Consider the following 72,089-nt stretch of genomic DNA (forward strand, 5'->3'; position numbering starts at 1 on the left):
AGTCCAGTGCGGCTTATATATGTACACATCATTCAATTTAGCTGCTGCGGCTTATATTCAGGTGCGCCTTATAGTCCGAAAATTACGGTAAAACAATCCACTTTGTGTTATAGTTTCCATGCACAGACACCAAAGGACCCTTTCTTCAACTTGACAAACGAAAAAACTAATAAATAATCTTAAGTAAAGGCATTCAAATGAGTTGAGTTGCCATCTAACCAACCCTTTTTCTCTACTCCCAACAGAGGCTGGGAATTTTTAGGGATTGGGTGAACTGACCATAGGCTTGCAGAATGGATGTCATCTCCATGTTGGGCAGCCCCACCGACCCCATCTACACTACCTCCACCCACCCTCCTGCCACCCTTCTGCCCAATGGCCTGAAGAATGGGTCTGATGAGCACTGTATCACTTCCAAGACAGCGGTAGCCATCCTTGGCTCTGGTGACTTCTCCAAGTGCCTGACCATTCGACTGCTACGCTGTGGCTTTCACGTGGTGGTGGGGAGCCGTCAACCCAAGCGTGCTGCTGATTTCTTCCCACACGTAGTGGATGTGACGCATCATGAGGATGCTGTGGGGAAGGCTGGCATCATCTTCCTGGCTATACGGCGGGAACATTACCCAGCAGTTCTCTGGGACCTTAAACACCTGCTGTCAGGAAAGGTCCTGATAGACGTTAGCAATAACAGGAGGTTAAACCAGTATCCGGAATCGAACGCAGAATACCTGGCCTCCCTCCTTCCAGAGTCTATCGTGGTGAAGGGCTTCAATGTGATATCTGCCTGGGCTTTGCAGCAGGCTGGGCCCAAAGATGCCAGCAGACAGGTGAAGTGTTAAAAGGGTTAAAGGATGTATTTATTAGGCGGGAGTTGCAGCCATGGCCTCCTGCAAAACTGCACATACCATGAGACCAAAGACTAGGGCAATACAGAGGCAGACATGCACATAGTCATCTTTCCCTCTCATGGCAAGTGATTTAATCTAACATTGTCTCATATTCAGAAATCCAGGAAAGCCATGCCACATATTTTCAGTCCAAATCATTGTTTAAATTTCGTAGTGGAATCATCCCAAATAGGTTTGTGACTGAACATCATGACTACGTATTTTAAAATTTAAAACTAGCCAAATTGTTGAACCAGAGAAGCACCTTCATAAGGCAACAGCTGTCTGTTCCAACAACTACAATTTCCAGTGACCACATTGTAATGTTTACATACAGCACTTTGTGCCTTCTTTTTTTCTAACCTCTTACACATTCATTATTTAGATTTCTTGTAAATGTCTTCATGGAATAGGTTCCAATACTATTCTCTCTAAACCTACAATATAGACATGTAATTTGGTATAATAATATAACCCCACTGAAATGTGTTTCAAAGAATTGGCATAACAGAATCTTATCCTCTTCAGACCATTCTCTTAAGACGTCACTGATTTTGTTTCTACATTTACATTTAGTCATCTAGCAGACGCTCTTATCCAGAGCAACGTACAGTAAGTACAGGGACATTCCCCCGAGGCAATAGGGTGAAGTGCCTTGCCCAAGGACACAACGTCATTGGCCTGATGGGGAATCGAACCGGCAACCTTCTGATTACCTACCTGACTCCCAGCCAATGAATAGAGTAGAAAGCAGACAGCTAAGTTAATGAAAGCATTGCCATACAAATTATTTACCTGTTCTTGCCTGGAAGACATTCATTTCTCCAGATGTTATGCTTGGATTACCCCATTATACCCCAGAGCTGAGAAGAGTGTGCTAGGTTGCCATCATTCTGAAATAGTCCTATATAATAGGGGATATTTAATCATCAAACAGGTCATTAAAAACTTAGATGTTAACTAATGGGACTACCTTTGACCTTCTTTTATATATGTTCTAGTTCAAGTATGTACAGTAAAATACTAAAACGAATAATGTCTTGGTTGTTTATGGTGATATAACACCTTGAGAACCAAGATCTGTGTGAGACAACCTTGCTAATTTAGGTCAAATTCCCATTCAATGTCAGGTATGTTATGGAGAGAATTTAAACTCATCATATCTTTACTGATGGGCCATGTCCTCTAGGTCTACATCTGCAGTAACTCAACAGAGGGCCGCCACCAAGTACTAGAGCTTGCACGGCAACTCAACTTTTCCCCCATGGACATGGGCTTCCTGTCATCCTCCAGAGAGATTGAAAACATACCGCTGCGTCTCTTTCCTGCCTGGAAAGGCCCTGTCCTCACCGCAGTGTCCCTCTCCATATTTTTCTTTGCCTATTCCTTTGTGCGTGACATCGTCTACCCTTATGTGAAAAGCAAGCAGAGCAACTTTTACAAGATCCCAATGGAGATAGTGAATCGGACACTGCCCACTGTAGCCATTACAATGCTGGCGTTAGTCTACCTGGGGGGCGAGATTGCTGCTGTCCACCAGCTGTACTACAGAACTAAGTACAGGCGCTTCCCTCATTGGCTGGAGGGATGGCTGCAAAGCAGGAAGCAGCTGGGTCTGCTCAGCTTCTTTCTGGGCTGTGTTCATGTTCTCTATAGCCTCTGTCTACCTATGAGGAGGTCTGAGAAGTACCTGCTGCTCAACATGGCCTATCAACAGGTGGGTTTGGGTTGGAGAATATATGTGTGTGAGAGCAAGAAAGAGAGAGGTTGAGTGAGCGCTTGTATCTCTTTGGTCATGCTTGTGTGAGAATGTGTGACCTACATTGAAATGATTGAATGTTGTGGCCAGTGACTCATCCTTTTTCTAGCTTGGCCTCAGGTATGATCATGAACTACACTGCGGTACATATGTTGTTCACATTGCAACAGCAAAATATGAGTTTTGCAAGTATCTTGGCCATTTCTGCTTGTCAGAAGAAAAACAACCTTCTCAACTGAGTTTCCACCAGATACTTCCCATTGCCTTTATTCATATTGTATCCCCACCCCTCACCATTCCATTCTTTCTTCCTGTGATACTGGTGATAGGTACTAGCCAGTGTTATTGTGTAACTATTATGCTGTGTTCACACCGAACGCAAAGCAAATCTTTCAACTCAAGCGAAATATTCGTGTGACGCTGTGTCGCAAAAGTTTATCAATGTTGACATGTCACTAACATTTTAGAAGAAATGGAGGGCAAGATCATTGTAGCTGTCTGTGGGCATCCTCTGCTATACGACACTACTTCGTATTTCTTTTATTGTAGACATTTCGGACATGGTTGACGACGAAAGAAAAACAATTGGCTCCTAGCGATTCGCTCAATTAAACACAAAGGAAGGCGAAGCAATATTTTGCGTAATTCGCTTGAATAATTTGCTGAGCGTTTGGTGTGAACACACTTATGGCTATAGTGGCTCATAGAAGGCATGATGACATAAAGGGCATAAACCGATGACTGAAACTTCCCTTCCTTCCTCTGAGGAATCATTCATCCAACGCAATGATCAGTAGCTGATGTAACAAGGATCATTGAGTAGGCTGTCACATACCTAATGTTTGATCTCAGCTTTCTGATTCACTTGTCTGATTAACCGGTTATTGTGATTGGAAGCATATTGCCTATGAAGACTGATTTTATAGACCACAAAGAGTATATTACTGTGGGTGGAGTTGACCCACAGTAATACAATATTTTAATATCACACAGTAATGGTCGGTCAATATGGATGTTTACTTTTTGGTCAATTGGGATATTTACCTTTTATTGCCAAACCCAAGTAAAAACAAAGAGATCATTAATTGTATTATTATATTTTTAATATATATTTTACTTTTTGGAACTTAGAATTGTCCTAACTTTCCCCCCTATACGGCGCCCCTGGCTGGCATTAATGTTTAACATATCAACAGTTAAATCACATATGATTTACGGTTGATTATATCCGACATTATGGATCAATTCCTATCAATATCAACCGTGTGAACTAATAACGTTTGTTCACAATAGGTGGAATCCAATAGTTTATTATTTCAAAAGATTGAAGATTACATCATGTATTTATTGTTAGCAAAAAGTGAGCTTGTAGAAGAAGAACAATCCTTTTATTTATATCACAATTAGTGAACACACACATCATAAAAGCTACAGTTAGGTCCATAAGTATTTGGACATTGACACAATTTTCATCATTTTGGCTCTGTATACCACCACAATGGATTTGAAATGAAACAATCAAGATGTGCTTTAAGTGCAGACTTTCAGCTTTAAGCACATCTTGATTGTTTCATTTCAAATCCATTGTGGTGGTCCCTGGTGATGCTCTGCCAGGCCTCTACTGCAACTGTCTTCAGTTCCTGCTTGTTCTTGGGGCATTTTCCCTTCAGTTTTGTCTTTAGCAAGTGAAATGCATGCTCAATTGGATTTAGGTCAGGTGATTGACTTGGCCATTGCAGAACATTCCACTTCTTTGCCTTAAAAAACTCTGGTTGCTTTCGCAGTATGCTTCGGGTCATTGTCCATCTGCACTGTGAAGCGCCGTCCTATGAGTTCTGAAGCATTTGGCTGAATCTGAGCAGATAATATTGCCCGAAACACTTCAGAATTCATCCTACTGCTTTTGTCAGCAGTCACATCATCGATAAATACAAGGGAACCAGTTCCATTGGCAGCCATACATGCCCACGCCATAACACTACCTACACCATGCTTCACTGATGAGGTGGTATGCTTTGGATCATGAGCAGTTCCTTCCCTTCTCCATACTCTTCTCTTCCCATCATTCTGGTACAAGTTGATCTTGGTCTCATCTGTCCATAGGATGTTGTTCCAGAACTGTACAGGCTCTTTTAGATGTTTTTTGGCAAACTCTAATCTGGTCTTCCTGTTTTTGAGACTCACCAATGGTTTACATCTTGTGGTGAACCCTCTGTATTTACTCTGGTGAAGTCTTCTCTTAATTGTTGACTTTGACACCGATACGCCTACCTCCTGGAGAGTGTTCTTGATCTGGCCAACTGTTGTGAAGGGGTTTTTCCTCACCAGGGAAAGAATTCTGTCATCCACCACAGTTGTTTTCCGTGGTCTTCCGGGTCTTTTGGTGTTGCTGAGCTCACCAGTGCGTTCTTTCTTTTTAAGAATGTACCAAACAGTTGATTTGGCCACACCTAATGTTTTTGCTATCTCTCTGATAGGTTTGTTTTGATATTTCAGCCTAACGATGGCTTGCTTCACTGATGGTGACAGCTCTTTGGACTTCATATTGAGAGTTGACAGCAACAGATTACAAATACAAATATCATACTTGAAATGAACTCTAGACCTTTTATCTGCTCCTTGTCAATGAAATAACGAACTCCCATGAGGGAATAACATACACCTGGCCATGGAACAGCTGAGCAGCCAATTGTCCAATTACTTTTGGTCCCTTAAAAAGGGGGGGGGCCACATATCAAATGTGTTGTAATTCCTACACCGTTCACCTGATTTGGATGTAAATACGCTGAAATTAAAGCTGAAAGTCTGCACTTAAAGCACATCTTTATTGTTTCATTTCAAATCCATTGTGGTGGTATACAGAGCCAAAATGATGAAAATTGTGTCAATGTCCAAATATTTATGGACCTAACTGTAACTGTATTTCTTATTATTTTAAACAAATTGCCAATGCTCTGGTACATACATGCAAATTATTGAGCCAACAATTGTCTTCTGTTTCCTACGTTATCAGTTGCTTATGTCCTCTTGATCAAAATGTTTTAAATTGGTTCTCTGTTAAATAGTCTTAACACCACAAACATCTAGACATTTATTATGATGCAATCCATAGTGGACCCAAACTCAGCACAACATATTTCGGAAACGCAAAGCTCCCATCCGTCAACCGCAAAACCTTGGGTCCTGAGATGGACACCTGCAAAATTACAACTTTGCACAGTGCCTGGATTTCCCCCCCAAAAAAAATATAAAACTTGCACAGACAGACAGAAATTCCTTGCGTTATAGTATAGATGCTGCATCTGATTGGTGCCTACTCAGTAATTTGCCCAGACTTGTTGAGATCAGTGGTTGAAGTTTATACTCCTTGACAAATTCTTTAGTTACTTTCTGATTAAATTTCTGGCCACATTTAAAATCTAAAGACATTTATCCATTTTATGAAAATGCATAAATGTAAATGTAACAATTGTTGACAAAGTGCTTTAATGTTGGTTTTTTCAACTTCCAAATAGGTATCCCATGATTGATAGATAAATAATGTATTGTAAATGATTGTACCCTAACTCTCTGGATAAGAGCGTCTGCTAAAAAAAACAAAAAACTAAATGTAACTGAAGTAGCTGTTCAGTAGGATCATGATTTTTCATAGCATTGCATGAATGACTGCCTGACACATAATTTAGTACTATATGTCATTAACAGTTGAAGGATTAAGACGATGCTATTTTGCTATGAATAACGATGCCATCAATTGTCTTCTTATTAATTACTTGTTTGTCACTGATGCAAAGTAGGCCCTTTACCAAACACCAAGTAACTAAATTAGGATACAGTTATAGCGTTAGTTAGTCATTAGCAAACTGTTAGTTAAACATTAAACTGTTGGTAACTTTAAATGAACCTTCATCCGGGTTGAAAGTTCATTTGTAAAATACAGTAGTTTATTTTGATACATGGTGCGGCTGCTGTATTTGTAGATCTTTTCCCATCGTCTCCAAGGGGGGGGGGGATTGACGGGAAATGTCCCCCCAAAAGGAATGCTGTGCCCCCCACCTATTATTTTAGCAATATTTTTCTATAAGAGAGCTATGTACAAAATGCCCACTTGTGGAAACCAAATGCCCCCCGGCGAAGACAGGCGTGGGGCCCCTTAACACCTACAGTGAGGGATTTGATTCCCTGCTGATTTTTTTACGTTTGCCCACTGACAAAGAATTACAGTCTATAATTTTAATGGTAAGTTTATTTGAACAGTGAGAGGCAGATTAACAACAAAAAGGTCCAGAAAAACACATGGCATAATTGTTCTGAATTGATTTGCATTTTAATAAGTTAAATAAGTATTTGACCCCTTTGCAAAACATGACTTAGTACTTGGTGGCAAAACCCTTGTTGGAATCACAGTCAGACGTTTCTTGTAGCTGGCCACCAGGTTTGCACACATCTCAGGAGGGATTTTGGGGATTTAATTGAATATTTAAAATGCATGCCATTTTGAATAAAGACTTCCATAGTTTCGAGGCTGACGTTTGGCAACTCGAACCTTCAGCTCCCTCCACAGATTTTCTATGGGATTAAGGTCTAGAGACTGGCTAGGCCACTACAGGACCTCAATGTGCTTCTTCTTGAGCCAATCCTTTGTTGCCTTGGCCGTGCGTTTTGGGTCATTGTCATGCTGGAATACCCATATTCAATGCCCTGGCTGAGGGAAGGAGGTTCTCACCCAAGATTTGACGGTACATGGTCCCATCCATCGGCCCTTTGATGTGGTGTTGTCCTGTCCCCTTAGCAGAAAATCACCCCCAAAGCATAATGTTTCCACCTCCGTGTTTGACGGTGGGGATGGTGTTCTTGAGGTCATAAGCACCTCCTCCAAACACGGAGAGTTGATGCCAATGAGCTCGATTTTGGACTCATCTGACCACAATACTTTCACCCAGTTCTCCTCTGAATCATTCAGATGTTCATTGGCAAACTTCAGACGTGACTTAACATTTCGGGCTTTCTTGAGCAGGGGGACCTTGCGGGCGCTGCAGGACTTCAGTCCTTCACAGCGTAGTGTGTTACCAATTGTTTGCTCCTAATCTCATTTTGTTACCTGTATAAAAGACACCTGGGAGCCAGAAAATCTTTCTGATTTGAGAGGGTCAAATACTTATTTCACTCATTAAAATGCAAATCAATTTCTAACAATTTTGAAATGCATTTTTCTGGATTTTTGTTGTTGTTATTATGTCTCCCACTCTCTCACAACCCTACCATTAAAATTATGGATCATTTCTTTTTCAGTGGAGGGGGGGGGGTGATCTTGCCTGTAAATTTACACGTTACAACATTAAAAGTATTATTAAAATGTAATACATAAAATAATAAGAATAAATTACATTCAAAGTTGTTTACTATTATATTTACATTAACACTTTGCCTGACACATTAACTTTTAACCATTAGATGCGTGAGTTCTAAATATTTCCGACGGTCCCCACAGCGCAAGTTATTTTTCCGAAACGGTAACTAGATAGCTTTAGTTAGCTTCCGGGCTAAGTTACCTAGCATAATACTCGTAGAAATGCTACTACCATGCTAGTGTTACTTGTTAGACTTCTCATTAGTAAATTTTGAAGCCACACTGAGGCGTTTGTCGTGTAGTTTTTGTCAATCGTAAAATATTAAATTGTTCAAATCACATATATGCAACGTTACGCTGTGGGACCCGCATTTAAACGATCACATATGTGTGATGCTACTCCTTAATGGGTTAATGATAATTTCAGAGTCCTCCTCAATTTACCTTCCCCTTCAACTGCTGAGACCACCTCTCCAGTGGTTTGCGCGAGAAGGTGTGATTGTCATCTAAAATTACAGTCCCTTAGTGAGTTTACAGTCTGAGTGACCAGTGGCAAAAGGGGTTTGATCATTACAGTCTCTGCCAATACAGCCCTACACTTGTGAACCCCTACTGGGTAGAGAATAGAATCTTTGTCATTGTACATGTACAACAAAAGTGGATGTAATCCATTAAGCGCAATATCAAATGAAATGCAACAAGTATATAACACATAAATATAAAAGTATTTTTTTAAATATATAAAAATAAGAAGACATCATAACACACATACACAACAGTTCACTGCACAATACATCTCCTTAATATTGCATTCAAGTAGTGTTTAGTGATGTTATTGCTTTTGGATAAAATCAGTTTTATCCAAGTTTGTCTGTATCCAAGTGTGATAACTAGCCCCCCTGCACCAGTTACTCCTTTGGAGGGCCAGTTACTATTTAAGTTGACCGTATTTTCAGTAGTCGCATCAGTCAAAAAATGTGTCATGAAGAGGAAAAAAACCTAAGTCGCACTGGACTATAAATCGCATTTATTTAGAAATGTATTTCACAAAATCCAAGACCAAGAACAGACATTTAATCTGGAAAGGCAAGTTATTCAACTATGCAATGTACTGACAGGGTCAGGGAAGAAGCCGAGGAGGAGGAGAGTGACCATGACAGGGCCATGGGAGTGAGTGAGGAAAAGATGGAAGAAAGAGTAGCCTAGTTGACAACGTGGTAAGGAGTGGGCAAATTAACAGGGACTCAGGAAGGGAGGAAGGCTGTGTATGTGTTTCTGTATTGTATTTAGCAGACACTTTTGTCAAAAGCGACAAAATATGAATCTTACAATAATTAAAATGAACAGTAAACAGTTTTAAAAGTTGCTAAGCCAATATTAGGCAAAATAGTAATAATAACAATACAATATCAACTATCAATATGTATATAATTTTTCATACCATAAATATACAAATCATAACTCTAAGAATTAATTAATGATTTAAGTGTAAGATCAACAGATAAGTCTTGAGACCCTTCTGGAAGGATCCAAAACTATCACATGAACGCAGAACACTAGGCAACTCATATTATAGAATGCACGCATATTTTAAGGACTGTCTGCAGGGAATATGTCTGACCAGTCACGGTGGGCATGGGCCGCCTGGGCCAAACATGCCAGGGCCGATTTTTTGTCCCAGTCCAGCCCTGGTATGTTTTCTAAATGGCATAAATGCTGCCAATTAACAATTGACGAAACAACTTATTGTAAAACAATTGACGTTGTGTCCTTGGGCAAGGCATTTCACCCTACTTGCTTCGGGGGGAATGTCCCTGTACTTACTGTAAGTCGCTCTGGATAAGAGCGTCTGCTAAATGACTAAAATGGTCAGTAGCCTAGCCAATCCATTAAGGTAGTCGAAGGCAAGTACACTGTCTGCTTCATTTGATCTTGATAGGCTAAGCATTCTGTAGCAAATAATAACAATAAACCCACTATTTATTAATTAAAACTACTTCAGCATAATGATGCACCTAAAATACAAACGTCAGCGAGGGCAGAAATCGCTATCGAACCACAGAAGTGCAACTAAAATGAACTTAAATGAACTGACAACATAAGTTATACGACTTACAGTTCTCAAGGACGCACACAAGCAATCCCAACTGCAGTGTGAAGCGCGTGTCCGTGCTATTCTGCGACATGCACTCTAACAATCACTGCTGATAGGCTGCCTTTTTTTGTACAGCCCTATTTCTGATACCGCGTTGTAGCGGGGTTTGCTCATTTAAAGACAGAAATACTTAATTTAACATAAAGTCTCGGGGCACCACCCTAATATTGGTTTAGGACATTAGGGAATCCTATATTTAATATGTAATAATCAGTCTCATCTTTAGGAATGTATTCGTTCTAAGTGTAGAGCCAATCGTAACATCAGTGAACACGCACGTCAAAATATCTTTACAATGAATTTATTCAAGTAAGGTAAACAGATCTTATGAACAAGTTTATGGGTTTGATATGAGAGATTGGTTTCAATGATCAGAATGAAATGGTCTAACTTAAAGAAAGACAGAAATTATACAGTCAATGATTACATCCTTACAAATCATAAACAGAGCTCACGCCAATGCCATGACGAGGAGGAAAGAGCGTTAGCCATAGTTACGTTTGATCAGGGGTTGATCAATGAGGTTGAGGGCGGTTTGCGCCAAAGGTCCATTTGAAGAATCTGAAGTCAAAGCGCGGCTGCGCTGGGTCATGTGACTGAGTCTGCGGGATCTCAGTGAAGTCGCAATTAGAATTGCGTTTTTTGGTTCTTCTGTTGAAACGTCCAGATAGTGACGCGTTCACTATGAAGTTGAATCTCAGGAGAAGCTTGGCGATGTCCTTTGGAACGCCAATCCTGATGGCGTTCATGCCATGGTTGGTTTTCACTGGAGTCAGAGATTGATGGTCATCTTAGGGCTTTATACAGTTCAGAGTTCGAGGGAGAGCCTGTCTGGGATCAGATGTTGATTGGGGAAAGCTGGGTTCTCAACTCCCCCCTCCTTCCTTCACACCTACCAAAGGTGTGATCTGATCTCTGGCTGGTTCATACGATTGTTCAAATATTGTTCTGGACATCTTGGTACAGTTACAAAATATAGTTGAATGCTTGTTTTATTATGATAGCTTTGTGTAGATACCAAGAATGACGTGGTTATCTTTTTAGGAAGAAGGAGTTGTTACTAGAATCAAGATTTCAGTGAACATAACATTAAAACAAGGTAACAAACATGACACAACTATCCCTCTCATAATTCTCCACCTTGTACTCTTCACTGTAAAGGTGAAGTCTCAAGAACTTTCCTCAGAAGTTCTGATCAAGGTGTGTTCTTTGTTCAAATCGCCGCCGAAACGGATAGCAAATGGTTGCTGGAGACGTGTTGTCTCAAGCAGGCCCTTTGAAGCTTGCAATCAAGCAGGAGGGCTGATTAGGTAGATTGGGGAGGTCCCCCCCCAATTCTATGGTTCCTTTGCATCGTCCTTTGGTGGGTAATCAGCATACTGAGGGGGTCACAAGGGCTGATTAGGTTTGTCTGATGTGATTGAATCACTCTTCAGGTGTGGCAAGATGTTGGCTCTGTGTGGTCTTGTTGACCTCACTACAGCGTTGTGGCGTTGTTGTAGCTGTAGGGGGTTAAATATTGGCCAAACAGCCAAAACAAATTCCCCTATGGTTTAAAGGAAGATGGGAAACTGAATAGTGTATTAGCATGAACCAAATAATGCCAATACAAATAGGATTAAGGTTATTTGACTATGGGTTAAATCAGAGCAAGAATGGTCAAAGTACGGTTAAATGAAATACGCATTTAATAACATTGCAAATGACTGAAATCAATTACAAGGCAAACATGTTACAAAATGAAGGCTTTAAATCTTACTTACTCTACCATGATCATTGTAAATCAGAGAGAGAGAGAGAAAGAGGTGAGCAAGGAGTAGGACAGTTGGACAAACCAGAACTGAGGAGAAGGTCTCAGGAGATGAAGAATCCAAAGAACAATGCATTACAATTCCCTTTATACACAAGACCAACCAATCAGACCAAATTGAGACCGTCCCCAGACTGCAGGTTTGACACCCAGCCTTACATAGCCGTGGCGTTGTTGTAGCCGTGGCTACAACATAGCCGTGTTTCCTCTATAACATAGAGGAAACACTGCCCTTTGCTCTTACAGACTGTCAAAGCAGTGATTTAGATGACAAAAAGGCTGTTTAATTAACATTTTAAGATTCTGCTCTTTTCACTGTATACTTTTGTACTCTTACTCAAGCAATTATTTGGGGTACTACTTTTACTTCTAATTGAGTCATTATTATTTTAAAGTAACAAAACTTTTACATGTACAGTCTTCTACTCTACCCACCTCTGCTCACAAGTGCAGTTTCCATACTCTGTCCAGACCTAAACCCTGATTAAAAGGGTTACAAACAATTCATAGATTACTTACCAGAAATTGTACTTTTGAACAACTTAATTGCAGAGAATACACACCGGCAACGGCATAGAATTTAGTAGGGATGCTAGGGACATGTCCCTAACAAAGCCCGGGAAACATGAATTGAAACTTAAAGCTTGAAAAACAGTATAGGCGCGCAAATGAATGCAAAAATGTTTTACCTCATGCACACTCCCGTGTGCTCGCTTTAAGTATTTGAATGTAGGAAATGAAGTGTCTGACACTCAATCTCATGGGGAAGAACCCCCAGACCCCCCTCAACTATGCAATGGCATTACGTGTCATAGTGTCAAATTGACATTGTCTAGTACATTATGCCTGCTAGTAAATGCGCTAGCTGCTATACTGGTGTTACTTCTCCAAAGCTCCATTTCAGAACGGGGGGCTTCAAAATAATTCCTTAGTTAATAATTCGTTACACAGAACTTTATTATATTAAATAATATTAATCAAAAATGATTCACACGCCCAACCCACAATACACACATTTAACACCTTATACAAAATTCACACCCCATTCAAGTCCTATCTGCCAGAAACGGAAGAATAGAAATGAGTCCCCTTATCCTGAGACCTGCTTTCTTACCTGCCTGTTTCTACATCTGTCCACCTCACCTGTTGCTTCAGCTGGCTCTCTCACAGCAGCATGTTGGATGCTGTCCTCCTCTCCTACTTTTCAATGCCTAACAAATCTATCTATTTCTCTCCCTGACCCTGTCTTTCTGCTTGAGCAGCACTGGTTGAAGCCTGAAAATATTTCTGGGGGGTGTAGTAGTTACTGCACTACTACAGAAGTGTAGTAGTTAGCTAGCTCTACAATTTACTGGGGCTAGGTCTGAATCTAGGAGAAAAACTGAGCTGCCAGCTGTAGGTACACTTAGGTAGGTAAACACACTCAAACTAACAGCTCTCACCTCTCTCAACATGTTCAAACTAAAGCTGCAACAAATCATAGTTGACTGCTGTACTTGCTGACCAGCCCTTGCTTCTCTCGCTCTCACTCTCTTGCTCTCTCTCTCTCGCTCTCATTTTTATAAAGAAAATCCAGTAATCTGCTTTTTTCTTTTTATTTATTTGTATTATTTATTTTATTGTTTATTTTGGTACATGGTGTTTATTCATTTACCCATGTGTCTAGCCTTTTCCTCATGTGTTTGTTAGACTGTTTTGTATCTGTGCTGTTTGTGTCACTTGTGTGGACTGTGCTACTGCCTCTTGGACAGGTCATCATTGTAAATGAGAATTGGTTCTCAATTGATTTTACCTGGTTAAATAAAGGTCATATTATGCAGGTAGCAACGCTAGTGCTAAATAACTATTTAGGTGGTCGGCTCCATGACGCCGGTAAGTAGGGCACGTGAGATTGCTCACCAAAAGAACAAAGTGGAACCCACTTGTCTAGCAGATTAAGACATGTTCATAGGTACCTAGTAGGGGTGGAACGGTACACTGAAGTCACGGTTCGGTTAATACATTAGACATTACGGTTCGGTACGAGTTAGGTACAACGGAGGGAAAAGCAAAACAAACCAGGTTCCTTTACGAGTGAATACGGGCGCATTGAAGATGACATGTAAATTCCGATTGCGTCAGTAATTTTTTTGGCCCTATTTGTATGCAGGGTTCTAAATTAACTTTTTTGATCACCAGCCAATCAGAATTTCCACTAGCCAAATTCTTTCCGGTGAAAATAAGAACAATTATGAGTTTCACTGAATGCATTTGATCATTTTATTAACATTGTTGGCATGAAAAACACAGAAAATGAAGTAAAATGAAGCACAGACGTATGATGCAAGGGTATGTGAAATCACCAACACGTGACTAAGTAAGGACACGATTTATTGTAAATGGCTAAAACGTCCATTCGCGTCATGATGAGATTGACTCCTGCCCATGCATTTAACGTTTTGTCCTAAGCAGGCATTAATTAAACTGACCTAATATACTCTTTATTAAGAACAGTGTATTTACATTACACTAGACTGTGTCAGTAAGCAACATCATTTTTCTTATGCGTAGACTACATGCGGCAATCCTTACAAAACATGACAACATTTTCATTGTCAAACACAAGCCATTCCCGACCCGTCAGCCATTTGGCATTACATTTTATTTTCTTCGTTTCTCTAGTGCTATCAATATCCTCATCCCCTGCCTCGTTCCTCTTCTCGCCCCCAGACGTTTGTCCTAACCACCGCCGCATTAAGTTAACTTTTTACTTTACTTTACTACTCTAGCTAGCTCTTATTACCTCCTATGACCCACTATGCTTCGTTTGACTTCTTCCTTGTGTTTTCTGGTGGACGCTCCGTTCGTTTCCACGGTTTCTCGCGCCGGTTTCACTTCAACTGCGCAACACATATTGCATATATAAATCTCAAGAATAAACAGTCAAAATACAAATATAAGTTTTATTAAATAAAATGATTTAATAACATTTTTACGTTTGAATTTTGGCAGGGTAGGCAGTACCTATCTTGCCTACCCAGACTGCACGTCACTGCCCACAACTGCTGAACAACGCCGACACACAGTGCTTGTCTTATCCACCACTCTCGCCTGTACTAGTGATGTGTCGTTCGTGAACGATTCGTTCATTTTGAACGAATCATTAGTATGACTCGGGAGTAACGAGTAGTCTCAGAGAGTGATTTGTTCATATTCTCATGGCCAAGAACAAAAAAAAAGTTAAAATAACGAAACCTATAATTATCACTTGTAAACGAATATCATTCACGTCTTACTAAACCTAGTCACGCAGAAGTGAACGAGGAAAAACAAATCCTTTCTGTTTCCTCTTCTGAGCCTATGCAGGTCACGTGAAAAATGATCCAAAGATCCGTATCCGAAGACCCAGTCAAAATGAACGAATCGTTTCTGTTTCCTCTAGTTACCAGTACTGAGCCTATGCAGGTCACGTGAAAAATGATCCAAAGACTCATACCCAGCAGATGAACCAATCATTGATCCGAAGACCCGGTTGTCAGAAGAACGAAACATTGATCCGAAGACACGGTTGGGAGGAACGATTCGATCATCTGCCGGGTACGAGTCTTTGGAACGTTTTTCACGTGACCTGCATAGGCTCAGTACTGGTAGCTAGCAAAAACAGAAACGATTCGTTCATTTTGACTGGGTCTTCGGATACGGATCTTTGGATCGCTTTTCATGTGACCTGCATAGGCTCAGTACTGGTAGCTAGCAAAGACAGAAACGATTCGATCATTTTGACTGGGTCTTCGGATACGGATCTTTGGATAATTTTTCACGTGACCTGCAGGCTCAGAAGAGGAAACAGAAAGGATTTGTTTACCTCGTTCACTTTCGCGTGACTAGGTTTAGTAAGACGTGAATGATATTCGTTCACAAGTAATAATTACAGGTTTTGTTATTTTCACTTTTTTTGTACTTTACTTATAGTTCAGTGCAGCGTAATTGTTTTCTGTGATAATTAAATGCTAGTGTGATAATAAATGACCATTTCAAATCATACAAACTGTCATTATACATTATTTTAATGCAGGAATTTCTTTTAAAATAGTATCTGCTGGTTTACATGCACTAACATGAGAATATGATACGTGTTTGGAGTGGACGTATTTAGGCCAGGGAATTGGCTATAAAATGTTGAGCAACCCCCCCCCCCCCCCCTCTTCCCAGTTGAAATGAACAAATGACTTGAAAAAAGATTTGTTCATTTTGCTGAACGAGATTCAAAGAACCGAATCAGTAAAATGATCCGAACTTCCCATCACTACTGTAACTGAATGGGAAACCGAAGTTTTCCCAAACTTGCAATCCTAAAAAAGCCGGCAGGTCCTCTATCTCTCGTGTGTCGCCACCACTCGCCATACTCGTCCTTAGTGCTGCTAGCTGGCCTATCTCTGACTCACGGCGGCGCCAATCAGAGCTTCAGAGCTACAGATTAGATGTCCCTAAAGAACACGAGTACCTAACAGTAGTTCCGCATTACATTAATTAATTTGCACGCACGTTTTATTTATTTTTATATTGTGTATTCTCCGTGTAATTTCATGCACCGAACCGTGACGCCCGTACCGTACGGTTCGGTACGAATACATGTATTGTTCCACCCCTAATGTGACCACAATGATAAAGACAATTTTGCTATCGCGATACCACAAAATTGATAATACTGTTACATCCCTAGTGTATTAACATTAACAAAATAATGCCAATACCAATGGAATTACAGTTATTTGAGTCTATGGGTTAAATCAGAGCAAGAATGGTCAAAGGAAGGTTAAATGAAATCAATATTTAATAACATTGCAAATGAATGAAATCAGTTACAAGGCAAATGAAGGTTTTAAATGTTATCTACTCTACCATGATAGATCATGGCTACACTCAAAAAAATAACTCTTTGAACGAACATAAAAAAATCATGGAAAGGATTTCCACATGATTAAATCGCTTTATTCACGCATTACGCAATTATGTATTCCAACGCATTATACTTATGTTGGGTCACTTTAATTTATTTAAGTTGATTTAACTTATTTACATTGGTTGGGTACTATATAAATTAATAGGGTTGGCCCAACGTATTTACAATGTTTTAGTCCAACTCAATTCAACAGGTTTAGTCTAACTAACTTAATTTTCATTTAACTTAATTTAATTTAGTTGATCCAACTAGTAGTCTAGTAAATGAAGTTGATCCAACCCATGCAAATTATGTTAGAACAACAAAAGTGCTTAATGCTGAAAGAAAGCTACTTAGTCACATGGAAATCATTTTTAATGGTTTAATTGCATTAATTCAAATAGTTTTTGTACATAAGCACAAACACAACTGAAAAGGGTGCAATATTTTCTATTTTTTTAATCACAAACCATTCAAATAGCTTTTGTGTTAACAAAATGTTTTAGTAAACAGATACTTACACTTATGAGTCAAGCACAAACAGAAAACTGGAAAAGGTGCAATATTTTGTATTACTTTTCTTCACAAACCATTCAAATAGCTTTTGTGTTAACAAAATGTTTTAGTAAACAGATACTTACACTTGTGAGTCAAGCACAAACAGAAAACTGGAAAAGGTTCAATATTTTGAATTACTTTTCTTCACAAACTATTTAAAACTAATGTTTGCAGGGAGTGTTATAAACAGAAACATAATTCTTCAACGGAAAATAAGTGTTTTCAAAACTTGTCCTTTGTTGGATAGTTGTGTCCATCCAATTCCATAAGAATCTTCTGCACAACCTCAAAGGTGTATTTGAGCTCCGGAGGATAGCTCAAGTTAAGTGGGTAGACCAGACCAAGCAACATCGCCACAGCAAAAGCTACATTGCCCAAATCCCCCATCACTTCCACCCCTTCCAGGACAATCCCAACATCCTCTGGGTCATCGCTGGGATTTGCACCTTCTCGTCGAATTACAACGATTCCGAAGACAGTCTCTGCCTTAGCCACAGTGCTTTCATCGACGTCCTGAGACAAAAAATGACAAGGAAAATTTTATTTCAATATGTGCATTGCATCCCATTGTTATGGCACACACTCTTTACATACTGTACACATACTGTACAGTGATACGTATCACTGTACAGTAGGCTGCCGCTGATAAATGTTAGTTATTCCATCAGAATAAGGTATATTGTCTCAGTAAAGGAAAAAGCAGTTAAAAGTAAACTGTTATTTTCCGAGTGAGAAAAAGACAAGGACAGGCTGAATCTCAAGCCGGCCCCAATCCCCTCACCCTGTATACTCCTATCCAAGTAAATTAACATACCACTCCCCTCACCCTGTATACTCCTATCCAGGTAAATTAACATACCAGGTATTCCTTCACCAGCTTCTCCGGATCTTCATTCAAGTACACACAGAGACCTTTGAGGATACATTCTCTCCTGACTTCAATGGTGTCAGTCTCAATATGCAGATCAGAGAAGAAAATAACATTTGGAACACCATTTCAACAATTTACCTTAATGGGAAATAGCTGTAGTGCTCAAAGTCAATTCTACAATGGACAGGTTCAGGTCAAGTTTTTGTCACTTTTTCATACCTGGGTTATGGGTGCCATGATGGTCTTGATTTTTCTCCCTTGAACTCCACCTTTCTTGGCATATGCCTTCATCAGGTTTTCAGAGTGGATATCCAGCTCGGAGAAGAACTTGACAGTAAATTGATTATTGTTATTCTCTTAAACTCTGAAGTCCGCCCGGTCCCAACTCTGAAGACTGCCCGGTCCCAACACAAGCTTTTCTCCTGTCTGGCCCCCCAGTGGTGGAATCAACTCCCCACCTCCATCAGAGACACTGACTGTCTCTCCACCTTCAAGAAAAGGCTCAAGACGCACTTGTTCCGGGAGTACAACGGTACTTAGGAACGGTTCGCTTGACCCGATGTTAGTTTCCTCAAGGATCACAATGACTCTTGCTTAGAGACTTGTTGCTCTTGTGGTTAGTGGTAACTGATTTAAATTTTTGTTCTCGCTGTGATATATTGTTTTATTACTGCTACAATAAGTGTTTTTTATCTTGAAAATATACTGAAACAAAAAGAATTGACACTGTGAACACTATTATAACCAATATTTTTGTGTATTTGCAGCGCGTTTGCTGCTCATGTGTTGTCAAATTCATGAAGATGTTTTCTTAATTTGCTTGTGTTTTGTCTATTTGCATGTGTTTTCTTAATTTGCAGCGCGTTTGCACATGTCGGCCACCGTAACTACCCATCCAAATAAAAAAATAAAAAAAACACAGACCAGTATGTTAAATTAGGCTTTAAAATTGTGAGAAACTCAGCAGTCTTCTCTGTTTGAGACTGGGGGGGCATGTTGCCTAAAGGAGCTGAATCTCCGCCCCCTCGAATTTATTGAATTTAGCAACAACAGCAACACTAGCTACATCAATTGCAGATATCAGAACCGACCTACCTGCAGTCTGAGTGTTTTATGTATTAATTACTTTGTCTTTGCATCGTACCAGCTGAGTAACAGAATGCAACCGTCTGTGATCTGACGTAGATAGGTCGCTGTGACGTAGATCGGTCGGGTTTTGGCTCCGCCTATACAAAACCGTATCTGAAAACGGAAAAGAAACTGTTCAACAGTCTAACTCCACATTTCAATGCGACAAAGTTTTTGCGCTTTGCACGTGCTCTCACGGACTCATTTCACACGTATATAATGTACTGAGAAGCAAATCATGGAATTTGCTTTACAGGATCTTTAACAATAGGGGAGAGGGAGGGATTCAGGTGGCTGAGTTAGTAATCTGAAGGTTGCCAGTTTGATTCCCGGCTGTGCAAAATTATGTTATGTCCTTGGGCAAGCCACTTCTGTTGGAAACATTTAAGATGTAACTGTTATCCTGTATAAGAATGATTCTGTGTTCCTTGTGTGCAGAGAGGCCTACCCCCAAATCTGAACTCTTGAGTAACACTAGGCTTACGTAAATAAGGGGACCTGGGCTTGATCACAATCTTACTGGAGAGGCCATAAAAGAGTTGGTCAAGCTTAGAGGGGTCAGAGAGCGCACACACGCACACACTCAAACACGCACACACACACACACGTGCCAGGTCTATGCAAGGGAGCCATTGAAGAGCCATGGGACGTTTGCATGCCTTTGTTTTAACCAATGACTGTCAAGAGTGGTTCTGTTTAAATAGCTAGCTAGCACAACATGCTAGCAGACAAACTTTGTAGCGCTATGGCATGTGATGCTTTGTCTCTTTGCGGCCGCAAGCAATAAAGCTTTCTTAACTTGTTCACCGACTGACTGTGCAATGCTTGATAGATTAATATTTCTGACAACTTCACCCTACTTTCCTCGGGGGAATGTCCCTGTACTTACTGTAAGTCGCTCTGGATAAGAGTGTCTGCTAAATGACTAAATGTAAATGTTACAATATTGTCTTTTTTTTTTTTACTCTGTACCCTATAGGCACTATAGGGTACACTATATAGGGACACTCAAACTACTGTATTAACTGCAGTGGATTAACAACTGGATAGGGTTATTTTAAGGTTAATGGACAGTTGATATTTGAAATGTTCATACTGGGCCATCAAAATCAAGTGTTACCTTATGGGTCTATGTAATTTGCAGACTCACTGTTTGTGCAATGTAAGCAAACTTGTATATTGTGATATTTTGTTCTACAATAAGTGTTTTTTATCTTGAAAATATACTGAAACAAAAAGAATTGACACTGTGAACACTATTATAACCAATATTTTAACCAATTGACAACTAAAACCAATGCTAAATATAGCTGCAAGCAGAAATGAGAAGGCCAAGAATGGAAAAATAACTTTTGTTTTAATAATAATTTTATGTTGTTGACATTCTCAGAAAATGGTTCCGAGTCAATATATCAAGTTTTGTGTCAATACATCAAAGTTTTGTTGAGATAAAACCCAACTTCCTGTTTGGTGGCTAACCTGAGATTTCAATTGGCTGTACCAGACGAACGGTTTCGAAAATCAAAATTCCATGCAATAACGTTTGTGCGGCTTGGACTGAAGATCATCTGCCAATTTTGGGGAAGATTGGACAAAATATGTAGCCTATGAAAAATGTTTTAGACCTTTCAACAAAATCCAATATGGCGGCAGCATCAACCTGTTAGCGTTCCACGGCCCGCCGGCAATCCGTAGGATTGTTGAGTACTAAACTATGCAATCACAGTAGTCCACTAATACATAACATCCCAACAAAAATTGTTACATTATCAAAGGTCCAAACAATCCAATCAAGTAAAAGATTTCGTCCAAAACACTGTATTGCATCCATAAATAGCCATGGACTCTTGTTACATCATTCACCGACTGGTGCTAACGAAAGCTGCGCTTACACGAAAAAGCCTCACTTAGGTAAACGTCAATTTAGACTTAAGCCTTGTAGGGGGTTTAATTATTGGCCAAACAACCAAACCAATTCCCCTATGGTTTAAAGGAAAAGTGTCCCTTTCCTTTAAACCATTAACAGTAATCAAATAATGCCATTACCAAAGGAATTAGTTATTTAAGTCTAACGGTGCGTGTCCACTGCAGCAACGCAAATCGCTTGCCATCTCTTGCCTTTCCACAGTTCACCACGCTCGGGGGCGCTCGAGAGCAGTAATGGAGTAGATGTGTTTTCCGTGTGCTCCGTGCCATCTCCCTCATTTAATTTTCATATCATTGCACTTTCACATCATTTTAAGCTTGGTTGCCCTTAAAACAGTGCTGACGCCTGTTGGAAGTGGTTTTGTATCAATATGCCTAAGAAAGACGATAGTCAGAGGGATACATTCAAGACGAGTTTGTCGGCTGCTAGCAATGATTCTATATTTGCGGGTATCGCTAGCCACGGTGCTGTGCTCGCCAAAATGACCTCCCTCATGGATGGGTTAAAGAAATCTTTGGAGGGCCGCCTCGACGCAATTGAAGCAACGCTGTCCTTTCTTCAGAAGAAACACCATGAATCTGAGCGCCGCTTTGAAGATTTGGACAATGTTGTGTCAGCTAATGACGGTCGCTTAACAACACTGCAAGCTACGTGCAACAAGCTACAGTTGGTTAATGGCGCCCTCAGAACTAAAGTGAACGATCTGGAGGGCCGTTTTCGCAGACTCATTGTCAGGATTGTGGGCATCAAAGAAGGTGAAGAGAAAGGCAGCCCTACTGAATTTGTTGCTAACCTCATCCCAGAGCTACTCGGTCAAGACAACTTTAGCAGACCCGTAAAAATAGATCGGGCCCACCGCAGCCTGAGACCGAAACCTCACCCTATTGAGCTGTCAGGAATATTAATCTATCAAGCATTGCACAGTCGGTGAACAAGTTTAAGAAAGATTTATTGCTTGCGGCAATATGCATGCAAATGTCTCATGGCTCTTCTTCCTTGGCTCCCTTGCATAGACCTGGTGCGCGTGTGTGCGTGCGTGTTTGAGTGTGTGCGTGTGTGCGCTCTCTGACCCCTCTAAGCTTGACCAACTCTTTTATGGACTCTCCAGTAAGAGTGTGATCAAGCCCAGGTCCCCTTGATTACGTTAGCCTAGTGTTACCCAGAGTTCAGATTTGGGGGTAGGCCTCTCTACACACAAGGAATACTGAACACAGAATCATTCTTATACAGGATAACAGTTACATCTTAAACTTTTCCAACATGAGCGGCCACGGATCATCATCGCCAAGGTCCAGACCTGGACGTGATTGACATACTACGACTCAGCTGTCAACAAGCGCCCTTGCACTACCATGGTGGGTTTCCATTTTCCCCGACTACACGGCGGAGATTTCGGCACAGCAACAAGGCTTTACAAACGTGAGGAAGCGGCTGGTGCCAAATGCGTGCTGCGTTTTCCAGCCAAGCTCTATGTCGACTACAACAACACATCAAAGACCTTCATGTCACCGGCTGATGCTGAACGGTTTAGGCCTAGCAGATGAATCTTAATCAGCTATTCTCCTACCCAGCATTTTGATAGATGTTCAGATCCAACACATTTATTTGTAGTTGATCACCACTGCAGCATTACGTGTGTGTTCAAATAGCTATTGCATACATTTAGCACTGGGACAAGTTTATTGAGTACCTTCTGATTGTATTACTATTGCTTGGTGCTCCTGGTTATGTGAACTAATTTATGTGCTTACATTTTTATCTATGCGCATATTTTCCCACTGTATTTGTTCTTTATTTTCGCAAGTTTGATGTTTTATATGCTGCACCGGCCATACTTTCCCATCTTTTATATCTCACTAAGCTTGTGTTCTGAAGATCACTTACACTGTGCACATTTTTGTGGGTGCAATTTAAACGTTAGTTAGTGTGTTGGAGGTGTGCACGGGGCCCCGTGGTAAGTGGGCTTTTCAGTTTGGTTGGCTCTGTTACCCGGCAGCCTCCTTGTTGGTTAGTCCCATCCCGCCTGGTGGTCCCACCGCTCAAGACCGCCCGGTCCCAACACAAGCTCTTCTCCTGTCTGGCCCCCCAGTGGTGGAATCAACTCCCCACCTCCATCAGAGATACTGACTGTCTCTCCACCTTCAAGAAAAGGCTCAAGACGCACTTGTTCCGGGAGTACAACGGTACTTAGGAATGGTTTGCTTGACCCGATGTCAGTTTCCTCAAGGATCACAAAGACTCTTGCTTAGAGACTTGTTGCTCTTGTGGTTAGTGGTAACTGTTTTAAATTTTTGTTCTCGCTGTGATATATTGTTTTTATTACTGTTGCTTGCTTGTTTTTTCCACAGGTACACTTGCACTTATAGCGGTTCATGTTGTTTAATTGTAACTTGTTTAACTACATGCTCTTATGGTTCTTCCCTTTGGCACTTACTTTGGTTGTTCACAATGTGTGCTTCATGTTTTGGCTACTCGCGATGTTTTTTGGCTATCTTGTTGTTATGATCAGTGACCTATGCACTTTGTAAAGCTCTCTCTTGGAAGTCGCTTTGGATAAAAGCGTCTGCTAAATGAATAAATGTAAATGTAAATGTAAGTCACCTACAAAAGAACAAAATGGTAGACAAAACTCAGTTTGACTAGTTTGATGTCACTTTTAGGTACACATTTGATATAGCAGTTCAATCTGTTCGAGACATGTAAATGCATAATACAGTATCTATCTATAGTTTCTTGCATTCCTGAAAATGCCCCCACACCACTTGTCAGAATGCCAACAAAGGCTGCTGTTGCTAGCCTTCAGTAAATCATCATCAGTTTGAGTAACTTCTCATATTCTTTCTGTATTTTATGACACATCCAGTGCGATGGGGATGTTCTTTCGCATTAATTCACTTACCTCACGCACATGGAAGAGAGCTGGCCACCTTGTTTTGAAATCAGCTACCATGGGTGCCTCGAACTACCTCTTGCCTTCTATGCGCAAAGGTCTTGTCCATCATTGCTGCCACCTTGTGCTCATTGTTTCTTTTCTTTACTTCTGAAAGGAGGGCCACTCATCTGTTCTTGTTTCTCCGCTGTTTCACCGGCTGGATAGGTGGGACAGTAATTCACTTCAGCTTTTTTCGGCTTCTTCACACTATATGCAGGACTGCATTTGCTCTCAGGTTTGTGTTTTAAGGAATTCACAGTAACTTCAGGGCATCCAAGCCATCTGAGCTTTATTCGGTAGTTAGCAAGTTTGTACTTCAGGCTTGTCTTCCATCCGCCATACCTAGTGACTGAACCTGGCTCTTTCAAACATGGAGGTATTGTTACAAGAGCTTCTGCTACCTCATCAAACTCAATGTCAGTGAGGTACACTTTGTACTGGACGATCACTTCATCTAAGCCATCAAGAAGGGCAGATTTCAGTTTAGTATCAGGATTCAACAAAGCTCCAGTTTCTTTGAAAGCAGCATTGGCTCTGTCCAGCTGTAGCTGAGTATCATAAGCAAACCGGAGCATGGGGAAGACAATGGGCCATGCAGTGGCTCTCGAGGAGGTGGACTCAGGAGAAGACAGTATGTCTGTATCAAATGAGCTACCAGCAGATGAAAGGGAGAAAGAGTCGTCCAGAAGGCGGGATGTGGCAACAGCTGAGTAGGGAGGTGGTGGAGAGCCACCAAGTTGGGCAGGTGCAACGGAGTTAAAGACAACCTTGATGGAGCTTTTGTCCTGGATGTCTGATGTTGAGTCCAAGTTGGTGAAAACATTCCCAAACTCAGCATCCATGAATTGAAGCCTGAAGTCTCCATTTACTCCACACTGTCTCTTTATTTGATGCATGATTTCGTTGACAGACTCTGGCTTCCCATCTAGAAGGATCAATCTCTGGGAATTGTTTTCTCCCAAAATGATTCTGAGTTTCACTGGAGCAGCCATTTCACAACCGCCTGAATGAGGAAAGAGAAGATTAAGTTTTAACAAGGGTGATCTGATTTTAACAGAGCAATGAGAACAAAAGTATGGAATGCCATGTCCATTAATATGGCTGTGAATTAAATTGGTCTGAATCTGTTATAATTATGCCCAATTGATTTGATAAGGAATCTAAATAAAAGAGCTGGGATTTTTTGGCAGGGGCATTATGAAATCAGTCCCCTAAAATAAAAAGTAACGATAGCCAAATCCTATAAATACTGGGGAGTAATATGGCATTACATACAAAAGGACATATTCAAAATGAAAGATAACACACTTAGCTTTGTTCATCTATGTTTATGTGTCTTTTTAATGTCACCAGTCTTAGAGGTCCAATCCATCAAAAGGGTCGTCATCGGCCAGTTCACTAAGTTCAATCAGAACAGTTTCTCTCCCTGGACATACTCAGCTCAAAAGCTCTGAAATGTTCCCTGTACCACCCAGAAAGCCTTCTCACTATGAAACAGTCTCTCCTCAACAACACAAATCTGAAAAATCTCTCCAAAGTCAGGCAGCCCACTTGTAGACCCATGGGCAACTATCATCCCGTTTCTGAAATGTACACCTTTGTTTGAGACACACTTTTAAAGGTGAACTTCAGTTGTACCAGGGAATTCTTGTTTCAAAACATCAAGATGGACTGTTGAGACGTTTGTAACCTCTAGGGAAGTGTTCTCAAACCTGGATGATCTCAAATTATATGAAATCATAAACTGATGCTTAGTAGCTAGCGAGAGGGGTATGTTTTTAAAGCAATTGGTGTGTCGCACAACCTGCTTAAAAAAACAGTTTGGCCTCAAAACTCCAGAGTCCCATAAGAGGCCCAAACATCCTTATCAGTTGAGGATAGTGCTCTACATAATGATGCTTTGGGAGCAGATTCACATCAGGGAAGAGTTCTTGGAACCTTTCTCTGTGCTCTGAAATTTTGCATTCCAGATAGGCAATGGACTCATCTGTGTGTGTTGGAGCAACCACAAGCTCTACAATGTCTTTTAAGACAAACAGTATTTGCCATGCCATTTCACCCTCCGGCACCAGATGCCCAATTATAAATGGAAGTAGTCTTAACAGAGCCCAATTTTCATGGGCATTCCCACCTATTGTTTTCCTAGTTGAAAATGTGTGTGGGATCACATGGGGCCTATTTGTCTTGTCTGCCCACTTGTAAGGGAAATGCAGGATGGATCTGTTGAGGGTTTCAAGATTGAAATATTTCTTGGATATCAGCAACGCCAAACACCGTGCAAGCTCCACCGGCACTATGCCCTCAAAAAGGTCATGCATAATATCTGAAGGATAACCTGTGTGAACACTGAAGTGGGCAAGAGTTTCAGTGATAACACAATGCCCTTTCACCCCAAAACAGCTTGTACTATTCTCCTGAGCTGATTTCACATGAGTCATGGAGTTCTTTGGTCCTGAGCGTAAATGCACCTGACTTTACCTCTTTTGTTTGGATGTCAATTTTTTCTCCTGTGCAAAATCGGCAGCTATACAGACTAGAAAAGCTTTCATTAAAACTTGCTATACTGTGAGCCCCCAGGTTATCTGCCGCAACAACCTGAATCGTACCTTTACAGACATCTGCCAAGTAATGGAATGAAAACTCCATCTTGCTCCAGAGTTTTCATATCTTGGAGAAGAGGATGTAAAACACGGTCATAACCATACTTCTTCACATCATCAGTTTTACACAACACTGCCGAGTAAATTGATGATAGTGATGAATATGAGCTTGGAGGCAAATTACCCAAAGTCCAGTAGATTCCACAAATCTTATGTTTTCTGCGAGAAGTACCCAGAGGATTGCAAACCTCTAAATCATGTATATATAAGCGTAACAAAATTCTCATCTCATCCCCTGACAAAAAACTGTTTTGCTGGAAGTGTGAACCCTCCTGAGGAGATTTATAAGTATGGTGTTCACCACTAAGTCTTTTACTCTTCTGTGATTTTCAACTACCATGTCCACAACATCTTTCTTAAAGAGCTGTTGCAAAGACTTAACTACAGGCACATACTGAAAACCTTTGTTTTCCTTGGCTTCAAGAATGTATTCAATGGGTTCTCCCACGTTAAAGATCTTTTTATAATACTGTTCTGAGTTACATCCACATCACTATTTGAACATGAATTTTCTGCTTCAACTGCAGAGTGATGTTGATTACCTGCATCTTCCTCAGGATTATTAGAAGATTCTTGTGAAACTCGAGTGGTTATAACAACGTCTGGCTTGAAATCTTTCAATGTATGTGGATTGTGTTTTTTGTTCTTGTGAGAGTGAATGATATGAGTGAGGATATGTTCTGTATATATCTGTCTGAAAACTGCAACCCCCAAACATACAAGCAACAGTTTCATTAGTCTTCAAATGAGTGTTAATGTGTGAAAAATAATCCTTCTCTGTAGGAAGATTGCTACATGTGCACAAATGGCAACTATATGTTGATAATTCCTGCAGCTCCCGGGTGGTTTGTTTAGGATGGACTCTACTTAAATGAATGTGCAAAGCATTCCATGTCTTAAAAGTACATGGGCAGTTTGTGTGTGTGCATGGGTAACGTTGCATATGCCGGTGCTGAAGTCGAAAATGTTTTAGTAGCTCATTTCTGCCAGACAGAGATACACTACACACCTTACACCTCCACATCCCCCACCCAAACAAAATAAAACCAACTGGGCAAATAAAGGTTTTGCTGGACCCTAGCATCGTAAGCACTTCCAGTCAGTCAGTCAGACAGACAGATAAAGTCACTGTTTTAGCCCAACCACATTCAGGTCTGACAGTACTTACAAATAGCTTTTCAAATTGCACTTGATGATGGCCGATGACCCCCTTTATCAGCAGTAACTAATATTTTGGTTTGCAGAAAGGCACGTTCTGAAAGAGATCAGATAAATAAACACACATTAAGATATTACATTTATCCAAAGTAAAGGTGTACTGGTACATGTATCCAAACTAAAATATTTTGGTATGTGTTTCTTCAATGCAGCGCTGTTTTGAGCACTGCAAAAGCACGTGTGTGCAGAACAATGTCGCATGCGAGATCACCATGAGTTATGGAGAACACAGATAAACTATGAGCAATGAAACCATGACACAGCGGACAAGTTAAGGAATAAAGGATTTTTAAGGCCGATACCGATACAAATATTTGGTGATTTTAAAAATCTGATATTCCGATATAGGCCGATATAAAAAAATATTTAAAAAATCCAGAAACACGTAACAAAACAAACTGATTTCCCTAACAGTTATTTGTAGTTTACATTTAGTCATTTTTAGCAGACGTTCTTATCCAGAGCGACTTACAGTAAGTACAGGGACATTCCCAGAGGCAAGTAAGGTGAAGTGCCTTGTCCAAGGACACAACGTAATTTGACACTGCCGGGAATCGAACCGGCAACCTTCTGATTAATATCCTGATTCCTTAACCACTCAGCCATCTGACTCCTGTTATTATTTCCTCACTAAAATAATATGATAATGCAGTTTAAAAATTTACGTTCTGATAAATAAAATGTATACAAATACAAAATTAAGATATGAAACTTAAAGTCCTTTGGACAAAAACACAATAATACAAATTAAAAAAATATATTCATTTATCGGCCATTATAAATGCCGATACCGATCGTTTGGAAAATGTCTAATATCGGCCAATAATATCGGCCCGCCGATATATCGGTCGGGCTCTATCACCGACTGCATTTTCAGGCATGACAGGCATTTAGTGGACATTTTGACCGCATTTACAGGGGCTTTGAGAGCGACTCATTGGCTGTAATTTACCACACGCGGCTTTTGTGCCTACACTCACTTTCGGCGAAAAAACATAAAAATAATCGTCAGGATAACTGTCTAGGAGAGGTAAAATGTGAAACTAATATTCTGTGCAAGGGTCGACGGGCAGCAAATGGTAGAAAAACACTAAGTGCCAGCTAACTAGCTAGGCTAACACCAGCACGTTAGCCAACATGACATCAAAAGGCTGAGAAAAAGACAAGAAAAAAAAGCCAAATAGTGCTGAAAATGATGGACAAGCTGCTGATTACTTAATGTACGGCGTTTTGTTAGTATTTAGATGCATGAAAACTGAATTAAACTTACCTTTTCAAAATCAACTCCACGAACCAGACTCCACAAACTCATTCTTCTCACTGCCGTCTTCTCTAACTGCCGTTATTTTCCCGGGCAAGATGGGTTGTGTTCTCGCGTTATCTCGTGATCTCACAAGTCCATAGAGTGCAACATCAGTTTGGCTAGATTTTATCACGTTATCTCAACACAACTGAATCTAACAACTGTGAAGTTGTTGAATTTAATGCAAATCCTACATTATTTAATCACGTTCACCTTTGAAACATGAAACAATATTGTTCAAATGACATGTTACAGTTTTGTAAATTTAATAACCGGCCAGTTTCCTTTTTTTGAGTATATATTTGCTCAGAGGATCACTTGGAAGAACCATTGCTAATTGATATGCAGATGTGCCCTTGGTTAGCATATTCCTGCTACTTAAGTCTTTGTCGTGTTGCAGAACACACTTGAAACACAGTTTTGTTTTTGGTACCACTTTGTTGTGAAGTATGAGAAATATGTTTGTCTAAGATATATTGGAATTTGTGATGTGCTGTGCTGACATAAGACAAATTTTTTGTGTACTCAAACAGAGCCCGAATTTTTAACAGCTGTCATTCTTTGTCTTAGGCCTGTTAACCTAGTTTGGCAGCAGGCCCCCAGCAGCAGCTCCCCTTTCATTTTGTTGTGCATTTCAAGTTGTTCTTTTGCTATGGTTCACCTTGTTCCACCATGAGGAAACACAGCCAGTGAACTATATTAGAAGTACTAGCTACTTTATTGATCCCATATTAATTCATAAATATATTTTAATGAATGGATGAATGAATGCACTGCCAAATTAAAAAACTAGAGAAACTAGGTCTCTCGGTTTATGCAAATCAGCCACTCCCAGCTGATTTAACCTATTTAATAATTTGTGGATCTACTTGTGCTAAAAAGGTTTGTGCTTGTGTATGCTCGATTCTGTGAATGTGTTTCCTGCACTTGGTATGTAAAACATGCCTTTCACCTACGTAACATTTTTCATTATGTCAAATTTATCTGTGTTTGTTTGTGGTTGTGTCTGTGTGCACCTTTGTTTGTGGGAGTTTCAGATCCATACAAACCTGGAGAACTCGTGGAATGAGGAGGAAGTGTGGAGGGTGGAGATGTATGTCTCATTTGGTATTATGAGCCTTGGTCTACTGTCTCTACTGGCCATCACCTCCATTCCCTCAGTCAACAGTGCCCTCAACTGGCGGGAGTTCAGCTTCATACAGGTACTGTTATGAAGAAACTGTATGATGACAGTCTTGGGCCGAATCCCAATACTACCTCTTTACCCCTACCCCTTACCCCAAGCCCTTAGTTTTGCGCATTCACGTGAGAGCAAGTGGTGTCCCCATACTCTTTTTGAGCAAGGGGTATGGCTAAGATGAAGGGGTATACACCCCTTAAAACCAAGTGAAAATGGGAGCTTACTTGAAACCTAGGGCTATGTGAATCCTGCATTTTCCATTTTTTATTTAAACAGTCCTGAGGACTGTTTAAATAAACGTTTAAAAATCGCTAGATTGCTACGCTAATGTTACATTGCTGATTTGCACAACAGTCCCCCATTTCTATGATTAGCCTTGAATGGACTCCATGCATGTCTAAGTTTTAATTAAACTCCATTAGCAGAGAATTTCAAACACATTTTGTTTGATATTGGTGCATAACACTACTTGCTTTGGAGACATGGTGTCTCATTTCATAGGGCTTTGTAGCCCTTACCCCTCGGTTTCGAGACACAAGGGCTAGGGGTAAACTAAGGGTTAGGGGTAAGGGGTAGGGATAAGTATTGGGATTCGGCCTTAGAGTGGCTAAATATACCAAGCAAAAAGCAAAGTGGACATTTTAGATTTGATTAAATGTAATCCAATTTCAGTGTATAAACAATAGTACAATACATAGAGTTATTACACACTTTATTTTAGGGCAATTGTAGGCAATTGCAATATCATACATTCTACCTGTGGTATGTAATATATGAATCCTGGCAATTAAGTTTCAGCAGTATAAACAACATATAATAATGTTATGTTATGCCTGTGTCCATGACAGTCCACCCTTGGCTACATTGCACTGCTCATTACCACATTCCATGTCCTGCTTTTTGGCTGGAAGCAGGCCTTTGAGGAAGACGCCTACAGGTTCTATCTGCCGCCCAGCTTTGCAGTGTCTGTAGCCCTACCCGTGTGTGTCATCCTGGGAAAAGTGTTCCTGCTGCTCCCCTGTGTTGCCTGTAAGCTCCACAGGATCCGTAGGGGCTATGAAACCAAACACACCGAAAATAACTTCAACACAGTGGTGTCAGCCACTCACATCTCACCTGAGAGGGTGACCATCATGTAACCAATGTTGTCATTTATTTAGATTCCTCCATTAGCTGCTATGTCATATACCTTATATTGATCATGATTATGGACTGCCATTAGTTGCATAGGCCATTACAGACTATTTGCATTCTTATTTGGTTTGTTATCAACTGCAATAACAACCATCTCTCTTCTTGCTGGAGACATGTGCTTTTGGCCTACAGTTTGTGCACTAAAAGAACAATTACCTGGAAGAAAGACTAATACTGTACGCATTAAGTAACTATTATAGGGAGTGAATGGATTTTGGACTACATATTCAGATTGGTTTGATGGTGTTATTGAAACTTTAACTGTTCATGTCCTTCTGCCAGCTTTGTGACACTGGGATGATAACATTAACCATATCAACTTTACAGAACATTTGTGTTTTTTTCTAAATGTTTAACGTTTATAGTAGCTACTGTACCAAAATAAGTACAAGGACACAGTGGTGGACTCAGGCTATCTGAGGGGCAAAAAAAATAAAGAGGGCACTAGCTACATATGGTGGGGCACAGGGGCGTTGCTAGACATAAAGCTGAGGCACAGGCCCCTCATTCGAGCTACTTTCTTTCTTACAAGCTTGCTGCGTACAAGAAGTGTGCAATACAATGCACTATACAAACTTCCCTTGCTTAACCCACTATATGTACAGTTCAGGGATGTACGTTTGATTACAGCTTAGGCAGGGACATCAAAAGAAAATGTGAGCAACAACAAAAAAATGCTTCTGTAAAATAATACGTTGAGGTCATGATTTTATTATGTTTGAGTCAAAATGAGATGCATGTTTTCTCCACTGGTAGGGCACCCAGAGGGCACTGCATTATGTTTAATCCACTGAAAGAGCACCCTAGAAGGTCTTTTATAAAAAATATTTCACACATAGGGGCACCCTAGAGTAGCCTGGTCCTAACCAGACTCTCATACATTTAATTTGTACAGAGAGTCTGACCTCGCTCCATTGACAAGCGTTGACTTCCTTGTAGGCCGGTACTCTGTTGAAGTTTAAAACTATTGGATCTGCCCAGAGCCACTCTGATCTGCCATAACCAATCGCTAGCGTTCGCCTTAGCCAATTCCTTCACCACTACTGTAACAGAGCTAGCTGCCGTAGCTGGAAAATCAAACTGTTCCCAAACCACGTGGGGAGGAGGGCCACAACATCATGGCCACCAACAAAACTCAGCAAATCTTGTTCTTGCTCCGGCTTTAGCTTATGGATATTCGGCAGCGTTGCTACAACGGACCGAATGGCTTTGCTCGCATCTTTCTCCGCCGCCATTACGGAACTACAACACAAACTAGCGCACAACATCACATCATCGTTCTCAGCCACTCCCTCTGTTCGCTGATTGGCCGGTAGAAAATTAACTGGAGACATATGACTTAGTTACGTACCTCATGACCAGACCTAGTACAGAAGCAAAATAAAAATTGAGAGGAAGTACGTAGGAGGGCAGATCCAGGCTAACCCTAGAGGGCACTGCATTACGTTTCTTTAGGGATGCACCGATCCAGATTTTTGGGGTTCGGCTGAATACCGAATCCACTGGTTAAAATTCGGCTGAGTCCGAAACCGAATACCGAATCATACTCCCATCCTGAGTCCATTAACACAGTAAACACATTAAAGAAGTAAACAACGTCCACAGCAGGTTTTTTTAAATGTTTTTTTTTTTTTTTTGTAAAAAAAAAAAGAAAATAAAAAAGAATAGGCAACATTATGCCAGGAAGACAAGTGGGAAAAACTATTTTGACAATTACCATATGCCTATGTTTACCATATCTCAAGATCCAATCAATATCCAAAATATTAGCCTTTTAGATTTCGTTGAATTTCTTTCAGATGAGACAAATTGGCATTGCAAATTGAACATGTAGCTCGACTGGAATAGCCTTCTTTTGACTGAAAGTAGGCTACTGCCGAACAACACTTTTTCTGCTCACAAGTTCCATTTTCACTTTCTCTCAGCCTACTGCATTGAACGGTCCACCGACGTAAACACCTTCTTGTAATCAACGGCGGCGTCATTATGTCGACCAGCGTAGCGCGCGTAGTGCAAGCGTAGGGTTCGGTGGAAAAAAATTCAAAGGTTCGGCCGAAACCGAACCCCGTCAAAAAGCCCAATATTCGTCCGAAACCGAATCCTGGATTCGGTGCATCCCTAGTTTCTTTCCACAGGTAGGGAAGCCTAGAAGGGATTTGATCACGTTTTCTTGCACACTGGGCCACCATATGTTTAATCTACCATAGGGCATCCAAGGGGGCACTTTTGCTAACGTGGTTGGCACCAGGGGGGGCATCCGCCCCCTGAGTCCACCACTGACATAACCAGGGAAATGGAAAGGATGTGTCCACTTGGATAGTGCTGAATCAAAGATGGGAATCCATGCATTAACTTACCGGTCAAGACAGAAATTATTTTAATCATATTTGATAGCAGAAGTTACATTAAGTGTCTTGTGTAGACACAGCTTGCCCTACCATTGTAAGATGTGTTGTACCAGTCAAACATTTGAACACTTATTAATTCAATTTCTAATGTTTCATGTGGTATGTAATAAAGTATCAGAGAAATACAAATATATTTTTGGGATCAGGGGTACTCAAAGAATGACAAGGGTGTTCAAAGTTGTCATCAAGGCAAAGGGTGCCTATTTTGAAGAATCTCAACTATAAAATATGTATTTCTATTTATTTGACACATACTTTTGGTTGTACACTATAATTTTTTTAAATAGGAAACCCTTGAAATAGATGTAGACACTTTTTTAAATTGATACTGTATGTGTTTTCCTCTTGATGTTAGTCATCCTTGTGCTATGTGATCAAATCTTAAAAACAATGGCGCACACTACCATTGTTATTTATTCCAACTAAATAATCAACATAAATGTTCACAATAATATTTCTTTGCTAATGATGTATAACTGTGCTGGTTCTAAGGTGAGTAAGGCAGGCCATAAATGTGATTGTGTGACTTTGTATGTTACCATTAAAGATCCTGTAAAGTGGAATTGAAAATGAGTTTTAAGTTCATCACACCACAGAAGAATGTGTTGTTAACTACCTACGGTGGCCGGCATGTGCAAACGCGCTGCAAATTAAGAAAACACATTCAAATAGACAAAACACAAGCAAATTAAGAAAACATCTTCATGAATTTGACAACACATGCGCAGCATTCAGCAAACAAGCTGCAAATACCCACAACACAACCAAATACATAAACGCGTTGCAAAAACGAAAGCACGCAAACCAAAAACGCTGAAAATACATAAACACGTTGCAAAAACGAATGCACGCAAACCAAAAACGCTGCAAATACATAAACCCATTGCAAAAACGAAAGCAGGCAAACCAAAAACGCTGCAAATACATAAACGCGTTGCAAAAACGAAAGCACGCAAACTAAAAACGCTGCATCCAGTTTTCACAACGGAAGTTGTCCAGGCCTCTAGGGGGAGCGCTAAATGGAACAGCTTGATTTTCGGCCCCACGGAGCGAGAGAGAAAGAGAATATATGAGAAGTTTGTTTTGGAAATGGGACCAAAATCAAAGTTGCTCTTTTGAAAAACTGTAAAAGAGGAGGGCCACATGTAAAAATGAATACTAATTTTATGTCACCTTTGTCCAAACTTCTCATATGCTCTGTCTCTTTTGCTCCTTGGGGCCGAAAATCAAGCTGTTCCACTTAGCGCTCCCCCTAGAGGCCTGGTCAACTTCCGTTGTGAAAACTGGATTCAGCGTTTTTGGTTTGCGTGCTTTCGTTTTAGCAACGCGTTTATGTATTTGCAGCGCCTTTATGTATTTGGTTGTGTTGTGTGTATTTGCAGCGCGTTTGCTGCTCATGTGTTGTCAAATTCATGAAGATGTTTTCTTAATTTGCTTGTGTTTTGTCTATTTGCATGTGTTTTCTTAATTTGCAGCGCGTTTGCACATGTCGGCCACCGTAACTACCCATCCAAATAAAAAAAATAAAAAAACACAGACCAGTATGTTAAATTAGGCTTTAAAATTGTGAGAAACTCAGCAGTCTTCTCTGTTTGAGACTGGGGGGGTGTGTTGCCTAAAGGAGCTGAATCTCCGCCCCCTCGAATTTATTGAATTTAGCAACAACAGCAACACTAGCTACATCAATTGCAGATATCAGAACCGACCTACCTGCAGTCTGAGTGTTTTATGTATTAATTACTTTGTCTTTGCATCGTACCAGCTGAGTAACACAATGCAACCGTCTGTGATCTGACGTAGATAGGTCGCTGTGACGTAGATCGGTCGGGTTTTGGCTCCGCCTATACAAAACCGTATCTGAAAACGGAAAAGAAACTGTTCAACAGTCTAACTCCACATTTCAATGCGACAAAGTTTTTGCGCTTTGCACGTGCTCTCACGGACTCATTTCACACGTATATAATGTACTGAGAAGCAAATCATGGAATTTGCTTTACAGGATCTTTAACAATAGGGGAGAGGGAGGGAGGGATTCAGGTGGCTGAGTTAGTAATCTGAAGGTTGCCAGTTTGATTCCCGGCTGTGCAAAATTATGTTATGTCCTTGGGCAAGCCACTTCTGTTGGAAACATTTAAGATGTAACTGTTATCCTGTATAAGAATGATTCTGTGTTCCTTGTGTGCAGAGAGGCCTACCCCCAAATCTGAACTCTTGAGTAACACTAGGCTTACGTAAATAAGGGGACCTGGGCTTGATCACAATCTTACTGGAGAGGCCATAAAAGAGTTGGTCAAGCTTAGAGGGGTCAGAGAGCGCACACACGCACACACTCAAACACGCACACACACACACACGTGCCAGGTCTATGCAAGGGAGCCATTGAAGAGCCATGGGACGTTTGCATGCCTTTGTTTTAACCAATGACTGTCAAGAGTGGTTCTGTTTAAATAGCTAGCTAGCACAACATGCTAGCAGACAAACTTTGTAGCACTATGGCATGTGATGCTTTGTCTCTTTGCGGCCGCAAGCAATAAAGCTTTCTTAACTTGTTCACCGACTGACTGTGCAATGCTTGATAGATTAATATTTCTGACAACTTCACCCTACTTTCCTCGGGGGAATGTCCCTGTACTTACTGTAAGTCGCTCTGGATAAGAGTGTCTGCTAAATGACTAAATGTAAATGTTACAATATTGTCTTTTTTTTTTTTTACTCTGTACCCTATAGGCACTATAGGGTACACTATATAGGGACACTCAAACTACTGTATTAACTGCAGTGGATTAACAACTGGATAGGGTTATTTTAAGGTTAATGGACAGTTGATATTTGAAATGTTCATACTGGGCCATCAAAATCAAGTGTTACCTTATGGGTCTATGTAATTTGCAGACTCACTGTTTGTGCAATGTAAGCAAACTTGTATATTGTGATATTCTGTTCTACAATAAGTGTTTTTTATCTTGAAAATATACTGAAACAAAAAGAATTGACACTGTGAACACTATTATAACCAATATTTTTGTGTATTTGCAGCGCGTTTGCTGCTCATGTGTTGTCAAATTCATGAAGATGTTTTCTTAATTTGCTTGTGTTTTGTCTATTTGCATGTGTTTTCTTAATTTGCAGCGCTTTTGCACATGTCGGCCACCGTAACTACCCATCCAAATAAAAAAATAAAAAAAACACAGACCAGTATGTTAAATTAGGCTTTAAAATTGTGAGAAACTCAGCAGTCTTCTCTGTTTGAAACTGGGGGGGCATGTTGCCTAAAGGAGCTGAATCTCCGCCCCCTCGAATTTATTGAATTTAGCAACAACAGCAACACTAGCTACATCAATTGCAGATATCAGAACCGACCTACCTGCAGTCTGAGTGTTTTATGTATTAATTACTTTGTCTTTGCATCGTACCAGCTGAGTAACAGAATGCAACCGTCTGTGATCTGACGTAGATAGGTCGCTGTGACGTAGATCGGTCGGGTTTTGGCTCCGCCTATACAAAACCGTATCTGAAAACGGAAAAGAAACTGTTCAACAGTCTAACTCCACATTTCAATGCGACAAAGTTTTTGCGCTTTGCACGTGCTCTCACGGACTCATTTCACACGTATATAATGTACTGAGAAGCAAATCATGGAATTTGCTTTACAGGATCTTTAACAATAGGGGAGAGGGAGGGAGGGATTCAGGTGGCTGAGTTAGTAATCTGAAGGTTGCCAGTTTGATTCCCGGCTGTGCAAAATTATGTTATGTCCTTGGGCAAGCCACTTCTGTTGGAAACATTTAAGATGTAACTGTTATCCTGTATAAGAATGATTCTGTGTTCCTTGTGTGCAGAGAGGCCTACCCCCAAATCTGAACTCTTGAGTAACACTAGGCTTACGTAAATAAGGGGACCTGGGCTTGATCACAATCTTACTGGAGAGGCCATAAAAGAGTTGGTCAAGCTTAGAGGGGTCAGAGAGCGCACACACGCACACACTCAAACACGCACACACACACACACGTGCCAGGTCTATGCAAGGGAGCCATTGAAGAGCCATGGGACGTTTGCATGCCTTTGTTTTAACCAATGACTGTCAAGAGTGGTTCTGTTTAAATAGCTAGCTAGCACAACATGCTAGCAGACAAACTTTGTAGCGCTATGGCATGTGATGCTTTGTCTCTTTGCGGCCGCAAGCAATAAAGCTTTCTTAACTTGTTCACCGACTGACTGTGCAATGCTCGATAGATTAATATTTCTGACAACTTCACCCTACTTTCCTCGGGGGAATGTCCCTGTACTTACTGTAAGTCGCTCTGGATAAGAGTGTCTGCTAAATGACTAAATGTAAATGTTACAATATTGTCTTTTTTTTTTTTACTCTGTACCCTATAGGCACTATAGGGTACACTATATAGGGACACTCAAACTACTGTATTAACTGCAGTGGATTAACAACTGGATAGGGTTATTTTAAGGTTAATGGACAGTTGATATTTGAAATGTTCATACTGGGCCATCAAAATCAAGTGTTACCTTATGGGTCTATGTAATTTGCAGACTCACTGTTTGTGCAATGTAAGCAAACTTGTATATTGTGATATTTTGTTCTACAATAAGTGTTTTTTATCTTGAAAATATACTGAAACAAAAAGAATTGACACTGTGAACACTATTATAACCAATATTTTAACCAATTGACAACTAAAACCAATGCTAAATATAGCTGCAAGCAGAAATGAGAAGGCCAAGAATGGAAAAATAACTTTTGTTTTAATAATAATTTTATGTTGTTGACATTCTCAGAAAATGGTTCCGAGTCAATATATCAAGTTTTGTGTCAATACATCAAAGTTTTGTTGAGATAAAACCCAACTTCCTGTTTGGTGGCTAACCTGAGATTTCAATTGGCTGTACCAGACGAACGGTTTCGAAAATCAAAATTCCATGCAATAACGTTTGTGCGGCTTGGACTGAAGATCATCTGCCAATTTTGGGGAAGATTGGACAAAATATGTAGCCTATGAAAAATGTTTTAGACCTTTCAACAAAATCCAATATGGCGGCAGCATCAACCTGTTAGCGTTCCACGGCCCGCCGGCAATCCGTAGGATTGTTGAGTACTAAACTATGCAATCACAGTAGTCCACTAATACATAACATCCCAACAAAAATTGTTACATTATCAAAGGTCCAAACAATCCAATCAAGTAAAAGATTTCGTCCAAAACACTGTATTGCATCCATAAATAGCCATGGACTCTTGTTACATCATTCACCGACTGGTGCTAACGAAAGCTGCGCTTACACGAAAAAGCCTCACTTAGGTAAACGTCAATTTAGACTTAAGCCTTGTAGGGGGTTTAATTATTGGCCAAACAACCAAACCAATTCCCCTATGGTTTAAAGGAAAAGTGTCCCTTTCCTTTAAACCATTAACAGTAATCAAATAATGCCATTACCAAAGGAATTAGTTATTTAAGTCTAACGGTGCGTGTCCACTGCAGCAACGCAAATCGCTTGCCATCTCTTGCCTTTCCACAGTTCACCACGCTCGGGGGCGCTCGAGAGCAGTAATGGAGTAGATGTGTTTTCCGTGTGCTCCGTGCCATCTCCCTCATTTAATTTTCATATCATTGCACTTTCACATCATTTTAAGCTTGGTTGCCCTTAAAACAGTGCTGACGCCTGTTGGAAGTGGTTTTGTATCAATATGCCTAAGAAAGACGATAGTCAGAGGGATACATTCAAGACGAGTTTGTCGGCTGCTAGCAATGATTCTATATTTGCGGGTATCGCTAGCCACGGTGCTGTGCTCGCCAAAATGACCTCCCTCATGGATGGGTTAAAGAAATCTTTGGAGGGCCGCCTCGACGCAATTGAAGCAACGCTGTCCTTTCTTCAGAAGAAACACCATGAATCTGAGCGCCGCTTTGAAGATTTGGACAATGTTGTGTCAGCTAATGACGGTCGCTTAACAACACTGCAAGCTACGTGCAACAAGCTACAGTTGGTTAATGGCGCCCTCAGAACTAAAGTGAACGATCTGGAGGGCCGTTTTCGCAGACTCATTGTCAGGATTGTGGGCATCAAAGAAGGTGAAGAGAAAGGCAGCCCTACTGAATTTGTTGCTAACCTCATCCCAGAGCTACTCGGTCAAGACAACTTTAGCAGACCCGTAAAAATAGATCGGGCCCACCGCAGCCTGAGACCGAAACCTCACCCTATTGAGCTGTCAGGAATATTAATCTATCAAGCATTGCACAGTCGGTGAACAAGTTTAAGAAAGATTTATTGCTTGCGGCAATATGCATGCAAATGTCTCATGGCTCTTCTTCCTTGGCTCCCTTGCATAGACCTGGTGCGCGTGTGTGCGTGCGTGTTTGAGTGTGTGCGTGTGTGCGCTCTCTGACCCCTCTAAGCTTGACCAACTCTTTTATGGACTCTCCAGTAAGAGTGTGATCAAGCCCAGGTCCCCTTGATTACGTTAGCCTAGTGTTACCCAGAGTTCAGATTTGGGGGTAGGCCTCTCTACACACAAGGAATACTGAACACAGAATCATTCTTATACAGGATAACAGTTACATCTTAAACTTTTCCAACATGAGCGGCCACGGATCATCATCGCCAAGGTCCAGACCTGGACGTGATTGACATACTACGACTCAGCTGTCAACAAGCGCCCTTGCACTACCATGGTGGGTTTCCATTTTCCCCGACTACACGGCGGAGATTTCGGCACAGCAACAAGGCTTTACAAACGTGAGGAAGCGGCTGGTGCCAAATGCGTGCTGCGTTTTCCAGCCAAGCTCTATGTCGACTACAACAACACATCAAAGACCTTCATGTCACCGGCTGATGCTGAACGGTTTAGGCCTAGCAGATGAATCTTAATCAGCTATTCTCCTACCCAGCATTTTGATAGATGTTCAGATCCAACACATTTATTTGTAGTTGATCACCACTGCAGCATTACGTGTGTGTTCAAATAGCTATTGCATACATTTAGCACTGGGACAAGTTTATTGAGTACCTTCTGATTGTATTACTATTGCTTGGTGCTCCTGGTTATGTGAACTAATTTATGTGCTTACATTTTTATCTATGCGCATATTTTCCCACTGTATTTGTTCTTTATTTTCGCAAGTTTGATGTTTTATATGCTGCACCGGCCATACTTTCCCATCTTTTATATCTCACTAAGCTTGTGTTCTGAAGATCACTTACACTGTGCACATTTTTGTGGGTGCAATTTAAACGTTAGTTAGTGTGTTGGAGGTGTGCACGGGGCCCCGTGGTAAGTGGGCTTTTCAGTTTGGTTGGCTCTGTTACCCGGCAGCCTCCTTGTTGGTTAGTCCCATCCCGCCTGGTGGTCCCACCGCTCAAGACCGCCCGGTCCCAACACAAGCTCTTCTCCTGTCTGGCCCCCCAGTGGTGGAATCAACTCCCCACCTCCATCAGAGATACTGACTGTCTCTCCACCTTCAAGAAAAGGCTCAAGACGCACTTGTTCCGGGAGTACAACGGTACTTAGGAATGGTTTGCTTGACCCGATGTCAGTTTCCTCAAGGATCACAAAGACTCTTGCTTAGAGACTTGTTGCTCTTGTGGTTAGTGGTAACTGTTTTAAATTTTTGTTCTCGCTGTGATATATTGTTTTTATTACTATTGCATGCTTTTTTCCACAGGTACACTTGCACTTATAGCGGTTCATGTTGTTTAATTGTAACTTGTTTAACTACATGCTCGTATGGTTCTTCCCTTTGGCACTTACTTTGGTTGTTCACAATGTGTGTTTCATGTTTTGGCTACTCGCGATGTTTTTTGGCTATCTTGTTGTTATGATCAGTGACCTATGCACTTTGTAAAGCTCTCTCTTAGAAGTCGCTTTGGATAAAAGCGTCTGCTAAATGAATAAATGTGAATGTAATGTCTCCCCTGCTCCTCAGCGCGCGCGCTCCACATTCTCACACACTCAGCCTTTCCCTTGACACACGCGCAAGCTTAGCGAGACGCAAACACAACATTTCAGGCAATTGTGGGCTGACCAAGCCCCCACTCATTCCTTGGCTTGAAGTGAAGGCCCTTGTGGATCTTGATGGTAATGCATTTTAGAAAAAGTTCTCAAAATCCTGAAACATTGATAGTATAGGCCAGGAGTAACTACCACACCACAAATGACGCACCATTATCCATAGGTGGCGCTACGGCCAAGCCACAATTTTCCATTTACAAAGTGATGCCATTCGCATCCCATTTGTCCCAAAATTCTGAAATTCATTAGATATACCTTATGTCTCATGAGGAACAAAAAAGCCTCAATAACCTATAACGGCCGCCATATTGGATTTTTTTGTACAATAAAGATTTAGGAAACACGTTTTTTTGCTACTTCTCCTACAATTTTTGTCAAATCTTCCCCAGAATTGGCAGGTATCATCGTCAGAGCAACCCTCACTGAATTCTTCAACAGATTTTTGAATTTCAAAACCGTTTGTCCGGTACAGCCAATCAAAATCGTCAACAAAGCAACCAAACAGGAAGTTGGATCAAATCTCAGCAAATCTTTGAAATATCACTACCAAACTTGATGTGTCACGTGAAAGACACTACATCATGTTCCCATGTGAGAAGGCAAATTAATATCTTCAAAAATGATTGAAATAAAGGAAATCTAATTTATTTCTAACGTTCAAATAATGCTTTACACATTCGCCGGTGCAAAACTGATACTCTGATACAATCACAAGTTCATGAAGACTCTTGAGAATGTTTAGTACACAAATCTCAGAAAAAGTTGACTGTAAGGTGAAAAGTTGAATTTTGGTGAATATTTGAAAAATGCATGCTTGGCTAATTGTTAAGGACATTTCTAATGAAATGTCTCCCCTGCTCCTCAGCGCGCGCGCTCCACATTCTCACACACTCAGCCTTTCCCTGACACACGCGCAAGCTTGACGAGACGCATACACAACATTTCAGGCAATTGTGGGCTGACCAAGCCCCCACTCATTGCTTGGTCTTTAGGAAAGGCCCTTGTGGATCTTGATGGTATTGCATTTCCGATTTTGTATGCAATGGTAAAAAGTTCTCAAAATCCTGAAACATTGATAGTATAGGCCATGAGAAACTACCACACCACAAATGACCCACCATTACCCATAGGTGGCGCTACGGCCACGCCCCAATTGTCAATTTTCAAAGTGATGGCATTTCCACACCATCAGTCTAAAACGTCGGAAACTATACATGCCTTATTTATAATGGGAAACTATACAGTGGTGACCCATACAGTCCACCATGTACGGTGAACATTTTGAAAACATACAAATATCTTCTTATGAACCATGACTCCAATTGACTAGAAATTTTGTTTGATGTGTAGGCCACACATAGTTATGCTTGTTTGCTACCACAATAGCTATGGGAATAAGAGTGAATGCAATGAGGAGGTTATTGAAACGCAATACTCTGAGTTGGTGCATGTCAGTTTAGGCAGAGGTAGCTTTTTAAACCTCTACAGCCATGCCCCAATTTGCCTATATTCAAAGTGATGCCATTTGCATCCCATTTGTCCCAAAATTCTGAAATTCATTAGATATGCCTTATTTCTCATGAGGAACAAAAAAGCCTTAAGAACCTATAACGGGCGCCATATTGGATTTTTCTGTACAATAAAGATTAAGGAAACACGTTCTTTCGCTACTCCTCCTTCAATTCAGGTGCAATCTTCCCCAGAATTGGCACACATCATCGTCAGAGCAACCCTCACTCATGTATTCAACAGATTTTTTATTTTCACAACCGTTTGTCTGGTACAGCTCCTCAGCGCGCGTGCTCCACATTCTCACACACTCAGCCTTTCCCTTGACACACGCGCAAGCTTGGCGAGACGCAAACACAACATTTCAGGAGAGTGTGGGCTGACCAAGCCCCCACTCATTGCTTGGTCTTTAGCAAAGGCCCATGTGGATCTTGATGGTATTGCATTTCCGATTTTTTATGCAATGGTAAAAAGTTCTCAAAACCCTAAAACATTGATAGTATAGGCCAAGAGTAACTACCACACCACAAATGGCCCAATATCACCAATAGTTGACGCTACAGGCCACACCCTGATGCACAAAGACACAAGGCTTTCTGGAATGGGTAGGCTCACCATAGACCCTGAAGCCGACGCCAAGTGCCACCAAGCGGTGCCATTTGAGTTTCAGCCAAAGCCAGCTAATATTTTGTAAGCCAAATTGAGCCACCATCTGATATTTTTTGGCTCAGCAAGATGAAATTATTTGCGTCAAACAATAATTATATCTATCACATAGAGACATACACACTCAAAAAATCAATGATAAACTAAATCAATTTTGCACACCGGATTCGCCACAGTCTTGTGCTCGTTGCTATGATACACAGGACTCACAGTGAATTGATGACCAATTAAAATTGTGCCTTTTCCGATAGTGATGATCATAGACATAGACAGTAAAAGAAGCAATGCGTTTTTCTCTCACGCTGAGCTGAAATGGCGGAAACAACTAGAAAAGGTAATTGTGTTGTTCTCACATACTTTCTTAATTTCTATTTTGCATACTCAGACGTTTGTTAGATCTTCAGTTTTTGGAAGTAAGAATGCCGTTTTGTCAGGAATAGGGTTTTGTCGAAATTTTTGTACTCTTTTAAAACTTGGAAATATTGAGATCTAGTAAATCAGTATAACATAAACATCTGTAGACATGAAGTGGCAGCTTCAGGCATTTGTAGCTATTAACATTTTGGCGGTTGCAGCAGCCATTTAGGTTTTGGCTGAGCTGGCTAGCCAGCCAATAACTTCATCAGCCAGCCATTATTCTCAAAACAAATGGCTTCGGGGTCTAGCTCACCAAGCCCCCTCCCTTCACTCCTTGGCTTGAAATAAAAGCCCTTGTGGATCTTGATGGTATTGCATTTCAGATTTGGTATCCCATTGGTAAGTCTACAGCATGGATTTTTCTATACAGTGACAATTTGTGAAGAATATACATTTTTCAATGGTTCGCAATCTTAGGAGGAATCCGCCATTGCTGCTTGCAGCTATATTTAGGATTCCTCCGTAAGGAGGAAACCTATTGTTATTGTTAGTTTTATTATTATTAGGATTCCTCCGTAAGGAGTAAACCTATTGTTATTGTTAGTTCTATTAGGATTCCTCCGTAAGGAGGAAACCTATTGTTATTGTTAGTTTTATTATTATTATTATTATTCTAGTTCCATGGGAGTCAATGGCAGCCCTTAGAACCCTTGGATAACTTTTTGTTAAATTTGGCACACTCATTAAGGACAGTTCCTTCTATACCTACACCAAGTTTCATGTATCCCATCAGACCACTCTAGCGCCACCAATGGGTCAAAGTTGGACTTGTGTTTACACACGCAACTTTTGAACCGTATGACTGATTTTCAAAAATGAGGTACCAAGACGAGTTCAACGCACCCTATGACGTCAATTTCCGGTTATATAGATTTTCCGCTATTTCCGGTTGTATCAAAAACCTTTGAAAGCCTATTCCTCCTACAATTTTTGTCATATCTTCTTCAAAATGACCAGAGATGATCTTCAGACCAAGCCTCACAAAAGTTATCCCATGGCGTTTTGATTTTATAAACCGTTTGTCCGGCACAGCCAATCAAAATCAGCAAAAAAGTAACCAAACAGGAACTTGGGTCAAATCTCAGCAAATCTTTGAGATATCAACACTAAACTTGGTATATCGGTGGACGACACTACAACATGATACCATGTGCAAAGGCAACTTCATATCTCAAAAAATGATTGATATAAAGCAAATCGGATTTATCGCTAACGCTAAAATAATGCTTTACACATCCGCCGGTCAAAAACTGATACTTTGATTCAATCACAAGTTCATATGAAGACTCTTGAGAATGTTTAGTACACAAATCTGAGGAAAAGTTGACTGTAACATGAAAAGTCGATTTTATGTGAATATTTGAAACATGCATGCTTGGCTAATTGCTTACGAAATTTTCAATGAAATGTCTCCCCTGCTCTTCAGCGCGCGCGTGCTCCACATTCTCACACACTCAGCCTTTCCCTTGACACACGCGCGGGCTTGGCGAGACGCATACACAACATTTCAGGCAATTGTGGGCTGACCAAGCCCCCACTCATTCCTTGGCTTGAAGTGAAGGCCCTTGTGGATCTTGATGGTAATGCATTTTAGAAAAAGTTCTCAAAATCCTGAAACATTGATAGTAAGTAAGTAAGTAAGTAAGACTTTATTTATATAGCACATTTCATACAAGAATTGTAGCTCAAGGTGCTTTACATAAAATCAATAAAAACAATAATACAAGTGATAAATAATTCAAACAATAATAAAAATCCCAATAAGATCTCTGTTCAAGAGAGAAAACAACTTTAAAAAGTAGGAAAACCCTTTTGAGATAAAATTACTTAAATGCTTCGGTAAAAAGGTAGGTTTTAAGCTGTCTTTTAAAAATGTCTAGAGTGTTAGCTTCCCTAATATTTATGGGTAATTTGTTCCATAGTTTTGGGGCGTAATTGACAAAGGCCGAATCACCAATCTTCTTATGACTGCTTCTGGTGACCTCTAATAGGCCTGCATTTGATGATCGCAGTGTTCTAGCTGGTGTGTAGTTTATAAAGGAGTTAGCAATGTAGCTAGGTCCTTGTCCGTGTAGAGCTTTGTATGTGAGAAAAAGGACCTTAAAGTCAATTCTGGAGGTAACAGGGAGCCAGTGTAAAGTAGCTAGGACAGGATTAATGTGTTTTCTCCTTTTAGTTTTGGTTAATAATCTAGCTGCAGAATTTTGAATGAGCTGTAGTCTTTCAGTGGTTTTCTTGGGAAGACCAGTGAAAAGTGCGTTACAGTAGTCCAGCCGGCTGGATATAAAAGCATGAATTAACTTCTCTGCATCATTTTGGTTTATGAATGGTCGTACCTTTGCTATATTCCTCAGGTGAAAGAAAGCTGTTTTGGTCACTTTATTAATGTGAGAGTTGAAATTCAAATCTGAGTCCAGGATTACGCAGAGACTCGTCACCTCTGGTTTAAGACAGGGGGTTAAGCCTCCAAGATTCTTAATAAGCATCTCTCTTTTGGATTTGGGGCCACATAGTAGGACTTCGGTTTTGTCTTCATTTAATTTAAGAAAGTTATCATTCATCCATTTGTTTATTGCCAACAGGCAGTTTGTAATGGAATTGATGGCCGTTGCATCGTTGGGTTCAGTGGATATATATAGTTGTGTGTCATCCGCATAGCTATGGAAATCTATGTTATGTTCTCTGATTATGTCGCCGAGTGGTAACATATAAAGAGAAAAAAGTAATGGACCTAAGCAGCTTCCTTGAGCAACCCCGTAGCAGTTCTGATGTTTCTTGGACCTATGGTCACCTAAACTAACATAAAACTTCCTTCCTGTGATATATGATTTCAGCCAGTTCAATACACTATCCGTCAACCCAATAAGCTTTTCCAGTCTATTGATTAGGATGTCGTGATCAATTGTATCAAATGCTGCACTGAGATCTAACAGGATAAGGATAGAGACTTTATTTGCATCAGAGTTTAGTCTGAGGTCGCTAATTATTTTGGTGAGAGCAGTTTTTCAGTACTGTGATATTTCCTGAAACCTGACTGCGAGACTTCCAGGATGTTATTTTCTTCAAGAAAATAATTTAATTGGACTAAAACTATCTTTTCCAGTACTTTACTAATAAATGGGAGGTTTGATATTGGTCTGTAATTTGCAAGTAGACTGTTATCCAATTTGGGTTTCTTTAATAGGGGCTTTACAACAGCTGTTTTGAAGGCATCTGGGAAGACGCCAGTTCTAAGGGATGTGTTTATAATCTCTAGCACCGGACCTGAGACACTATCAAACACTCGCTTAAAGAATGTTGTGGGTATAGGATCAATATCTGAGGTTGTGGAGTTAGATTCGCTGACAATTTTGGAAAGTTCACTAAGTGTGATACAGGTAAATGTTCTCATGGTTATGTTGCAGAATCTACTGATGTCAGTTTCGACCCCACTATTAATAATACTCGCTCTAATCAAAGTTATTTTGTTCTTGAAGAACAAAGCAAGCTCTTCACATTTAACTGCTGAGGATGGAGGTGGGGCAGGGACAGTGTTTAGCAGCTGGTCAATGGTGGAGAAAAGAACTCTGGAATTTCTGGCATTTTCTGTAATAATGTTGGAGAAATATTCTCTCCTTGCTAGACGGATGGTTTTGTTAAAGGTGGTTAGTGTATCTTTGTAGATATTGTAGTGGATAGTGATCTTTGTTTTCCTCCATTTTCTCTCTGCTGCACGGCATTTTCTTTTCGTTTCACTAACATTTTTATTTCTCAGCCATGGGGAGGTTCTGCTTGTGCACTTCTTTTTGGTTTTCAGTGGTGCAACAGAGTCTAACACAGATAATAGTGCATAATTGAGGTTCTCTACCATTTCATTCAGAGAGCAATCATGGTAAGTCGGCTCATGTAGAGCAAATTGTTCAGAAAATGTCATCATAGCTGTATCGTCTAAATATCTTCTATGGACTAAGAATTCTTTTTTGGTTTTTGTTAGGATAATTTCCACATTAAAAAGTATATAATGATGGTCTGAGAGGGGTAGATCAGTTATTGAAATATTATTGATATTTAGTCCAGTTGTTATCACTAGATCTAGTGTGTTTCCGATAGTATAGGCCAGGAGTAACTACCACACCACAAATGACGCACCATTATCCATAGGTGGCGCTACGGCCAAGCCCCAATTTTCCATTTACAAAGTGATGCCATTCGCATCCCATTTGTCCCAAAATTCTGAAATTCATTATATATGCCTTATTTCTCATGAGGAACAAAAAAGCCTCAATAACCTATAACGGCCGCCATATTGGATTTTTTTGGACAATAAAGATTTAGGAAACACGTTTTTTTGCTACTTCTCCTAAAATTTTTGTCCAATCTTCCCCAGAATTGGCGGGTATCATCGTCAGAGCAACCCTCACTGAAATCTTCAACAGATTTTTGAATTTCAAAACCGTTTGTCCGGTACAGCCAATCAAAATCGTCAACAAAGCAACCAAACAGGAAGTTGGATCAAATCTCAGCAAATCTTTGAAATATCACCACCAAACTTGGTGTGTCACGTGAAAGACACTACATCATGTTCCCATGTGAGAAGGCAAATTAATATCTTAAAAAATGATTGAAATAAAGGAAATCTAATTAATTTCTATCTAACGCTAAAATAATGCTTTACACATCCGCCAGTCAAAAAACTCTGATTAAATCACATGTTCATAAAGACTCTTGAGAATGTTTAGTACACAAATCTCAGAAAAAGTTGACTGTAACATGAAAAGTTGAAATTTGGTGAATATTTGAAAAATGCATGCTTGGCTAATTGTTAAGGAAATTTCCAATGAAATGTCTCCCCTGCTCCTCAGCGCGCGCGCTCCACATTCTCACACACTCAGCCTTTCCCTTGACACACGCGCAAGCTTAGCGAGACGCAAGCACAACATTTCAGGCAATTGTGGGCTGACCAAGCCCCCACTCATTGCTTGGTCTTTAGCAAAGGCCCATGTGGATCTTGACGGTATTGCATTTCCGATTTTGTATGCAATGGTAAAAAGTTTTCTAAATCCTGAAACATTGATAGTATAGGCCAAGAGTAACTACCACACCACAAATGGCCCAATATCACCCATAAGTGACGCTACAGGCCACGCCCTGATACAAAAAGATACAAGGCTTTCTGGAATGGGTAGGCTCACCAAGCCCCCTCCCTTCACTCCTTGGCTTGAAATAAAAGCCCTTGTGGATCTTGATGGTATTGCATTTCAGATTTGCTATCCCATTGGTAAGTTTGCAGCATGGAATTTTACAGTGACAATTTGTAAAGAATATACATTTTTCAGTGGTTTGCAATGTTTGGAGGAATCCGCCATTGCTGCTTGCAGTTATATTTAGGATTCCTCCGTAAGGAGGAAACCTATTGTTATTGTTAGTTTTATTATTATTATTATTATTATTCTAGTTCAATGGGAGTCAATGGCAGCCCCTAGAACCCTTGGATAACTTTTTGTTAAATTTGGCACACTCATTAAGGACAGTTCCTTCTATACCTACACCAAGTTTCATGTATCCCATCAGACCACTCTAGCGCCACCAATGGGTCAAAGTTGGACTTGTGTTTACACACGCAACTTTTGAACCGTATGACCGATTTTCAAAAATGAGGTACCATTGGATTCCCTGGATCAAGACGTCAATTTCCGGTTATATAGATTTTCCGCTATTTCCGGTTGTATCAAAAACCTTTGAAAGCCTACTCCTCCTACAATTTTTGTCATATCTTCTTCAAAATGACCAGAGATGATCTTCAGACCAAGCCTCACAAAAGTTATCCCATGGCGTTTTGATTTTCTAAACCGTTTGTCCGGCACAGCCAATCAAAATCAGCAAAAAAGCAACCAAACAGGAACTTGGGTCAAATCTCAGCAAATCTTTGAGATATCAACACGTAACTTGGTATGTCACAAGGATGACACTACAACATGTTACCATGTGCAAAGGCTATTTCATATTTCCAAAAATGGTTGATATAAAGCAAATCGAATTTATCGCTAACGCTAAAATAATGCTTTACACATCCACCGGTCAAAAACTGATACTTTGATTCAATCACAAGTTCATATGAAGACTCTTGAGAATGTTTAGTACACAAATCTGAGGAAAAGTTGACTGTAACGTGAAAAGTCGATTTGTGGTGAATATTTGAAACATGCATGCTTGGCTAATTGCTAACGAAATTTTCAATGAAATGTCTCCCCTGCTCTTCAGCGCGCGCATGCTCCACATTCTCACACACTCAGCCTTTCCCTTGACACACGCGCAAGCTTGGCGAGACGCATACACAACATTTCAGGCAATTGTGGGCTGACCAAGCCCCCACTCATTGCTTGGTCTTTAGCAAAGGCCCATGTGGATCTTGATGGTATTGCATTTCCGATTTTGTATGCAATGGTAAAAAGTTCTCAAAATCCTGAAACATTGATAGTATAGGCCAAGAGTAACTACCACACCACAAATGGCCCAATATCACCCATAAGTGACGCTACAGGCCACGCCCTGATACACAAAGATACAAGGCTTTCTGGAATGGGTAGGCTCACCAAGCCCCCTCCCTTCACTCCTTGGCTTGAAATAAAAGCCCTTGTGGATCTTGATGGTATTGCATTTCAGATTTGGTATCCCATTGGTAAGTCTGCAGCATGGATTTTTCGATACAGTGACAATTTGTGAAGAATATATATTTTTCAATGGTTCACAATGTTAGGAGGAATCCGCCATTGCTGCTTGCAGCTATATTTAGGATTCCTCCGTAAGGAGGAAACCTATTGTTATTGTTAGTTTTATTAGGATTCCTCCGTAAGGAGGAAACCTATTGTTATTGTTAGTTTTATTATTATTATTATTATTATTATTATTATTATTCTAGTTCCATGGGAGTCAATGGCAGCCCCTAGAACCCTTGGATAACTTTTTGTTAAATTTGGCACACTCATTAAGGACAGTTCCTTCTATACCTACACCAAGTTTCATGTATCCCATCAGACCACTCTAGCGCCACCAATGGGTCAAAGTTGGACTTGTGTTTACACACGCAACTTTTGAACCGTATGACTGATTTTCAAAAATGAGGTACCATTGGATTCCCTGGATCAAGACGAGTTCAACGCACCCTATGACGTCACTTTCCGGTTATATAGATTTTCCGCTATTTCCGGTTGTATCAAAAACCTTTGAAAGCCTACTCCTCCTACAATTTTTGTCATATCTTCTTCAAAATGACCATAGATGATCTTCAGACCAAGCCTCACAAAAGTTATCCCATGGCCTTTTGATTTTATAAACCGTTTGTCCGGCACAGCCAATCAAAATCAGCAATAAAAGAAACCAAACAGGAACTTGGGTCAAATCTCAGCAAATCTTTGAGATATCAACACTAAACTTGGTATATCGGTGGACGACACTACAACATGTTACCATATGCAAAGGCTATTTCATATCTCCAAAAAAGGTTGATATAAAGCAAATCGAATTTATCCCTAACGCTAAAATAATGCTTTACACATCCGCCAGTAAAAAACTGATACTCTGATTCAATCACAAGTTCATATGAAGACTCTTGAGAATGTTTAGTACACAAATCTGAGGAAAAGTTGACTGTAACATGAAAAGTCGATTTTTGGTGAATATTTGAAACATGCATGCTTGGCTAACTGCTAACAAAATTTTCAATGTAATGTCTCCCTCTGCTCCTCAGCGCGCGCGCTCCACATTCTCACACACTCAGCCTTTCCCTTGACACACGCGCGGGCTTGGCGAGACGCATACACAACATTTCAGGCAATTGTGGGCTGACCAAGCCCCCACTCATTCCTTGGCTTGAAGTGAAGGCCCTTGTGGATCTTGATGGTAATGCATTTTAGAAAAAGTTCTCAAAATCCTGAAACATTGATAGTATAGGCCAGGAGTAACTACCACACCACAAATGACACACCATTATCCATAGGTGGCGCTACGGCCAAGCCCCTATTGTCCATTTACAAAGTGATGCCATTCGCATCCCTTTTGTCCCAAAATTCTGAAATTCATTAGATATGCCTTATTTCTCATGAGGAACAAAAAAGCCTCAATAACCTATAACGGCCGCCATATTGGATTTTTTTGTACAATAAAGATTTAGGAAACACGTTTTTTCTTTACTTCTCCTACAATTTTTGTCCAATCTTCCCCAGAATTGGCAGGTATCATCGTCAGAGCAACCCTCACTGAACTCTTCAACAGATTTTTGAATTTCAAAACTGTTTGTCCGGTACAGCCAATCAAAATCGTCAACAAAGCAACCAAACAGGAAGTTGGATCAAATCTCAGCAAATCTTTGAAATATCAACACCAAACTTGGTGTGTCACGTGAAAGACACTACATCATGTTCCCATGTGAGAAGGCAAATTAATATCTTAAAAAATGATTGAAATAAAGGAAATCTTTTTTATTTCTAACGCTAAAATAATGCTTTACACATCCGCCGGTCAAAAACTGATACTTTGATTCAATCACAAGTTCATATGAAGACTCTTGAGAATGTTTAGTACACAAATCTCAGAAAAAGTTGACTGTAAAATGAAAAATTGATTTTTGGTGAATATTAAAAAAATGCATGCTTGGCTAATTGTTAAGGAAATTTCCAATGAAATGTCTCCCCTGCTCCTCAGCGCGCGCGCTCCACATTCTCACACACTCAGCCTTTCCCTTGACACACGCGCAAGCTTGACGAGACGCATACACAACATTTCAGGCAATTGTGGGCTGACCAAGCCCCCACTCATAGCTTGGTCTTTAGCAAAGGCCCATGTGGATCTTGATGGTATTGCATTTCCGATTTTGTATGCAATGGTAAAAAGTTCTCAAAATCCTGAAACATTGATAGTATAGGCCATGAGAAACTACCACACCACAAATGACCCACCATTACCCATAGGTGGCGCTACGGCCACGCCCCAATTGTCCATTTTCAAAGTGATGGCATTTCCACACCATCAGTCTAAAACGTCGTAAACTATACATGCCTTATTTATAATGGGAAACTATACAGTGGTGACCCATACAGTCCACCATGTACGGTGAACATTTTGAAAACGTACAAATATCTTCTTATGAACCATGACTCCAATTGACTAGAAATTTTGTTTGATGTGTAGGCCACACGTAGTTATGCTTGTTTGCTACCACAATAGCTATGGGAATAAGAGTGAATGCAATGAGGAGGTTATTGAAACGCAATACTCTGAGTTGGTGCATGTCAGTTTAGGCAGAGGTAGCTTTTTAAACCTCTACAGCCATGCCCCAATTTGCCTATATTCAAAGTGATGCCATTTGCATCCCATTTGTCCCAAAATTCTGAAATTCATTAGATATGCCTTATTTCTCATGAGGAACAAAAAAGCCTCAAGAACCTATAACGGGCGCCATATTGGATTTTTCTGTACAATAAAGATTAAGGAAACACGTTTTTTCGCTACTCCTCCTTCAATTCTGGTGCAATCTTCCCCAGAATTGGCACACATCATCGTCAGAGCAACCCTCACTCATGTATTCAACAGATTTTTTATTTTCACAACCGTTTGTCTGGTACAGCTCCTCAGCGCGCGTGCTCCACATTCTCACACACTCAGCCTTTCCCTTGACACACGCGCAAGCTTGGCGAGACGCAAACACAACATTTCAGGAGAGTGTGGGCTGACCAAGCCCCCACTCATTGCTTGGTCTTTAGCAAAGGCCCATGTGGATCTTGATGGTATTGCATTTCCGATTTTTTATGCAATGGTAAAAAGTTCTCAAAACCCTAAAACATTGATAGTATAGGCCAAAAGTAACTACCACACCACAAATGGCCCAATATCACCAATAGTTGACGCTACAGGCCACACCCTGATGCACAAAGACACAAGGCTTTCTGGAATGGGTAGGCTCACCATAGACCCTGAAGCCGACGCCAAGTGCCACCAAGCGGTGCCATTTGAGTTTCAGCCAAAGCCAGCTAATATTTTGTAAGCCAAATTGAGCCACCATCTGATATTTTTTGGCTCAGCAAGATGAAATTATTTGCGTCAAACAATAATTATATCTATCACATAGAGACATACACACTCAAAAAATCAATGATAAACTAAATCAATTTGGCACACCGGATTCGCCACAGTCTTGTGCTCGTTGCTATGATACACAGGACTCACAGTGAATTGATGACCAATTAAAATTGTGCCTTTTCCGATAGTGATGATCATAGACATAGACAGTAAAAGAAGCAATTCGTTTTTCTCTCACGCTGAGCTGAAATGGCGGAAACAACTAGAAAAGGTAATTGTGTTGTTCTCACATACTTTCTTAATTTCTATTTTGCATACTCAGATGTTTGTTAGATCTTCAGTTTTTGGAAGTAAGAATGCCGTTTTGTCAGGACTAGGGTTTTGTCGATATTTTTGTACTCTTTTAAAACTTGGAAATATTGAGATCTAGTAAATCAGTATAACATAAACATCTGTAGACATGAAGTGGCAGCTTCAGGCATTTGTAGCTATTAACATTTTGGCGGCTGCAGCAGCCATTTAGGTTTTGGCTGAGCTGGCTAGCCAGCCAATAACTTCATCAGCCAGCCATTATTCTCAAAACAAATGGCTTCGGGGTCTAGCTCACCAAGCCCCCTCCCTTCACTCCTTGGCTTGACATAAAAGCCCTTGTGGATCTTGATGGTATTGCATTTCAGATTTGGTATCCCATTGGTAAGTCTACAGCATGGATTTTTCTATACAGTGACAATTTGTGAAGAATATATATTTTTCAATGGTTCGCAATCTTAGGAGGAATCCGCCATTGCTGCTTGCAGCTATATTTATTATTATTATTATTATTATTCTAGTTCCATGGGAGTCAATGGCAGCCCCTAGACCCCTTGGATAACTTTTTGACAAATTTGGCACACTCATTAAGGACAGTTCCTTCTATACCTACACCAAGTTTCATGTATCCCATCAGACCACTCTAGCGCCACCAATGGGTCAAAGTTGGACTTGTGTTTACACACGCAACTTTTGAACCGTATGACTGATTTTCAAAAATGAGGTACCATTGGATTCCCTGGATCAAGACGAGTTCAACGCACCATATGACGTCAATTTCCGGTTATATAGATTTTCCGCTATTTCCGGTTGTATCAAAAACCTTTGAAAGCCTACTCCTCCTACAATTTTTGTCATATCTTCTTCAAAATGACCAGAGATGATCTTCAGACCAAGCCTCACAAAAGTTATCCCATGGCGTTTTGATTTTCTAAACCGTTTGTCCGGCACAGCCAATCAAAATCAGCAAAAAAGTAACCAAACAGGAACTTGGGTCAAATCTCAGCAAATCTTTGAGATATCAACACGTAACTTGGTATGTCACAAGGAAGACACTACAACATGTTACCATGTGCAAAGGCTATTTCATATCTCCAGAAATGGTTGATTTAAAGCAAATTGAATTTATCGCTAACGCAAAAATAATGCTTTACACATCCGCCGGTCAAAAACTGATACTTTGATTCAATCACAAGTTCATATGAAGACTCTTGAGAATGTTTAGTACACAAATCTGAGGAAAAGTTGACTGTAACATGAAAAGTCGATTTGTGGTGAATATTTGAAAAATGCATGCTTGGCTAATTGCTAACGAAATTTTCAATGAAATGTCTCCCCTGCTCTTCAGCGCGCGCGTGCTCCACATTCTCACACACTCAGCCTTTCCCTTGACACACACGCGGGCTTGGCGAGACGCATACACAACATTTCAGGCAATTGTGGGCTGACAAAGCCCCCACTCATTCCTTGGCTTGAAGTGAAGGCCCTTGTGGATCTTGATGGTAATGCATTTTAGAAAAAGTTCTCAAAATCCTGAAACATTGATAGTATTGGCCAGGAGTAACTACCACACCACAAATGACGCACCATTATCCATAGGTGGCGCTACGGCCAAGCCCCAATTGTCTATTTACAAAGTGATGCCATTCTCATCCCATTTGTCCCAAAATTCTGAAATTCAATTAGATATGCCTTATTTCTCACGAGGAACAAAAAAGCCTCAATAACCTATAACGGCCGCCATATTGGATTTTTTTGTACAATAAAGATTTAGGAAACACGTTTTTTCGCTACTTCTATTACAATTTTTGTCCAATCTTCCCCAGAATTGCCAGGTATCATCGTCAGATTAACCCTCACTGAAATCTTCAACAGATTTTTGAATTTCAAAACCGTTTGTCCGGTACAGCCAATCAAAATCGTCAACAGAGCAACCAAACAGGAAGTTGGATCAAATCTCAGCAAATCTTTGAAATATCAACACCAAACTTGGTGTGTCACGTGAAAGACACTACGTCATGTTCCCATGTGAGAAGGCAAATTAATATCTTAAAAAATGATTGAAATAAAGGAAATCTAATTTATTTCTAACGCTAAAATAATGCTTTACACATACGGCAGTCAAAAAACTCTGATTCAATCACAAGTTCATGAAGACTCTTGAGAATGTTTAGTACACAAATCTCAGAAAAAGTTGACTGTAAGATGAAAAGTTGAATTTAGGTGAATATTTGAAAAATGCTTGCTTGGCTAATTGTTAAGGAAATTTCCAATGAAATGTCTCCCCTGCTCCTCAGCGCGCGCGCTCCACATTCTCACACACTCAGCCTTTCCCTGACACACGCGCAAGCTTGACGAGACGCATACACAACATTTCAGGCAATTGTGGGCTGACCAAGCCCCACTCATTGCTTGGTCTTTAGCAAAGGCCCATGTGGATCTTGATGGTATTGCATTTCCGATTTTGTATGCAATGGTAAAAAGTTCTCAAAATCCTGAAACATTGATAGTATAGGCCAAGAGTAACTACCACACCACAAATGGCCCAATATCACCCATAAGTGACGCTACAGGCCACGACCTGATACACAAAGATACAAGGCTTTCTGGAATGGGTAGGCTCACCAAGCCCCCTCCCTTCACTCCTTGGCTTGAAGTGAAGGCCCTTGTGGATCTTGATGGTAATGCATTTTAGAAAAAGTTCTCAAAATCCTGAAACATTGATAGTATAGGCCAGGAGTAACTACCACACCACAAATGACGCACCATTATCCATAGGTGGCGCTACGGCCAAGCCCCAATTTTCCATTTACAAAGTGATGCCATTCGCATCCCATTTGTCCCAAAATTCTGAAATTCATTAGATATGCCTTATTTCTCATGAGGAACAAAAAAGCCTCAATAACCTATAACGGCCGCCATATTGGATTTTTTTGTACAATAAAGATTTAGGAAACACGTTTTTTCTTTACTTCTCCTACAATTTTTGTCCAATCGTCCCCAGAATTGGCAGGTATCATCGTCAGAGCAACCCTCACTGAATTCTTCAACAGATTTTTGAATTTCAAAGACATTACATCATGTTCCCATGTGAGAAGGCAAATTAATATCTTAAAAAATGATTGAAATAAAGGAAATCTAATTTATTTCTATCTAACGCTAAAATAATGCTTTACACACCCGCCAGTCAAAAACCTCTGATTCAATCACATGTTCATAAAGACTCTTGAGAATGTTTAGTACACAAATCTCAGAAAAAGTTGACTCTAAGATGAAAAGTTGATTTTTGGTGAATATTTGAAAAATGCATGCTCTGCTAATTGTTAAGGAAATTTCCAATGAAATGTCTCCCCTGACCCTCAGCGCGCGCGCTCCACATTCTCACACACTCAGCCTTTCCCTTGACACGCGCAAGCTTGGCGAGACGCATACACAACATTTCAGACAATTGTGGGCTGACCAAGCCCCCACTCATTGCTTGGTCTTTAGCAAAGGCCCATGTGGATCTTGATGGTATTGCATTTCCGATTTTGTATGCAATGGTAAAAAGTTCTAAAAATCCTGAGACATTGATAGTATAGGTTAACAGTAACTACTGCACCACAAATGGCCCAACATCACCCATAGGTGACGCTACTGGCCACACCCTGATGCACAAAGATACAAGGCTTTCTGGAATGGGTAGGCTCACCAAGCCCCCTCCCTTCACTCCTTGGCTCGGAATAAAAGCTCTTGTGGATCTTGATGGTATTGCATTTCAGATTTGGTGTCCCATCGGTAAGTCTGCAGCATGGATTTTTACAGTGACAATTTGTAAAGAATATAAATTTTTCAATGGTTTGCAATGTTTGGAGGAATCCGCCATTGCTGCTTGCAGTTATATTTATTAGGATTCCTCCGTTAGGAGGAAACCTATTGTTATTGTTAGTTTTATTATTATTATTAGGATTCCTCCGTAAGGAGGAAACCTATTGTTATTGTTAGTTTTATTATTATTATTATTATTATTCTAGTTCCATGGGAGTCAATGGCAGCCCCTAGAACCCTTGGATAACTTTTTGTTAGTTTTGGCACACTCATTAAGGACAGTTCCTTCTATACCTACACCAAGTTTCATGTATCCCATCAGACCACTCTAGCGCCACCAATGGGTCAAAGTTGGACTTGTGTTTACACACGCAACTTTTGAACCGTATGACTGATTTTCAAAAATGAGGTACCATTGGATTCCCTGGATCAAGATGAGTTCAACGCACCCTATGACGTCAATTTCCGGTTATATAGATTTTCCGCTATTTCCGGTTGTATCAAAAACCTTTGAAAGCCTACTCCTCCTACACTTTTTGTCATATCTTCTTCAAAATGACCATAGATGATCTTCAGACCAAGCCTCACAAAAGTTATCCCATGGCGTTTTGATTTTATAAACCGTTTGTCCGGCACAGCCAATCAAAATCAGCAATAAAAGAAACCAAACAGGAACTTGGGTCAAATCTCAGCAAATCTTTGAGATATCAACACTAAACTTGGTATATCGGTGGACGACACTACAACATGTTACCATATGCAAAGGCTATTTCATATCTCCAAAAATGGTTGATATAAAGCAAATCAAATTTATCGCTAACGCTAAAATAATGCTTTACACATCCGCCAGTAAAAAACTGATACTCTGATTCAATCACAAGTTCATATGAAGACTCTTGAGAATGTTTAGTACACAAATCTGAGGAAAGGTTGACTGTAACATGAAAAGTAGATTTTTGGTGAATATTTGAAACATGCATGCTTGGCTAATTGCTAACGAAATTTTCAATGTAATGTCTCCCTCTGCTCCTCAGCACGCGCGCTCCACATTCTCACACACTCAGCCTTTCCCTTGACACACGCGCGGGCTTGGCGAGATGCATACACAACATTTCAGGCAATTGTGGGCTGACCAAGCCCCCACTCATTCCTTGGCTTGAAGTGAAGGCCCTTGTGGATCTTGATGGTAATGCATTTTAGAAAAAGTTCTCAAAATCCTGAAACATTGATAGTATAGGCCAGGAGTAACTACCACACCACAAATGACGCACCATTATCCATAGGTGGCGCTACGGCCAAGCCCAATATCACCCATAAGTGACGCTACAGGCCACGCCCTGATACACAAAGATACAAGGCTTTCTGGAATGGGTAGGCTCACCAAGCCCCCTCCCTTCAATCCTTGGCTTGAAATAAAAGCCCTTGTGGATCTTGATGGTATTGCATTTCAGATTTGGTATCCCATTGGTAAATCTGCAGCATGGGATTTTCTAAACAGTGACAATTTGTGAAGAATATACATTTTTCAATGGTTCGCAATGTTAGGAGGAATCCGCCATTGCTGCTTGCAGCTATATTTATTATTATTATTCTAGTTCCATGGGAGTCAATGGCAGCCCTTAGAACCCTTGGATAACTTTTTGTTAAATTTGGCACACTCATTAAGGACAGTTCCTTCTATACCTACACCAAGTTTCATGTATCCCATCAGACCACTCTAGCGCCACCAATGGGTCAAAGTTGGACTTGTGTTTACACATGCAACTTTTGAACCGTATGACCGATTTTCGAAAATGAGGTACCATTGGATTCCCTGGATCAAGACGAGTTCAACGCACCCTATGACGTCAATTTCCGGTTATATAGATTTTCCGCTATTTCCGGTTGTATCAAAAACCTTTGAAAGCCTACTCCTCCTACAATTTTTGTCATATCTTCTTCAAAATGACCAGAGATGATCTTCAGACCAAGCCTCACAAAAGTTATCCCATGGCGTTTTGATTTTCTAAACCGTTTGTCCGGCACAGCCAATCAAAATCAGCAAAAAAGCAACCAAACAGGAAGTTGGGTCAAATCTCAGCAAATCTTTGAGATATCAACACGTAACTTGGTATGTCACAAGGAAGACACTACAACATGTTACCATGTGCAAAGGCTATTTCATATTTCCAAAAATGGTTGATATAAAGCAAATCGAATTTATCGCTAACGCTAAAATAATGCTTTACACATCCACCGGTCAAAAACTGATACTTTGATTCAATCACAAGTTCATATGAAGACTCTTGAGAATGTTTAGTACACAAATCTGAGGAAAAGTTGACTGTAACATGAAAAGTCGATTTGTGGTGAATATTTGAAACATGCATGCTTGGCTAATTGCTAACGAAATTTTCAATGAAATGTCTCCCCTGCTCTTCAGCGCGCGCGTGCTCCACATTCTCACACACTCAGCCTTTCCCTTGACACACGCGCGGGCTTGGCGAGACGCATACACAACATTTCAGGCAATTGTGGGCTGACCAAGCCCCCACTCATTCCTTGGCTTGAAGTGAAGGCCCTTGTGGATCTTGATGGTAATGCATTTTAGAAAAAGTTCTCAAAATCCTGAAACATTGATAGTATAGGCCAGGAGTAACTACCACACCACAAATGACGCACCATTATCCATAGGTGGCGCTACGGCCAAGCCCCAATTGTTCATTTACAAAGTGATGCCATTCGCATCCCATTTGTCGCAAAATTCTGAAATTCATTAGATATGCCTTATTTCTCATGAGGAACAAAAAAGCCTCAATAACCTATAACGGCCGCCATATTGGATTTTTTTGTACAATAAAGATTTAGGAAACACGTTTTTTCGCTACTTCTCCGAAAATTTTTGTCCAATCTTCCCCAGAATTGGTAGGTATCATCGTCAGAGCAACACTCACTGAATTATTCAACAGATTTTTGAATTTCAAAACCGTTTGTCCGGTACAGCCAATCAAAATCGTCAACAAAGCAACCAAACAGGAAGTTGGATCAAATCTCAGCAAATCTTTGAAATATCAACACCAAACTTGGTAGGATGACTCGGAACCCTCTTCTGAGGATGTCCAATCAATTTGGTGTCATGTGATCGTGTCATGTGATCGGCGTGGCCGCAGGAACCAAAAATGTGTTTTGGCCAATAACTGTTGATTTGTTTGCCTTTAGTTCATGAAAACTCTTGAGAATGTTTAGTACACAAATCTCAGAAAAAGTTGACTGTAAGATGGAAAGTTAAATTTTGGTGAATATTTGAAAAATGCATGCTTGGCTAATTGTTAAGGAAATTTCCAATGAAATGTCTCCCCTGCTCCTCAGCGCCCACGCTCCACATTCTCACACACTCAGCCTTTCCCTTGACACACGCGCAAGCTTGGCGAGACGCATACTCAACATTTCAGGCAATTGTGGGCTGACCAAGCCCCCACTCATTGCTTGGTCTTTAGCAAAGGCCCATGTGGATCTTGATGGTATTGCATTTCCGATTTTGTGTGCAATGGTAAAAAGTTCTCAAAATCCTGAAACATTGATAGTATAGGCCAAGAGTAACTACCACACCACAAATGGCCCAATATCACCCATAAGTGACGCTACAGGCCACGCCCTGATACACAAAGATACAAGGCTTTCTGGAATGGGTAGGCTCACCAAGCCCCCTCCCTTCACTCCTTGGCTTGAAATAAAAGCCCTTGTGGATCTTGATGGTATTGCATTTCAGATTTGGTATCCCATTGGTAAGTCTACAGCATGGATGTTTCTATACAGTGACAATTTGTGAAGAATATACATTTTTCAATGGTTCGCAATGTTTTGGAGGAATCCGCCATTGCTGCTTGCAGCTATATTTAGGATTCCTCCGTAAGGAGGAAACCTATTGTTATTGTTAGTTTTATTATTATTATTATTATTATTCTAGTTCCATGGGAGTCAATGGCAGCCCCTAGAACCCTTGGATAACTTTTTGTTAAATTTGGCACACTCATTAAGGACAGTTCCTTCTATACCTACACCAAGTTTCATGTATCCCATCAGACCACTCTAGCGCCACCAATGGGTCAAAGTTGGACTTGTGTTTACACACGCAACTTTTGAACCGTATGACTGATTTACAAAAATGAGGTACCATTGGATTCCCTGGATGAAGACGAGTTCAACGCACCCTATGACGTCAATTTCCGGTTGTATAGATTTTCCGCTATTTCCGGTTGTATCAAAAACCTTTGAAAGCCTACTCCTCCTACAATTATTGTCATATCTTCTTCAAAATGACCATAGATGATCTTCAGACCAAGCCTCACAAAAGTTATCCCATGGCGTTTTGATTTTCTAAACCGTTTGTCCGGCACAACCAATCAAAATCAGCAAAAAAGTAACCAAACAGGAACTTGGGTCAAATCTCAGCAAATCTTTGAGATATCAACACTAAACTTGGTATATCGGTGGACGACACTACAACATGTTACCATGTGCAAAGGCAACTTCATATCTCAAAAGATGATTGATATAAAGCAAATCGAATTTATCGCTGACGCTAAAATAATGCTTTACACATCCGCCGGTCAAAAACTGATACTTTGATTCAATCACAAGTTCATATGAAGACTCTTGAGAATGTTTAGTACACAAATCTGAGGAAAAGTTGACTGTAACATGAAAAGTCGATTTTATGTGAATATTTGAAACATGCATGCTTGGCTAATTGCTAACGAAATTTTCAATGAAATGTCTCCCCTGCTCTTCAGCGCGCGCGTGCTCCACATTCTCACACACTCAGCCTTTCCCTTGACACACGCGCGGGCTTGGCGAGACGCATACACAACATTTCAGGCAATTGTGGGCTGACCAAGCCCCCACTCATTCCTTGGCTTGAAGTGAAGGCCCTTGTGGATCTTGATGGTAATGCATTTTAGAAAAAGTTCTCAAAATCCTGAAACATTGATAGTATAGGCCAGGAGTAACTACCACACCACAAATGACGCACCATTATCCATAGGTGGCGCTACGGCCAAGCCCCAATTTTCCATTTACAAAGTGATGCCATTCGCATCCCATTTGTCCCAAAATTCTGAAATTCATTAGATATGCCTTATTTCTCATGAGGAACAAAAAAGCCTCAATAACCTATAACGGCCGCCATATTGGATGTTTTTGTACAATAAAGATTTAGGAAACACGTTTTTTTGCTACTTCTCCTACAATTCTTGTCCAATCTTCCCCAGAATTGGCAGGTATCATCGTCAGAGCAACCCTCACTGAATTCTTTAACAGATTTTTGAATTTCAAAACCGTTTGTCCGGTACAGCCAATCAAAATCGTCAACAAAGCAACCAAACAGGAAGTTGGATCAAATCTCAGCAAATCTTTGAAATATCAACACCAAACTTGGTAAGATGACTCGGAACCGTCTTCTGAGGATGTCCAATCAATTTGGTGTCATGTGATCGTGTCATGTGATCGGCGTGGCCGCAGGAACCAAAAATGTTTTTTGGCCAATAACTGTTGATTTGTTTGCCTTTAGTTCATGAAAACTCTTGAGAATGTTTAGTACACAAATCTCAGAAAAAGTTGACTGTAAGATGAAAAGTTGAATTTTGGTGAATATTTGAAAAATGCATGCTTGGCTAATTGTTAAGGAAATTTCCAATGAAACGTCTCCCTCTGCTCCTCAGCGCGCGCGCTACACATTCTCACACACTCAGCCTTTCCCTTGACACACGCGCAAGCTTGACGAGACGCATACACAACATTTCAGGCAATTGTGGGCTGACCAAGCCCCCACTCATTGCTTGGTCTTTAGCAAAGGCCCATGTGGATCTTGATGGTATTGCATTTCCGATTTTGTATGCAATGGTAAAAGTTCTCAAAATCCTGAAACATTTATAGTATAGGCCAAGAGTAACTACCACACCACAAATGGCCCAATATCACCCATAAGTGACGCTACAGGCCACGCCCTGATACACAAAGATACAAGGCTTTCTGGAATGGGTAGGCTCAACCAAGCCCCCTCCCTTCACTCCTTGGCTTTAAATAAAAGCCCTTGTGGATCTTGATGGTATTGCATTTCATATTTGGTATCCCATTGGTAAGTCTGCGGCATGGAATTTTACAGTGACTATTTGTAAAGAATATACATTTTTCAGTGGTTTGCAATGTTTGGAGGAATCCGCCATTGCTGCTTGCAGTTATATTTAGGATTCCTCCGTAAGGAGGAAACCTATTGTTATTGTTAGTTTTATTATTATTATTATTATTATTATTATTATTATTATTATTCTAGTTCCATGGGAGTCAATGGCAGCCCCTAGAACCCTTGGATAACTTTTTGTTAAATTTGGCACACTCATTAAGGACAGTTCCTTCTATACCTACACCAAGTTTCATGTATCCCATCAGACCACTCTAGCGCCACCAATGGGTCAAAGTTGGACTTGTGTTTACACACGCAACTTTTGAACCGTATGACTGATTTACAAAAATGAGGTACCATTGGATTCCCTGGATGAAGACGAGTTCAACGCACCCTATGACGTCAATTTCCGGTTGTATAGATTTTCCGCTATTTCCGGTTGTATCAAAAACCTTTGAAAGCCTACTCCTCCTACAATTATTGTCATATCTTCTTCAAAATGACCATAGATGATCTTCAGACCAAGCCTCACAAAAGTTATCCCATGGCGTTTTGATTTTCTAAACCGTTTGTCCGGCACAACCAATCAAAATCAGCAAAAAAGTAACCAAACAGGAACTTGGGTCAAATCTCAGCAAATCTTTGAGATATCAACACTAAACTTGGTATATCGGTGGACGACACTACAACATGTTACCATGTGCAAAGGCAACTTCATATCTCAAAAGATGATTGATATAAAGCAAATCGAATTTATCGCTAACGCTAAAATAATGCTTTACACATCCGCCGGTCAAAAACTGATACTTTGATTCAATCACAAGTTCATATGAAGACTCTTGAGAATGTTTAGTACACAAATCTGAGGAAAAGTTGACTGTAACATGAAAAGTCGATTTTATGTGAATATTTGAAACATGCATGCTTGGCTAATTGCTAACGAAATTTTCAATGAAATGTCTCCCCTGCTCTTCAGCGCGCGCGTGCTCCACATTCTCACACACTCAGCCTTTCCCTTGACACACGCGCGGGCTTGGCGAGACGCATACACAACATTTCAGGCAATTGTGGGCTGACCAAGCCCCCACTCATTCCTTGGCTTGAAGTGAAGGCCCTTGTGGATCTTGATGGTAATGCATTTTAGAAAAAGTTCTCAAAATCCTGAAACATTGATAGTATAGGCCAGGAGTAACTACCACACCACAAATGACGCACCATTATCCATAGGTGGCGCTACGGCCAAGCCCCAATTTTCCATTTACAAAGTGATGCCATTCGCATCCCATTTGTCCCAAAATTCTGAAATTCATTAGATATGCCTTATTTCTCATGAGGAACAAAAAAGCCTCAATAACCTATAACGGCCGCCATATTGGATGTTTTTGTACAATAAAGATTTAGGAAACACGTTTTTTTGCTACTTCTCCTACAATTCTTGTCCAATCTTCCCCAGAATTGGCAGGTATCATCGTCAGAGCAACCCTCACTGAATTCTTTAACAGATTTTTGAATTTCAAAACCGTTTGTCCGGTACAGCCAATCAAAATCGTCAACAAAGCAACCAAACAGGAAGTTGGATCAAATCTCAGCAAATCTTTGAAATATCAACACCAAACTTGGTAAGATGACTCGGAACCGTCTTCTGAGGATGTCCAATCAATTTGGTGTCATGTGATCGTGTCATGTGATCGGCGTGGCCGCAGGAACCAAAAATGTTTTTTGGCCAATAACTGTTGATTTGTTTGCCTTTAGTTCATGAAAACTCTTGAGAATGTTTAGTACACAAATCTCAGAAAAAGTTGACTGTAAGATGAAAAGTTGAATTTTGGTGAATATCTTCAAAAATGATTGAAATGAAGGAAATCAAATTTATTTCTAACGCTAAAATAATGCTTTACACATCCGCCAGTCAAAAAACTCTGATTCAATCACAAGTTCATGAAGACTTTTGAGAATGTTTAGTACACAAATCTCAGAAAAAGTTGACTGTAAGATGAAAAGTTGAATTTAGGTGAATATTTGAAAAATGCATGCTTGGCTAATTGTTAAGGAAATTTCCAATGAAATGTCTCCCCTGCTCCTCAGCACGCGCGCTCCACATTCTCACACACTCAGCCTTTCCCTTGACACACGCACAAGCTTGGCGAGACGCATACACAACATTTCAGGCAATTGTGGGCTGACCAAGCCCCACTCATTGCTTGGTCTTTAGCAAAGGACCATGTGGATCTTGATGGTATTGCATTTCCGATTTTGTATGCAATGGTAAAAAGTTCTCAAAATCCTGAAACATTGATAGTATAGGCCAAGAGTAACTACCACACCACAAATGGCCCAATATCACCCATAAGTGACGCTACAGGCCACGCCCTGGTACACAAAGATACAAGGCTTTCTGGAATGGGTAGGCTCACCAAGCCCCCTCCCTTCACTCCTTGGCTTGAAATAAAAGCCCTTGTGGATCTTGATGGTATTGCATTTCAGATTTGGTATCCCATTGGTAAGTCTGCAGCATGGATTTTTACAGTGACAATTTGTGAAGAATATAAATTTTTCAGTGGTTTGCAATGTTTGGAGGAATCCGCCATTGCTGCTTGCAGTTATATTTATTATTATTCTAGTTCCATGGGAGTCAATGGCAGCCCCTAGAACCCTTGGATAACTTTTTGTTAAATTTGGCACACTCATTAAGGACAGTTCCTTCTATACCTACACCAAGTTTCATGTATCCCATCAGACCACTCTAGCGCCACCAATGGGTCAAAGTTGGACTTGTGTTTACACATGCAACTTTTGAACCGTATAACTGATTTTCAAAAATGAGGTACCATAGGATTCCCTGGATCAAGACGAGTTCAACGCACCCTATGACGTGTATTTCCGGTTATATAGATTTTCCGCTATTTCCGGTTGTATCAAAAACCTTTGAAAGCCTACTCCTCCTACAATTTTTGTCATATCTTCTTCAAAATGACCAGAGATGATCTTCAGACCAAGCCTCACAAAAGTTATCCCATGGCGTTTTGATTTTCTAAACCGTTTGTCCGGCACAGCCAATCAAAATCAGCAAAAAAGCAACCAAACAGGAAGTTGGGTCAAATCTCAGCAAATCTTTGAGATATCAACAAGTAACTTGGTATGTCACAAGGAAGACACTACAACATGTTACCATGTGCAAAGGCTATTTCATATCTCCAAAAATGGTTGATATAAAGCAAATCGAATTTATCGCTAACGCTAAAATAATGCTTTACACATCCACCGGTCAAAAACTGATACTTTGATTCAATCACAAGTTCATATGAAGACTCTTGAGAATGTTTAGTACACAAATCTGAGGAAAAGTTGACTGTAACATGAAAAGTCGATTTGTGGTGAATATTTGAAACAGGCATGCTTGGCTAATTGCTAACGAAATTTTCAATGAAATGTCTCCCCTGCTCTTCAGCGCGCGCGTGCTCCACATTCTCACACACTCAGCCTTTCCCTTGACACACGCGCGGGCTTGGCGAGACGCATACACAACATTTCAGGCAATTGTGGGCTGACCAAGCCCCCACTCATTCCTTGGCTTGAAGTGAAGGCCCTTGTGGATCTTGATGGTAATGCATTTTAGAAAAAGTTCTCAAAATCCTGAAACATTGATAGTATAGGCCAGGAGTAACTACCACACCACAAATGACGCACCATTATCCATAGGTGGCGCTACGGCCAAGCCCCAATTGTTCATTTACAAAGTGATGCCATTCGCATCCCATTTGTCCCAAAATTCTGAAATTCATTAGATATGCCTTATTTCTCATGAGGAACAAAAAAGCCTCAATAACCTATAACGGCCGCCATATTGGATTTTTTTGTACAATAAAGATTTAGGAAACACGTTTTTTCGCTACTTCTCCGACAATTTTTGTCCAATCTTCCCCAGAATTGGCAAGTATCATCGTCAGAGCAACCCTCACTGAATTCTTCAACAGATTTTTGAATTTCAAAACTGTTTGTCCGGTACAGCCAATCAAAATCGTCAACAAAGCAACCAAACAGGAAGTTTGATCAAATCTCATCAAATCTTTGAAATATCAACACCAAACTTGGTGTGTCACGTGGAAGACACTACATCATGTTCCCATGTGAGAAGGCAAATTAATATCTTAAAAAATGATTGAAATAAAGGAAATCTAATTGATTTCTAACGCTAAAATAATGCTTTACACATCGGCTAGTCAAAAATTCTGATTCAATAACAAGTTCATGAAGACTCTTGAGAATTAGTACACAAATCTCAGAAAAAAAGCTGACTTTAAGATGAAAAGTTGAATTTTGGTGAATATTTGAAAAATGCATGCTTGGCTAATTGTTAAGGAAATTTCCAATGAAATGTCTCCCCTGCTCCTCAGCGCGCGCGCTCCACATTCTCACACACTCAGCCTTTCCCTTGACACACGCGCAAGCTTGGCGAGACGCATACACAACATTTCAGGCAATAGGCTCTGTGCACAATCGTACTGACGAACTTCCGCTGTAGCCCAAATTCGGCAAATCAGTTTCCGGTTTACTGGAGGCGATCACCCGCTTTGCCAAAATGTCCGGCTTTAGTAGATGTCTCCAAGACCTGCCTAAAATAAGCGTCAGTGACGTCCATCGCATCGTAAATGCTTGTTCCCCTGCTCCAACAAGCAAGCGGGACAAGGGATTCAAACTTTACATATCCAGTTATCTGCACAACTATGAGGGTAAGTAATTTAATGTGGTGTTCCGGCCGGCTAGCGGCTAAGCTAGTTAGCGATGTGTTCATTTTTAGTGTAGTATAGAAGCTTGTTTTTCTTTATTTTAAACGCTAACTGTCCGTTTTTATGTATTATCATTTGTATTTCTGCCCCTCTCAGTTTCTAATAAAGATCAGGACACAGGGGAAGTCGTGGTCAGGGCATTGTGCTACAGGTCCATGAGGAAAGCTGAGAAACCTCACAGTTTGAGTGTATGGTGAAGTTAGGATTGATAAATTCAAGTTCAGGTTCAGCCAACACTTAAAAGCTTGTTACTTTAATAACCCGGCGTTCCTAAAGTTCCTGGGGATTTAGCTAAGGTCATTTACGTTTATTATAACTCTCAAATATAATGATCTTCATTTGGCAGGTAAGTTTACTTAGCTGATCCCCTCCGGGTTAAATGTGTTCTTATTCAAGTTTCCCCCAACTGTCATTCATTTAAGATGCAATCTTGTGGTTAAGGTATTAGGCTATCATGTTTCAAAGAAAAACGATTATGGATGTTGATTTAATGCAGTTGGCATATTATACAACATACTCTAATCCAACATATAGAAATACATGACATTTGATCTGTGATTCTAGAATATTAGATATAGAAAATATTGTAAAAACAAGATTGTGTCCTAAAAGAATGGTTAAACAGTGACCAAGCTAAGATAAGTATTTACTATGACATTTTACTTATGCAGGTGGTACTGAAAGATTCCAGTCCTGTGGAGCTGCTTCATCACAGCTGCACATGTGTTGCTGGAGCAGCTTTATGCAACCACTGTGTCGCTTTGCTGTTCCAGTCAGCACATTACTCTCAGCTGAAGGTGCCAGTGGTCCCTCCTGTGCTAAGCTGTACTGAAGGAGAACAGCAGTGGCACAAGCCCAGAACGTTGGTAAGTTTGCACTGTAATTACAGAGCTGTTGGATATATTTTCTAACTATATTTAACTTCTAACTGTATTGTGCTTAACTTGATAGGGTGTAAAGCCAGGCCCTGTGGATAAGATGGCTGTGCTTTCTGCTAAACCAAAGTGTAGAGCAACCAAAGATGGTGTAAGGTAAAACCTGAATATTGCATTTTACATTTACATTTAGTCATTTAGCAGACACTCTTATCCAGAGCGACTTACAGTAAGTACAGGGACATTCCCCCCAGGCAAGTAGGGTGAAGTGCCTTGCCCAAGGACACAACGTCAGTTGGCATGACCGGGAATCGAACTGGCAACCTTCGGATTACTAACCCGACTCCCTCACCGCTCAGCCAACTGACTCCCTCGATATTGTCGATGTATTCCAATATGTTGCCTGTTTGAATTAAAATACCTGTGTGGATATGCCACTTTCCACTCATGAAAGTGTTATGTTCCACACAGGAGCACACTCTACAAAGGCCTCAGTGGGGAATTGCCTGATCTTACTGTCCTTCGGGTTAGTAGGGATTTCATATCAAACAATATACTAGTATTTCATGATTTTCTTTTTCCTCTCCTTTTGATTAAATGTACTATGACCCATCAATTATACAAACAAGTATTCTGCTTTTGAAGAAAGAATTGATTGAACTGAAACAAAATAAATGTTTACACAAGGGTTCTTTATTATGAACTTATTTGTAATGGTGTCTGGCGTTGTGCATGATGCGCAACATATTGTGACCATGAAAATGTATGGTATAATCATTTTGTTTGATATTGCTAATCATTATATTATTAAATCCCTAGGTGACAGAGGGGTATAAAGATTTTTCTACAGCGGAGGCGCCGATGATCTGCAGCATGGGCATTAGCTGTGAAATTCCCCTGGTTGACTCTGCCTTTGGCAAGGTTCAAGCCGGAAGTCCATTGTCCTACCAACAACCAGCAACAGCAAAGAGAGATCTGTCCTTCCATGCTGCCCCACCATGTCCATCTATGCCTCTTCAGAATTACTGCCTACAGCCATCAAGTTGCATGTTTGTCTGTATGGAACCACAACAGCTACACCATAGGAGTCTGGAGGTCACCTGGGACATGGTGCACAAATTTGAATGTGCTACCAGAGCACAAAGTTCATGTACTGAATGGCATCAGCTAAGGAGGCATAGATTGACGGCGTCACGTTTCAGGGAGATCTGCCAGGTTGGAGAGA

General features: G+C 40.5%; 1 protein-coding gene across 1 annotated transcript; it reads left to right on the forward strand.

Moving 5' to 3' along the window:
* The first annotated feature begins 293 nt into the window (after nucleotides 1–293).
* steap2 (STEAP family member 2, metalloreductase) lies at nucleotides 294–31,798 on the forward strand. The gene is made up of 4 exons (XM_067251721.1): nucleotides 294–827; nucleotides 2,077–2,604; nucleotides 30,517–30,681; nucleotides 31,508–31,798. Exons 1-4 carry the CDS (start codon nucleotides 294–296, stop codon nucleotides 31,796–31,798), a joined length of 1,518 nt encoding a protein of 505 aa, XP_067107822.1.
* Nucleotides 31,799–72,089: the final 40,291 nt, after the last annotated feature.

This window comes from Osmerus mordax, chromosome 15, assembly GCF_038355195.1.
Source record: "Osmerus mordax isolate fOsmMor3 chromosome 15, fOsmMor3.pri, whole genome shotgun sequence".
Taxonomy (NCBI): Eukaryota; Metazoa; Chordata; class Actinopteri; order Osmeriformes; family Osmeridae; genus Osmerus; species Osmerus mordax.

Bases quoted from the DNA above. Each gene is read 5' to 3' on its own strand.
- steap2 (XM_067251721.1), top strand. From the start codon at position 294: ATGGATGTCATCTCCATGTTGGGCAGCCCCACCGACCCCATCTACACT. The intron at 828-2,076 runs GTGAAGTGTTAA...CATGTCCTCTAG, and splicing joins CCAAAGATGCCAGCAGACAG to GTCTACATCTGCAGTAACTC. The intron at 2,605-30,516 runs GTGGGTTTGGGT...TGGGAGTTTCAG, and splicing joins TCAACATGGCCTATCAACAG to ATCCATACAAACCTGGAGAA.